Source organism: Triticum aestivum, chromosome 1D (genome assembly GCF_018294505.1).
Source record: "Triticum aestivum cultivar Chinese Spring chromosome 1D, IWGSC CS RefSeq v2.1, whole genome shotgun sequence".
In the NCBI taxonomy this organism is placed as follows: Eukaryota; Viridiplantae; Streptophyta; class Magnoliopsida; order Poales; family Poaceae; genus Triticum; species Triticum aestivum.
Window position 1 is genome coordinate 351,163,945 of NC_057796.1, and position 72,089 is coordinate 351,236,033.

Genomic DNA, 72,089 nt, shown 5'->3' on the forward strand with positions numbered 1-72,089 from the left:
AGGTTCAAGATAGTGAGACAACCCTGTTGGTCTCCAAGAAAGGTGATAAAAATGATCTTGTAGACAATGAGAAAACCCCACAGTCCTGCGTTGATGTAGTGTTCGAGTTACTGGCCAGTACCGCTGGCACAAGCTCTTCAAACTCACCGCCTGAATCACTTCGGCTTCTTCAGTCTCAGCTACAAGCTGAAAGGCATCAGTCAGCTGTGCTGCGGCAAGAAGCCAAAGGACTGAGGAAGTCCCTGTAGAATTCAGATGCGTACTTTCTTGTGCAACAACAAGCGCTGGAGGATTTAAGCGCCAAACAAGAGAAAGTTAAAAAGCTTGCTAAGCATCTTGCCAGCATTATGGGTACCCAGGATATTGTTTCTTGAACTCTTCTGAAGTGGTTTCAGTTCTGGACTTGTTTTGCTGCGGCGTTTATATGCTGCTTTGTTCCCTATATTTGCACTGGTGGCGAAATTTGATGCCCAGTGGATGTAATATGTGTAATAGCCGTGATAGCCTAGCATAAGTTGCTTGCTTATTTATTTCCTTGTTGTCTTGTTTATTTGTTTGCTTGTAGTCAGTGCAGTTCTTTTTCGGCGGTTTGCTAGTGGCTGCAATAACCTATTTTTTAAAACTAGGCCACAATAACCAAGGGCTAATATTTACTGTAGTGACACTAGGCCTCCTACGGGCCGTAGAAACAGTGGGCCTTCTACGAGCCGTAGAAACAATAGGCCTTCTACGGGCCGTAGAAACAATGGGCCTTCTATGGGTCGTAGAAACAATGGGCCTTCTACGGGCCGTATCATCAATGGGCCTTATACGGGCCGTATGATCGATTGGCCAAACATGGGCCAATAACAGGCCGCATTATGGCCGTAAACGGGCTAGAGTTGGAATCGTCCGTTCATGGGCCGACCATAACGGGCCATCGTTAATAGGCCGTATTTGATGACGCTATGAAAACGACCCAACGTATTAACGGACCACAAACGGGCCGACTGTAACCACGGGCTGAATTTGGCCCACAAGCAGAAAATGACAGTAACGGGCCGTAAGTAAACGAATGCTGGAAATGAGCCCAAGAATAAATGGGCTCTGAGAAGGCCGAAAGATAACATGGGCTGGAAACGGCCCAACGGAATAATGGGCCGTTAATGGGTATAAAGTGATACACTGTTCATTACGGGCCAGTTTCACCATGGGCCGTTAATGGGTGTAAAGTGATACACTGTTCATTATGGGCCAGTTTCACCACGGGCCGTTAATAGGCCAAGAGTTACATAGGGCCTCATATGGGCCGAAAGACGTCATGGGCCATACATGGGCCAGACGTGAAAACGGGCTGGGATCATATTGGATGGCCCAGATGACGCTACTGGGCCTAATTCGGATAGGGCGTAACGGGCCTTGGGTTAGCGGGCTGTAAATGGGCTATATGCGAATAGGCCGTTAACAGGCTTTCCATGGGCCGGCCCGCCACCTTTTGACCAAGTTAAACGGGCCGGCCTTTTCTCAGGAATGGGCCTCTGTTGGGCCATGCCACGTGTCGACGTATCATAGGCGCCTTCTGTCCAATGAGTGGATGACATCTGTCCCAACGATGAGCCGACACGTGTTTCCTCCAGCCAATGATGATTTTACACGTGGAAAATCCCCATTGGTCGGGGCTGTTAACGGGTTATCGGATCCAAAACCCGACCTGATAGCTTAACGGTGTTCCGTTACGGTGGATGCCACGTGTCGGTCACCCTTGATGAAAGCACTTCTGTGACGCGCGATTTATCGTCATGGAAGTGCACACTTCCATGATGACAATTTTGGTAATGTCATGGAACACTTCTACGACAGCACAGGTATGACTATCTTGATTCTGTCATAAAATCGTCATGGATGTACATGCATGACAAAAAAAGCGACCTACTGTGACAAACACGTATCATCACGGAAGTGTATTTTCTTGTAGTGTACCCTCTCGCCGGATTTGGGGGTAGGAACGACCTGCCCCAGTGCAGGAAGCCGATGGAGGATTTCCGGGGTCAGATACCTCGCTGCGCGGAGCTTCGCAATATCCTCCTCTGTGACAGAAGAAGCCACCCACCGGCCTGGACGGCTGGATCCGGACATGATAGGGGCTGGTGGCGATGGGAGCCCGAGGGTTGGAACTCGGGGTGGTTAGGGTTGAGGAAGAAGCGAGCGCAAAGGAAGAAGACGAGTCTGGGACCCTATATAAAGACCCCAAGTACTAAGCGTATCCACCTGGGTCTTGAAACTTACCAATCTCCAGAGAGTTGTACCCGGGGGACGGTTGGGTTACCCACACCTGCATTAATAAAAATCCCGTGAATAAGGGAACACGATCTCTGCCTTGGCAAGACATGCCAGTAAAATCGCGTCCCGAGACGTGGGGCGACGTGCCAGCCAACGGTTGGAAGTAGTGACCGGACAGGCGTGATGTCATAAACAGTTACCAATAAATTAGGCTCGTATATTTTCTGCAACTATATATACAGGTCCGGATATATCTACTACATCCGAAGACTATTCTGGAGTTCGGAAGGAGGGAACCCGCCTTGCAATGCCGAAGACAATCTACGCACTGGACTCCTCATCATTGAAGCCAGGTTCAGGGGCTACTCAGGGAGTCCTGGGCTAAGGGGTCCACGGGCGTCCGACCTGCTATCCATGGGCCGGACTAATGGGCTGTGAAGACATGAAGACCGAAGACCATACTCGTGTCCGGATTGGACTTTCCTTGGCATGGAAGGCAAGCTAGGCGACCAGCTGTGAAGATTCCTTCTTATGTAACCGACTCCATGTAACCCTAGATCTCTCCGGTGTCTATATAAACCGGAGAGCATAGTCCGGATAGGACACATTCATTACCATATACACATAGGGTAGACTTCTAGGGTTTAGCCATTACGATCTCGTGGTAGATCAACTCTTGTAACACTCATATTCATCAAGATTAATCAAGCAGGAAGTAGGGTATTACCTCCATAGAGAGGGCCCGAACCTGGGTAAACATCGTGTCCCCCGTCTCCAGTTACCACCGATCCTAGACGCACAGTTCGGGAACCCCTACCCGAGATCCGCGGGTTTTGACACCGACAGTGGCAGCCCAAGTTCAAGCCGGAGATGCCGCCGCGCTACGACAACGCGGCAGACCTGTCAGCTTTCTTGCTGACATATGAGGAGGCCGTCCTCGAGGCCGGGGGCGACGACAAGGTCATGGCCAACTGGCTTCCCATGGCCCTCAGTGGCGCGCCGAGCGCATGGCTGCTCAACCTCCCCGGGTCCACGGTGGCATCTTGGGAGGAGCTGCGTGGCCTCTTCATTGCACACTACGCGGCACCGACGCACCACGCGGTCGCGGCCCTGCTGGGTGGTTCTCAAGCACCACCTTCAGATCGCCACATCAAGCCGTTCCTTCGCCAAATCGGAGCCGCTTCCAAGCGCTCGGGGGCTCCGCCGGCTGGGCTGCGCCCTAGGCCGACCTCACCTTCGAATCGGAAGACCACCCCGTCACCACCGCCGGCTCGGGTATGCTCCCGATGCTTTGCACACCCACTATTTGCAACATGGCTGTTACCAAGACCCTCATCGACGGCGGCGCCGGCCTCAATGTGCTCTCCGTCGAGGCCTTCAGCCTTCTTCATGTACCGCTCGAGCGGCTCAGCCTCAGCAAGCCTTTCTCAGGAGTTGGCGGCGGCGCCGCCCACTCCCTGGGGCAGATTCGCCTCCCTGTCACCTTCCGCACGCGCGACAACTACCGCACCGAGCTGGTCAACTTCGACATTGCCCGCATCGGCCTCCCATACAACGCCATCCTCGGGTACCCAGCGCTGGCCCAGTTCATGGCAGCGACCCATCCGACCTACAACCTCATGAAGATGCCTAGAAGCAAAGGCATCCTCACCGTCAAGGGGGACGCCAAGGAGGCCTTGACAGCGCTTAAGCTTGCCCTCAAGACCGCCGCGGCAGCGCAACCCGCCGGTGCGGGCACCCCCGAGGCCAAGGGAGCCGCACCAACCAAGAAGAAGCAGCTATTCACCCAAGACAAAGCGGAAACCAAGCAGGTGTCGGTCGATGAGGACGGGTCCTCAGGAGCCACCTTTACCATAGGTGCCGACCTCGACCCAAGCCAAGAGGAAGCACTGGTGAAGTTCTTGCGCGCGAACAAGGAAATATTCGCATGGGAACCCAAGCAGCTGGTGGGGGTCCCAAGAGAGGTGATTCAGCATCACTTGAGGGTGTGCCCCAATGTACGCCCTGTGAATCAGCGGGCGAGACGACAGTCCACGGAGAAGCAGGCCTTCATCGTCCAAGAAACCCGCAAGTTAGAGGCGGCGGGTGCCATTCGCGAGGTTCGGTACCCCAAATGGCTGGCAAACCCCGTCGTTGTGCCGAAGAAAGGCAGGAAGGAGCGAATGTGCGTCGACTTCACCAACCTCAACAAGGCCTGCCCCCAAGATCCGTTCCCGCTTCCACGCATCGACCAGATCGTCGACTCCACTGCCGAGTGCGACCTACTGTGCTTCCTGGATGCGTTTTCAGGATATCACCAAATCAAGATGGTGGTAGAAGATGTAGAAAAGACTGCCTTCATGACTCCGTGTGGGGTGTACTGCTACACCTGCATGCCCTTCGGACTGCGCAATGCGGGCGCGACCTTTCAGCGGTTGATGCACATCGCTTTAGGGCGGCAGCTCGGGAGAAACGCGGAGGCCTACGTCGACGACATTGTGGTGAAGTGTCGGGAGGCAAGAACCTTGATCCAAGATCTGGAGGAGACCTTCGCGAGCCTGCGCCAGGTGAACTTGTGACTTAACCCAGAGAAGTGTGTGTTCGGTGTCCCTTCCGGTAAGCTGATGGGATTCCTCGTGTCCCACAGAGGGATTGAGGCGAACCCGGAGAAGATCAAGGCCATTGAAGACATGAGCCCACCGCAGACCCTCAAGGAGATGCAGAAGCTGGTTGGTCGGGTAACTGCGTTGGGATGCTTCATCTCCAAGCTGGGAGAGCGCGCCCTACACTTCTTCAAGCAGCACAAGAAGAAGGGCCCGTTCGAGTGGACCCCGAAGGCTGACCGAGCTTTTGAAGACCTCAAGAGATACCTGACCAGCCCTCCGGTGATGGTGGCGCCACAACCTCTCGAGCCTCTAGTGCTCTATCTTGCCGCCACCCCGTACTCCGCCAGCGCGGCGCTGGTGGCGGTTCGGGAAGAGCACCAAGCCAAAGGCGCGTCGCGCCAAGCTGCGCCGCCAGCCGGGATGACGCAAGATCAGGAAGGCATAGCAAGAGCCGTAGGGGCATCAACAGAGGACCAAGCTCGGCAGGACGATGCCACTGAGATTCCCGCAAGCGATCAGGCGTCGGGAGTTCCACTACCTCAGGAGACGCCCCAACTTCAGCAGGACACGGGCCTCACCAACGCGCCAGCCCTCGTCGAGCACCCGGTGTATTTCGTCAGTACGGTGTTGCGGGATGCGAGAGCACAATATCCCATGCCTCAGAAGCTCCTGCTCGCGCTCTTGGTGGCCTCGCGCAAGTTGTGGCACTACTTCCAGGGCCACCCCATCAAGGTCGTCTCAGCCAACCCATTGGAGAGGGTGCTCAGGAGCCCCAACTCTGCTGGAAGGGTCGCTGAGTGGAACATCAAGCTGCAGGCATTCCAGTTGGAGTTCGGCACTACAAGGTTCATCAAGGGAGCCGCACACGCTGATTTTGTGGCGGAATGGACGGATGCCCCGACGCTTGAAGTAGGCGAGGACCAGTCCACCTCACCAGGAAGTGAAGCGCCAGACGGCTGGGTCATGTATTTCGATGGCGCCTTCACGCCCCAGGGCGCGGGGGCTGGAGCAGTACTCATCTCGCCCGCTCAAGCCAAACTCTACTATGCCTTGCAGCTCTGCTTTCAGCAAGGCAAGAAGGTCTCCAACAACACCGCAGAATACAAAGGCCTCATAGCTGGCCTGAAGGCTGCGACATCTCTGGGGGTGAAGCGCCTCACCGTTAGGGGCGACTCGTAGCTCCTCGTCAACTTCTCCAACAAGGTATACAAGCCAAAGGACGAGCACATGGAGGCATACCTCGCGGAGGTGCGCAAGATGGAGAAGCAGTTCCTGGGTCTGGAGTTGCAGCACGTGCCCCAAGGCACCAACAAGGAAGCTGACGACATCGCCAAGAGGGCATCCAAGCGGCAGCCCCAAGAGCTCGGCGTCTTTGAGGAGCGGCTCTTCAAGCCATCAGCGACAGCACCAATTTCAAGAACAGCTCAGCCTCGGGAGGAGCTCCCGCAGCCGTCTGCCACAGGAGCCCCAGCCCGTGGCCTGACCTCAGGAGCGCGCCTGCTCTTGGCGCTTGTCGGTGTGGAACGACACCCATGGGATCACAAGAATCCCTACTACGGTTGCCGGGGCACGGGGTTGCGAGAAGAGCAAGGTTAGTAGCCAGCACAAGGATCGTTTACCCAGGTTCGGGCCGCGAGGATGCGTAAAACCCTAGTCTTGCTTTGGTGGGTGTATTTCAAAGAGTTCTTGAGCTCTCGAACTAGCCGTGGTCAGTGCGTGGTTCGAAAGAGCCGAATCCTTCTCCAGTATGCCATGGGCCTCCTTTTATAGTCGAAAGGGGCTGCCACAGTGGCACACAGGAGGTGGAAAGGCGTACAGTGCCCTGAGCTTATCGCTCGTATTACAGGACAAGGCGCATTTAATGCGTAGCTTAGGTGTCCCCTTGCTTTATTGGGGACGGGGGCGAGGCCCGTCCCGTCCGTCGCCGCTCTCCTTGCTTTGACACGCGCCCTGGCCAGTGAGGCGTGTGGCGCCATGTAGGCAGGCAGGCAGCTGAGGTGGCGCGGTGGTGGAACCTTCACGAAGATCTGCATGCCATCACGCAGGCGCTCGATGAGTTGGCCTGGGAGCTGCATGTTGCCACGCAGGTGCCCGCCCAGCTGGTTGGGCTGGCAGCTGCATGTGAACGGCGGTGGAAGCTTGGTTGGCGTGGGCCTGGCGGTGGCCCTGCTGGCGTCCTTGGAGAGGGCCTTGCCGGGTGGCCCGGCAAGGGTCTTGCTGGGTGGCCTGGCAAGGGTCTTGCCGTTCCCCGCTGTCGTCCCCGGCAAGGACCTTGCGGGGGTTCTGGTGGCTTTCCTCGGTAAAGATCTTGCCGAGGGTTGTCGTCTTCTAATCCTCATCTGATCTTGAATATGTCTTCACAAAGATCTGCATGCTACCACAGAGGTGCCTTCCCGAGCCCTGGCCCCACGTGGATGATGGCGTTGGGGACCGTGGGCTCAAGGGTGGCTCGCTCTGTTGGTGTGGGGCGAGCTGTCCCGGCAAGGATCTTGCCGGGGCTGCTGAGGCTGCCCCGGCAAGGGTCTTGCCGGGGGAACCTGCTTCGTCCCTCTGCTCTTTGTGGTCTTGGCCTTGGCTTTGCTCTAATTATCTTGAGCTTCGGTCTTACCTTGGCTCACCTCCCCTGCTCTGCTTGGTGTGACCGTGGGCACGGCTCTGACTGCCCGTGCACAGGTAAAGGGTACAAAAGCATGCCCCTCTTTTCGTACACCGACAGGAGCCCCTGGTCCTGGGCCGCACATAAGCGCGACACGTTGTTGGGCCAGGCCCAAAACGGTGCGCGGGCAGGCGGGGCGGTTTTTACCGCAGCAAAACTTTTCGCGCGCGGCGCTTCCCACGACCCATGCGCGTGGCATGGCGTGGAAGGGTGTGCATGACGTGGGCGGCATGCGTGGCATGGTTCCTGCACGCATGCGTCACATCGCAGTAAATGGGCAGCGTGATCCGCGGCTTCCCCATAAAAAGGGATAACCGCGGGCGCACTGTTCCTTTTACCTTTCGCGCAATCCCAATCTCGGAAACCTCCGCCTGTCTTCCTCTTCTTCTCCAAGCTTTGTTCCTGCTCGCCGCCATTGCGCTTCCGCCGCCCTCTGTCCTGCCCTCCTCCCCCAACCGCCATGGCGCCAAAATCCAACAAGGGCAAGGGAGTGGCCAAGGACGTCGGAGCCGCGGAGCCGCCGGAGAGTGCGCTGGCGGTGCAGCGGATGCAGTCCGCCTTCTTCCCCTCGACAGTTGACGTTTTCGAGCTTCGGGACTCCTTCAGTCCCCTGTGGGGAGTGAAGAGGGGGGGGAATTCGGGGCATCTAGCCACGCGTGTCATCCCCGCTGACTGCGCCGAGGCTGCCCCAAATCGGTACCCCTTCTTTGTCGATTATTTTTCTGCGGGCTCTGTCCTCCCTTCTCCGATTTCTTCAGTGATGTCATGCATACCTTTGGCTTGCGTCTCCTGGATTTTACTCCGAATGCGGTGGCGTGCATGGCCCTTTTCGCGCATCTCTGCGAGGGCTTCGCCGGGTGCTCCCCAACACGGCGCTCTTCCGCCATTACTTCTCCCCTCGGATCCAACCAAGGGGTGCCATCTCCGGTTGCATCGCCTGGGTCTCAAGATACAAGGGAGCGTATCCGGAGGGCGCCATGAAGGAGAGGTGGGAAGAATGGCGGGGCCGGTGGTGCTGGATCAAGGAGAAGGACCCGCCGGCGTTCTGCGAAGTTCGCCGGGCGCCGCCGGTCCGCAGAAGCGATTGGAGCGACGTCGATGCTGACGACGAGAAGCTCATGGTCGCCACCACTAGGATCCTCCGGCTCACCGAGGCCGGCCTCACCCTTGAGATGATCGGGGCGGACTTCATCCGCCGCCGGGTCGCTCCACTGCATAACAAGGGGAGGCCAGCCTGGCTCATCACGAACCCCGCCGACATCATGTGGCTTCGTCCCGGCCTCGACCACAATTTCACAGTGATGGGGCATGCCCATTTCTGCCAGCGGCTCTTCCAGCTTGACGTGGGCCGCGACGGCGAGGTCGAGCAGACCGGCAAGGTCGCGAAGGCCGGCAAGGTCCTCAAGGGGCCTCTGTTCAAGCTGCCGACGGGGGTGGTCCCGTTCTGCAATAACTCGCGCCGGTCTGATATCATTGCTATCATGCCAGACTGCAACGCGCGCGGCCCTGACCCAAGCTGGAAGGAGCCGAAGGACGCCAAGGTGCAGCAGTTCTTTGACACTCTGCACGAGGGGTACGTCAACGCCGACGCCGAGCGGCTGCTTGTCCAGGACACCACCCAGGCGGAGCTGGACTACATCACCACCAGGGCGAGGGAGGCACAGCTTTCCAAGGAGGCCGGCAGTGCCGGCGGTGTGGAGGACAAGGCCGCGACGACCGCGGAGGAGGAGGAGCTCGCCCGATGGGCGGCGGCCACCGGGGGAGCCAGCAGAGCCGGCACCGAGGCTCCTCTGGTTGAAGATGTAACCGGTGAGTCGTCGGAGGAGGAGGCCGAGACCGCAGGCCCGACGCCGGCTATGGGGAGAGGGCGAGTCCTGCGGTGGGCCAGTTCCGGCGAGCCGGTCCGGCCTGGCAGGGCTGCGCGGCCACAGCTGACCTTGGAGGGGTCCGGGCGCCACACGAGGGCCGCAACGGCAAAGAAGCCGGCGAAGGTCGTGGTGAAGAAGAAGACAGCCACCCCTTCTTTGTCCACGCGTGTCCAGACACCACCTCCTTGTCCTCCTCCGGCGGATGTTGATACGGAGGTTACTTTTCGATTATGGATCCCTCAGCCCGAGGAGGAAGAGGAAAACAACAGAGGAGGAGGCGGACGACGAGTAAGTATCTGGTTCCTTTTCGTTATCTCTGCCTCCTCAATCTGTGTTGCTTGTCTTGACTTGTCTTTGTCTTTGCAGGGACGTGGAGACGCTGGCCCAGAGAGTGAAGAGGGCCAAGGTCTCGGCGGGTGGCCAACCCCCAGTTGGTACTTCGAGGGCGCCACTGGTGGTGTTGAGCAGCCCGGACAGCAGCCCCCGGCATAGCCCCCAGCGTAAGTTCATCACTCTTCCCCCATCGACATGTGTCAGGGGCACGACACTTTGGTGCTGACCTTGCCAGGTATGCAGGAGGAGAGCAGCAGCAGGAGGAGCCACGGAGGGCTACTCCCAACACGCTGCCCCCATCGACCACGCCGCCCCCAGGGGCGTCCCCGGCAAGGGCGCCAGGCACCGAGCCCATTCCATGGAGGAGGAGGAGGAGAACTTGGGTGCCGGCGGCTTTGCCTCGACGCCAAATGTTGGCGGGGAGGGGACTTCCGTTTCCCAGCCGGGTACTGGCACAGGTAAGTCGTTTGCCGTTCGTCCCTGCTTCTTTTTCTTTCTGGCTCTTGGTCCTAGCCTTGCCTCACCCCCTTCTTCGGCGTCCAGATTCCTCCTCCGTGAACCCAGAGGACGTGGACACCGTCATCGAGGACGTCGCCAAGGCCGCCGAGGCGGACGCCGAGAAGATCGCCACCGAGGAAGCCGCCAAGGGCGCTGCCGAGGACGCCGCCAAGGGGCCTACCGGGGAGGCCGGCAAGGCTGCCGCTGAGGAGACCGGCAAGGAGCCCGCCGGAGAGGCCGGCGGGGCCGCTGCTGAGGAGGAGGAGGAGGTGGCTGATGACCAGCCTTCCTCTTCTGCTACTTTCGGCTCCGGCAAGTACCTGAGGGTGAGCGACGACTTGTTCGTCCACCTTCCAGGCGCGTCGAGCACCAGGACACCCGTTGAGGGAGAGGTGTTCGACGACGAAGTGCTTGCCGCTGTCGGGCTTGAAGTCGTCGACGAGCCGATCGTTGGTGGCGACGGTTCGCAGGAAGAGCGGCTCCTCCACGCCACGGGCGCCAGCTTCCGGAAGCTCCAGGCGCTCCACCGCACCCGCCTGGACAAGGCTAAGTCCAGGACGGCGGTGGTGGAGAAGGCGGAGGCGAACCTCCAGAAGCGCGTTGCCGAGACGCATGACTGGTTCTGCGAGGCCCACAAGGAGCTCAAGGTTGCCCAGGGCGAGCTGGCCAAGCACGACGTGGAGCTCACCATGAAGCTCGCCGATGTCGAGAGAGCTAAAGAGACGGCGAGGAACTTGGCCGTGGCCACCGAAGCCGCCCAGACCTAGCAAGAGGCCGCGCTAAACTCCCAGGAGGAGGACCTCGCTGCATGCGAGGAGAATCTTGCCGTCATGCTTCGCGGCAAGGATGCAAAGGTGGAGAAGCTTGTCTTGCAGCGGACCAGTGAGCTGGAGCAGAGGCACAAAGAGGCACTCAATGCCCAGGCCCAGGTTCACGCCGACAAGGTGGAGGAGTTGGAGGCGGAGCGCGACGGGCTGAAGGAGCAGGCCCGGAAGCTGTCCCAGGAGAAGGACACGCTTAACAGTGCCCTGACAGAGGCGCAGGCCGCGGTCATCAGTAAGGATGGGGAGCTCTCCGAGGCCAACAACTCCATCAAAGACCTCAAGCTGAAGCTGGAGGGTCTCGAGAAGGTGCTGTCGGAGGCCAAAACCCGAGAGGGGACCCTGGCCAAGGAGCTGGAGGCCGAGAAGCTGTTGTGGAAGAACGAGGGCTCAACTTTGCAGATCACGTGGAGGGCGAGAACCGCTGGCTCGATCGCCTCGCCACCGTCGCCAACCAGGCCGCCACGCAGCTGGCCATCATGGGGATGTCGGACGTGAGGTATGTCCCAGAGCGAAGCGTGAGCGCCAATTGCAGCCTGACCATGTTCTTTGAGAAGGTCGTCGGCGCTCTAGAGCGGCTCCACGCCAACCGGGCGGCCTCACTGGCCAACGAGTCCCAGAGGCTTTGCCAGGGTGCCATGACCAAGGTTCTCACCAAGGTGGCGCACTGGTACCCCGACCTCGACTTTGACGCCTCGCTCGAGAGCTTGCCGGAGGGTACTGACCTTGCGCCGCTTAGGGAGCGCATCAAGCCCATCATCAGCCGAGTCGGCGAAATTCAGAGGGTGGAGGGCCAGCGCCGGGATTAGGCACCCCGTTCCTTATCGCCGCTGCAGGTTCACAACCAAGACAATCGCTATCTCTAGTTAGAATCGCAGAAACAATTCGATGTAATATAACTCTGCAGCACTTTCAGTATCATGCATGTTATTTTCCTGTTCGATCTTCCTTTGTATGTCCACCCTACGCTACCTCAGTAGGTTTGCCGACGCGTAAACCCAGGGCGGCGTCTTGGGGACGGATCCCCATTGGCCTGCCGGGTGTGCTTGCTGCCGGGCAAACCACCTTGCCGCCCTTAGCGCGGCCACCCGAACTGTCGAGCTTGACTCGAGTCAGAGTCGGGAGCGTTTCCAAGTGCGGAAGGCTACCCTGCCACTCTCGACGCAGCCGCTTTGAGCTGTTGAGCGGACTCGAAACAGAACAAGGGCGTTGCCAATTGCGGGAGGGCCCCTTTGCATGCAGGTTTCTCATACATAGGCGAGATCTCCGAGGACGATAACCTTATGTATAGGAGGAAATAACTCAAAGCTCTGAATGACTTAGCTTTTCTGTTGCCGCGCCGGCGTTGTTCCTCCGGCCGCCTTCTTCTCAGGAGCCATGGCGACGAAGAACTGCTAGGCTAACTACTAGACAAGATTCTCACAACTGCGTCCCCCTACCTGGCGCGCCAAAGATGTTGGTGTGGAACGACACCCATGGGATCACAAGAATCCCTACTACGGTTGTCGTGGCACGGGGTTGCGAGGAGAGCAGGGTTAGTAGCCAGCACAAGGATCGTTTACCCAGGTTCGGGCCGCGAGGATGCGTAAAACCCTAGTCCTGCTTTGGTGGGTGTATTTCAGAGACTTCTTGAGCTCTCGAACTAGCCGTGGTCAGTGCGTGGTTCGAAAGAGCCGAATCCTTCTCCAGTATGCCATGGGCCTCCTTTAATAGTCGAAAGGGGCTGCCACAGTGGCACACAGGAGGTGGAAAGGCGTACAGTGCCCTGAGCTTATCGCTCGTATTACAGGACTAGACGCATTTAATGCGTAGCTTAGGTGTCCCCTTGCTTTATTGGGGACGGGGGAGAGGCCCGTCCTGTCCGTCGCCGCTCCTCCTTGCTTTGACCACAGAGGTGCCTTCCCGAGCCCTGGCCCCACGTGGATGATGGCGTTGGGGACCGTGGGCTCAAGGGTGGCTCGCTCTGTTGGTGTGGGGCGAGCTGTCCCAGCAAGGATCTTGCCGGGGCTGCAGAGGCTGCCCCGGCAAGGGTCTTGCCGGGGGAACCTGCTTCGTCCCTCTGCTCTTTGTGGTCTTGGCCTTGGCTTTGCTCTGATTATCTTGAGCTTCGGTCTTACCTTGGCTCACCTCCCCTGCTCTGCTTGGTGTGACCGTGGGCGCGGCTCTGACTGCCCGTGCACAAGTAAAGGGGTACAAAAGTGTGCCCCTCTTTTCGTACACCGACAGCGCTCGAGCCCCAAGAGGGATGCTGGACCAAGGAATTCAAGGAATACCTGATGCAAGGGGCGCTGCTAGAGAAGGAGGAGGACGCATAACGCGTGGCCGGGCAAGCCACGACATACTGCATCCGGGACAGTGAGTTGTACAGGAAGCGACCAAATGACATTTCACTGCGCTGCATCTCCAGAGACCAGGGGAAGGAGTTGCTATGTGACATACACGGAGGGGACTGCGGGCACCACTCGTCATCACTGACCCCCGTCGGCAAGGCATTCCGCAGCGGATTCTACTGGCCCACGGCGGTCAACGACGCAGCCGAGACGGTGAAATCCTGTGAAGCCTGCCAGTTCCACGCCAAGCAGATCCATCAGCCGGCTCAGGGCCTCCAAACCATCCCACTCACATGGTCGTTCGCGGTCTGGGGGCTGGATATCTTGGGCCCATTCCCTTGAGTGCCTGGGGGCTACCGCTACCTCTACGTTGCCATTGACAAGTTCACCAAGTGGGCGGAGGTGGAAGCCGTCCGCACCATCCCAGCTGTTTCCGCGGTCAAGTTTATCAAGGGTCTCGTGAGCCGCTTCGGGGTCCCCAACCGCATCATCACTGATAACGGCTCGCAGTTCACCAGTAATCTCTTCAAAACATACTGTGCTAACCTTGGAACGCAGATCTGCTACGCTTCGGTGGCGCACCCCAGGAGCAATGGTCAGGCCGAACGCGCCAACGCGGAGGTCCCGAGGGGCCTCAAGACCAGGAATTTCAAGAAGAAGCTGGAGGCCTGCGGCAGGGGCTGGTACGACGAGCTCCAGTCCGTGCTGTGGTCCATCCACACCACCACCGCCAAGCCGACGGGCGAGACCCCGTTCTTCCTCGTCTACGGAGCAGAAGCAGTCCTCCCTCACGAGGTCAAGAATCGCTCCGCACGGGTCCTCGCATTTGATGAAATGCAACAGGACGCCAAGCGAGGGATGGACCTCGTGCTGGGGGAGGAACGCCGCCACGAAGCCGCACTACGGGCGGCAAGGTATCAGCAGGCGCTGCGGCGATACCTCTGCCGCAACATCCGCTCCAGGACGCTCGAGGCGGGCGACCTCATCCTGAGGCGGGTCCTCTCCAGGGAGGGGCTGCATAAGTTCTCACCCATGTGGGAGGGCCCGTTCAGGGTCGTCCATGTCTCCAGGCCTGGCGCCGCGTGCCTGGAAACGCAAGACGGGGTGCCCATCCAGAACGCCTGGAACATCCAGCACCTCCGGAAGTTCTACCCATGAAGCAAGGCCCAGCGCCTGTGAAGAAAGGCCCAGTGCCTGTGAAGAAGGCCCAGTGCCTATGAAAATCGCCGCCCGTGACACTCTCACGTAATAATGAGTGGGGCTGTACACGCCCCGGAGTCTCAGGAGTGCCGCCCTCGGGCCTCGGGGGCTCCCTCCCACGTCTTAGTGGCAGCACTTAGCTCCGCGCTGGTGAGAAGACTTGAAGACTAGACTAGGTGCCGGACGCGGCTTTTCATTTGCTTTCCGTAGTTGGCTCACCTTCTTTTAATTGAAGTTTGCTTCTGGTGTTCCTTGCTAATTTGGTTCCGTCTCCTTTTGCCACTATTTCTGACTCTAGTTAACCTGTTTTCTCTCTCTCGCATACCCTGCGAGGGGGCTAGCCAGGTGCCCTCGCGAGCGTTTTTCCTTCTCTCTGCCTTCCGTCTGTTTTCTCGCGAGGCACCCTCACTCGAGCCCACAAGCTGGCGCATCTCTCCTAATCTGTGCCCCTCGGGTACCGCGATATGAAGCGCTGGGTCAAGGCTTGGGTGAACGATAAGTCAACTAGCGAGCTTCCTAACGAATTTTTTGCAGTTCCTAAGCGACCACTGAGTCAAGATGGGCACCAGGAAACAAGTGCCTCGTGAAGAGGAGGCTACCCCGAACATGCCAAGCTAAGTTGTTTCCACACAAAACAACGGCACAACACAGCATAACATGGTGATTGAGGAATCACGGTTCGATACACGCCCCTCCGGGGCCCATACTGGTTCCTTTTTGATACAGGAAGAAAAGGAAGAACAAAATAAAAGCGGCGCTCGCCCGCACAGTGGTTCAAGGGGGAGGGCCCTTGGCGACGTTCTGAGCTCAGCCAGATCCCTCCTCGCGCTTCACGGAGGCGCCGCGACGAGACGACCCGCTGCCACCTTCGAAGCGGGCACGGCGGTGTGGCGGCTGGTCGTAGCCACCACTGCTGGAGCTGTCGCCAGAGGAAGAGCCACCGAAGCTGGACGAGATGCGGTCGGCACCAAGGGCGGGTTCGACCTCCTCCCCGTCCCGACCATCGCCAAGGCCGAGCACCTCCTCGCCGTCGTTCACTTCGGGGCAGCATCCGGCGCGGCCACCATCTTCCCCAAACACCCTCATGTAGAGGGTGGCATCACCGTCGTACTTGAAATGGAGGGTGCACCGCCTGCCCAGGCCGCGCGCGTGGGCGAACGTCTGCCAACCGCGGGCCAAAGCTATGTTGCCCGTGACGGAGACCTCGACCGCAGCCCAAGAAGCCCTGCTGCAGCAACCGTCCGAGTGCAGCCAGAGCCCACCTGGACCGGAGGCTGGCAGCTCGTCGGCGAAGAAGCGCGGAAGCTGAAGCCAGTTGCCGGCCGGAGCCTCCGACTAGACGACGAACTCCGGTAGCACCTCCGCCGAGTGGAAGCGCGGCCGGGGAGGCCGTGCAACCATGGCACGTCCCCTCTCATCGGCAGGGCTGACACGACCGGAACGACCCCTGCCAAGCGCAGTGGCGCCAACGCGGGCGCAAGGGGTCGCGGTGTACTTGCGAGGATGGCCGCGTCCACGCTTGGGCGCCGGGGAGCCGGGCCCCTCGCGAGGGGCCTTTCCTTTCTCCGCGGCAGAAAACCTCTTCGACGGTGCCATTGCTACTAGCAGAGGAGCAAGGAGGAAGAAGCAAGCGGACTTGAAAGAGATGGGTGACGGGGGCTCTGCCCCCATCCCCATTTATAGCAAAAGAAGGCCAACCATCGCCCCCCACGATCACAGGTAATGATGGTTTTCCCTTGCATGTCGTAGGAAGTTGTTAACTCGAGCAGTCACCGTGGCAGCATGTGGAAGCGGAGACGCCCACGTCCAATCAACCACCACGCGTTGACCAAGGCCGCAGGCTATTGGGGGCCGGCGGCGCTTTGCACTTGACCTTTGGCTTCGCCTCGAAGCCAAGCCCGAGCGCGCCATGGGCCCGGGTGTCGGCGTCAAAACCGGCGGATCTCGGGTAGGGGGTCCCGAACTGTGCGTCTAGGATCGATGGTAATAGGAAATGGGGGACACGATGTTTACCCAGGTTCGGGCCCTCTCTATGGAGGTAATACCCTACTTCCTGCTTGATTGATCTTGATGAATATGAGTATTACAAGAGTTGATCTACCACGAGATCGTAATGGCTAAACCCTAGAAGTCTAGCCTGTATGACTATGGTAATGAGTATATCCTTTCTGGAGTACCCCCTCCGGTTTATATAGGCAACGGGGGGAATCTTCATAGTCGGTCGCCAAGCTTGCCTTCCATGCCAAGGAGAGTCCAATCCGGACACGGGTACAGTCTTCGGCCTTCATGTCTTAACAGCCCATCAGTCCGGCCCATGGATAACAAGCCGGACGCCCGAGGACCCCTTAGTCCAGGACTCCCTCAGTAGCCCCTGAACTTGGCTTCAATGACGAGGAGTCCGGCGCACAGATTGTCTTCGGCATTGCAAGGCCGGTTCCCCCTTCTGAACTCCAAAATGGTCTTCGGATGCGATGATAGAATCCGGACCTGCACACACACCATACACAACCGCAGAGAGAATATATTTTTACACGAGTTCTATCCGCTGACAACTTTTTGCAGCACGACATTACATCTAACTGGCCATAATTCCAAACTGCTTTCATGTTCGACGCCCTACGTCCCGAGACGCGGTTGACATTGGCACGTCTTGTCAAAGCAGAGATCGTGTCCCCTTATCGCAGGATTCTCATCAATGCGGGCATGGGTAACCCAACCGTGCCGTTTATACAGCCCTTGGGAATAGGAGAATCTTAAGGCGAGTGAGGAGGCGTTTAATATTCGCTGCCTTTAAAAGGGGATAAGGATTCCCTCTTCCTCTCTCACGCCCTCTCTCTGTCTCCTCCTTTCCAATCTCAAGCTCCAGCGCCCAAGTTCTCATCTCCTTTCCACTCAAGCGACCATGTCCGGATCCGGAGGTCAGGGCAAGTGGATGGTCTCCTCCGTCAAGGAGGAGGACATTACTGAGCTTCGGGCGGCCGGATATTTGGCGAAGGAGATCACTCACCACCTGCCGACCGAGGGACAAGTCGTACCCATGCCGAAGCCCACCGAGAGGGTAGTGTTCATCCCCCATTTCTTCCGCGGGCTAGGGTTTCCACTCCACCCTTTCGTCCGCGGGCTAATGTATTATTACGGGATAGATTTCCATGATCTGTCCCCGAATTCCTTCCTCAACATCTCGGCGTTTATCGTCGTGTGTGAGGCCTTCCTCCGCATCCAACCCCACTTCAGGCTGTGGCTTAAAGTCTTCAACATGAAGCCGAAGGTGGTGGATGGCCAGCACGTGGAGAGCGGAGGAGCCATGGTGAGCAAGTTGTCCAACATCTCCTGGCCCAAAGGTACTTTTGTGGACATGGTAAAGGAGTGGTAGAAGCAGTGGTTCTACATCACAGAACCTCGCGGCACCACCTGGGCCGCAGCTGCCGAATTCCGCTCCGGCGCTCCTATGCGACTCACCTCCTGGGTCGAGAAGAGTCCAGAGTGGTGTTCACCTGACGAGCTGATAGCGTTGCAGACGCGCGTTCAAAGCATGGTAACCAAGAACGTCAAACTTGTTGATGTGATCCAAGTGATGCTAGTTCACCGGATCCTTCCGTGCCAGCGCCGAAGCCGCCCTCTGTGGGAGTTCAATCCGAAGAAGCACCAAACCCTGCTGAGGCTCTTCGAGACTACACATGAAGGTGCATGGAGGTTGCTCTTTAAGGGCAACGAGAAACCGCCGGCCGTAGATTCAGATCGCGGGCACGACGCTAAACACCTCGCTAGCGAGGTATGTCATTTTTAATGCATTCTCCACTTGTTTGTTTCAAAGATGATGCCTGAGCTTTTATTGTTGCTTTTTCAGGACTAGATGGAGAGGGCGAAGCAAATCCAGTGTCCGGCTCCGCTGCCTGAAGAACCGGTCATCCCGCGTCTAGCGAAGATGCTGGTGCCGATGCCATATAAGGCGCCGGAGAAGAAGGCCAAGGGGGCCAAGAGTGGCCCCCGTCGCAAGGGCACTTCGGACGTGACGTCCGAAGACGACGAAGCTCATTCCTCTGTCCCTAAGGACAATGATGAGGAAGAAGAGGAGGAAGAGGAAAACAACCCTCCCCCTGAGGAGAGGAGGAAGAAGAGGGCGGCTTCGGCGCATCTGGAGGCGGAAACACCCAAGAAGGTCAAGGGCGTCCCAGCGGTCGATACCGCGTGGGACGTTGACAGCAGTCCGGAACGACGCCCCCGCACTAAGCCCCAGGCCGCATCGTAAGTGACATGGCTCGCTCATGCACACATCGGGCCCTTTCTCTTCATTATTTTGACATAGCTAACTGTACTATTGCAGTCCGGCCCGCGACCTTGTCCAGCGATCCTCATCTGGAGGTTCGTTGGCTCCGTCGGAGATGGCGAGCATGTCGCCACCGCCTGCTTATTCCCCCGGGGCCAGGGACGACACCGAAGTGTTGTCCCGGAGGATCGCTCCGAACCGGGGAGGAGCCCAGGACGCTGTCCGGGAGGCGCCACAAGGCGAGACCTCCACTGCCGGACACATGGGGGAGCCGATCCCCATGGAGAGTGGCGAAGAGGGCCGCATCCAGTTCGGCCCTCAGCCGAATACGATTCCGGAGACTCATATGGCTCCAGAGTCGGGCGAGCAGCCCCCTTTAAAGGAGGGGGGTGCACCGCTTCCACCGGTGGCCCCTGTCCATCCAGGGGCGCCGGATAACCTGATGGACGCGCTACGAGGCGCCTCCGTTGTGGACGAGCACCGTGTCCTGATGAGTGCGGTGATCGAGAAGGTTCAGTCCGCCAAGAGTGGACTGGACGAAGCCTGCAGGAACCTGTTGACAGGTTTCGAGGTAAGTGACGTAGAAAGAGAAAAGCCCCCTATAGACAGTAGCCCCTGAGACACTGTCCGGTGTTCGGCGAGAAGAACCGGACAGAGGATCAATCCTGTGTTATAGGAGACTAACTTAATATGTATCCATAAGCAGGCGTCACTGTTGGCCGCAACCTCGCATGCTGCCGAAGTCTCTAAACTGAAGCAGAGGCTGGAGTGGACCGAGAACGAGCTCGGCGAGGTTAAAAGTCGGCTCCAGGAGAATCAAGGTGAATGACGACCTGCTATGTGTTTGGAAAGAATAAGCGATGTATATTGACCGCGGTGTCGTAATATGCGCAGGAGCCGCGACCGAGGTCGAGGCCCTGAGGAAGGCCCTGGGCGAGGCCGAGGAGAAGGTTGTCCAGCAGCAAGCCGCTCGTAAGAAGCTCAAGGCCCGGGTCAAAGAAGTCCAGCAGGAGCTCCGGGATGCGGTGAAAAAATGCGAGGCCTTGGAGCATGATGCGTCGGCTCAAGGGGCCTAACTCGCCAAGGCTCGTCAGAGCACGGAGACCGCATGGAATGAGGCCCAGGCCACCCTCCAGGAGATCCAGGAGGCCAAGAAGATAACGGAGGGTAAGGCATTTAAGATGCAAAGCAAGTATGCGGAGAAGCAGTACCTTTTACTAACCCGGGTTCGGAGTTCCCCAGGGGCTTTTGCGGATTTGCCACGCAGTGTATCAGACGCCGCGGAGTTCTATCAAGCCGAAGGAGGGGGTTCTACGGAGAAGCTATTCTGGTCGCAGTATGCGGCACCAGAGCATCCTGTGTCTTTCACCGATCAGCTGAAACAGCTGGTGGAGCTACATAGGGTGGCAAAACTAGCCATTAAGGATTTGATAATCCGGCTATGGCCAGCCGAAGCTATGCCAGACAGCTACTTCGGACTCATGAGGCGGATGGTGACCGCCTGTCCTCGGCTGGACGTCGTCAAGCGCTCGGCCTGCATTGAAGGTGCGTGCATGGCCTTCGCCCGTTGCAAGATGTGGTGTGCAAAGATGGACGCCGTCGAGGTGACCAGAGGGCCACCGGAGGGCAAGGAGCACTGCACACCCGAACGGTATTTTGCGGATGTCCTGGAGGGGTCTCGCCTTGCGGCAGCACAATGTTCGCAGGACGTTGTATTTGAATAAATGTATTCATGTTGCCTTTGCCTTGTATTATGAAAACAAAGCCTGTTTTGTAATGTAATTTTGTTATGCTTTTAATTGTTTCCTCCTGTGCGGCCGTGTTGTATGTAATCTGAAGGTTGGCCAGTCGTCAGCTTCTGCCCTCATGTAGGTAGTACGGAGGTGTTCGGGATGGAATCTAAACAATCTTGATCCAATTATATGGTCCTTGAAGGAGTTGTTTAGCGCAACGAACAAGGCAATCAGACTATGTGGCTTAAACGCCCTCACTTAGCCATAGGATTTTTATAATAAAGCATGGGCGCAGCCCCTAGTTCAAACCAGAGTGTTTTCAGCATCTGATCAGGAAGTGCCGATCTTTTACATAATGCGGGAAAAATCTCCAACGATTTGTAACCCTCGAATAGCTGACCGGTTCTCGCCTTATCATGACAGTCAGTTTTCGGCTTTCTCTACTGAGGCGCTCATCTGGTCAAGGCCAGGGCACAATCGCACTAGTTCTCCCTTTACTACCCTAGCCGATTTAGCGGAACGTAGGGTAGCAAGCATAGGAGTCGGGCAACCCAACTATTGACCAAAGACATGATCCGGAGCCAATGCATATAATGCTAAATTCGGGGTGCCGAACTTCTCTATAAGAAGTGTTTGGACTTTGTTGCCGTGTTATGGGGCGATGAGGAGCCCCTGGCAAATATTAGACATACCAGAGTGTACGGTTGCTAGGAAATAAGTAATTGAAAGGAAAACAGAAGGAGAACAGAGATGGTATCTGGGGCCCTTGAACTTGGACCATGAACTGTTTCCATTATAGTTGGATTAATGCGTCAAAGCGCATCGGTACAAAGTAATGCCATAAGCAACCGGCTATTTGACATGCCACAACTAAAGGCGAGCTGCGCGTGGGTCCTGAAAACAGATAGAGTAATAGTTGGATTGGCCTCTAGGGCTGCCCCTGTACGCCTGTGCTCCATGTCGATCTGGTGTATTTTTTTCTTTGACAGGACCATAAGTCGGGCCGTCAAAAGAGGCCCGCATAAAAGAAACCTGCGAAAAAGGGAAATAGTAAAGTTATATGCGTGTCCGGGATCGGTCGAGCCGAACTGTAGATCCCCGGCTGGCTTGTGCCTCCGTCAATGTCCATGGAATTTTGAGTGCGTAATTATGTACGCGTGGTACGAATGCCACTACTTCATCGGGACTGGGACGGAGGCCGAATTGCTAATCGAGCTCTTGACGAGCCACGCTGTCCTGTTGCAGTGTAGTCTGGAACCTCTTAATGATGTCCAGGGGCTCGGCAGCCGTACTATGGTGCTGCTTGAGAAGGCCGCTCTATACCTCTGCTGCTAGGGCGGCGGTGTGCTCCTCTGTTCGGAGGGAGCGTTCAGTATTGCCATTGAGTGTTATGACGCCGCGTGGACCGGGCATCTTGAGCTTGAGATAAGCATAGTGTGGCACTGCGTTTAATCTAGCAAACGCGATTCGTCCGAGCAGTGCGTGGTAGCCGCTGTGGAAGGGGACGATATCGAAGATTAACTCTTCGCTTCGGAAGTTGTCCGGAGAACCGAAGACCACCTCCAGTGTGATTGAGCCCATACAGCGGGCCTCTACGCCTGGTATGACTCCTTTAAAGGTAGTCTTTGTTGGTTTGATTTGTGAGGGGTTAATGCCAATCTTCCGCACTGTCTCCTGATAAAGCAGGTTGAGGCTGCTACCACCGTCCATCAGGACTCGTGTTAGGTGAAACCCGTCGATAATTGGGTCGAGGACTAGTGCGGCTGAACCGCCATGGTGCATACTAGTTGGGTGATCTCGACGATCGAAGGTGATCGGGAACGACGACCATGGATTGAATTTTGGGGCGACTGGCTCTGCCGCATAGACGTCCCTAAGTGCTCGCTTGCGCTCCCTTTTGGGGATGTGTGTAGCGTATATCATGTTCACCGTTTTGACTTGAGGGGGAAATTTCTTCTGCCCCCCAGTGTTCGGCTGCCGTGGCTCTTCGTCCTCGTCCTCACTTTGTGATCCCTTTTCTTTGTTTTCGGCATTTAACTTGCCAGCCTGTTTGAAAACCCAACAGTCTCTGTTGGTGTGATTGGCTTGTTTGTCTGGGGTGCCGTGTATCTGGCACGGACGGTCGAGTATGCGGTCCAGGCTGGAAGGTCATTCATTGTTTCTTTTGTAGGGCTTCTTCCGTTGGCCGACTTGGAGCCACTGAATCCGGCGTTAACTGTGGTGTCATCGGTGTTGTCGCCATTGCTCCGGCGTTTGTGTCTATTGCGCCGGAGCTTGCCGGTGCTGTTCTTGGCCTCGGTGGGGCCTACCTCGCAGAAACGGGTCATGAGTGTCGTAAGGGCTGCCATAGACTTTGGCTTTTCTTGGCCGAGGTGGCGCGCTAGCCATTCATCGCAGATGCTATGTTTGAAGGCCGCTAGGGCTTCGGCATCCGGACAGTCAACTATCTGGTTCTTTTTGGTTAGGAACCTAGTCCAGAATTTTCTGGCGGACTCTCCAGGTTGTTGGACTATGTGACTTAAGTCATCAGCGTCAGGTGTCCGGACATAAGTTCCTTGGAAGTTGTCAAGAAAAGCTTCTTCCAAGTCCTCCCAGCTGCCGATGGAATTTTCAGGCAGGCTGTATAGCCAGTGTCGAGCTGGTCCTTTGAGCTTTAATGGGAGGTACTTGATAGCGTGGAGGTCATCTCCTCGGGCCATGTGGATGTGGAGAATAAAATCTTCAATCCACACTGTGGGATTGGTTGTTCCGTCGCATGATTCCATATTGATGGGCTTGAACCCCTCGGGGAATTCGTGATCTAGCACCTCATCTGTGAAGCAGAGAGGGTGTGCTGCGCCTCTATAGTGGGCCGCGTCACGGCGCACCTCCGATGAAGTTCATGTGCGGTTATCGGCCCGGGTATGATTAAGTTTGTCGCGTCCGATTAGGTAGCTGTCATCCCGAGTAGGGAAGCGTCCTCGCGATCTGTAAATTGATCTGGTGTGTCCTGCTCTACTGTCCAGGTCCTGCCGGAGGTCGTATGTATGGTCCCGAGCTGGTCTGTCCCTGTGTTTACGAGGTGGTGGGGCGGGTTGTTGTTCGGCCTGAGTTGTCGTTTTATCCCGACTGCGGGGTGGTCGGTCCGCCGCACTGTCCCGACCTCGTGGTGGTCGTTCCGCATTACGCGAGGGATCTGGTGCCTCCTCGTCGAACTGAGGTAGCAGTCTGTGCTTTGGGTAACTCTTCGTTGGGCGCTTGAGGCCGTATTTTTCGGCTGCCAGGACATCGGTCCATCTATCGATGAGTAGGTCTTCATCGGCTTGTAGCTGCTGCTGCTTTTTCTTTAGGCTTCTTGCAGTAGCTATGAGCTGGCGCTTAAAGCGCTCTAGCTCGAGGGGTGCCTCAGGCATGATGAAGTCCTCATTGCCGAGGCTCTCATCATCCTCGGAGGCTGGACGGTAACTATCGTCCTCCAGGTCACTGGGCCTGGCCTGTTTATCAGGGTTAACTTGCTCGTTGTCTTGTTCGAATGTTGCTCCAGCAGGGTCTTCATTGTTTTCAGCATCGTCAGGAGTACTATTTTCTCCGGTGCCGGTGTTGCTGTCTTTTGAGCGACGTGACTTAGAGCGGCGTTTAGGGCGCCGATGCTTGGACTGCGTCTCAGAGGGTTTATTCGCATCTGGCTCTTCTTTGTCATCACCGTCAGATCCTTTAGGTGTATCAACCATGTACACGTCGTATGAAGAGGTCGCTGTCCAACGCCCAGTGAATGGCGGGTCTTGGCCTTGCTCCTTGTCGGCGTCGTCATCCATACCATCGATGTCTTTAGAGCCATAATCGAGCTCGTCGGTTAAGTCCTCGACGGTAGCTATGAAGTGGGTGGCGGGTGGGAAGCAAAATTCTCCGTCGTCAGCCCCTAGATCGAACCGGACATAGTTCGGCTATGAGTCCTTCTCCAAGGACAAATTCTTTAAAGAGTTCAGCACATCGCCCAAAGGTGAGTGCTGGAAGATGTCTGCGGCGCTAAATTCGAAAAACGATAAACGATCCAACTCGGTGTCCGCACGCGTACCCGGTCCGGAACTTATAGCCGGAGACGATTCCGGAGTTCCATTGCGCAAATATTGCGCGGTGTCTAGTCCATGTGCAGCTCCAACGCTGTGAACTATGTGGCCTCGGATGGCACGATCTACTCCGGTTCTAAGGCCGTTGCAGCAACAGGAACCATCTCCTGGGTGTGATCCGATGACAGATTTAAGTCATGTTCATCGGGGCGAGCGGGAGCGATCGCTGCGGTCTCAAATCCATTGAAGATCAAGTCTCCACGGATATCCGTGACGTAGTTCAAGCTTCCAAATCTAACCTGGTGGCCAGGGGCGTAGCTTTCGATCTGCTCCAGATGGCCAAGCGAGTTGGCCCGTAGTACGAAGCCGCCGAACACGAAAATCTGCCCGGGGAGAAAGGTTTCTCCTTGGACAGCGTCACTATAGATGATCGGAGGGGACATCAAACCTTTCGTCGACGGCACAGTGGAGCTCTCAATGGAAGCACCAATGTCGGTGTCAAAACCGGCTGATCTCGGGTAGGGGGTCCCGAACTGTGCGTCTAGGATCGATGGTAACAGGAGACGGGGGACACGATGTTTACCCAGGTTCGGGACCTCTCTATGGAGGTAATACCCTACTTCCTGCTTGATTGATCTTGATGAATATGAGTATTACAAGAGTTGATCTACCACGAGATCGTAATGGCTAAACCCTAGAAGTCTAGCCTGTATGACTATGGTAATGAGTATATCCTTTTCGGACTACCCCCTCCGGTTTATATAGGTACCGGGGGGATCTAGGGTTTACATAGGGTCGGTTACATAACAAGGAATCTTCATAATCGATCACCAAGCTTGCCTTCCATGCCAAGGAGAGTCAAATTCGGACACGGGTACAGTCTTCGGCCTTCATGTCTTCACAGCCCATCAGTCCGGCCCATGGATAACAGGCCGGATACCCGAGGACCCCTTAGTCCAGGACTCCCTCACCGGGGGCTACTGTCGGCGTTCTGGGAACGGGGGTCCCCAGACTTGCCTGCCTGTGGCCCACGACGTGGCTCAGCGCGTGGGCCCGTACGGCCCGTCTTCATCAACGAGGCGTTCAAGACCCTCGCGAGGGTCCAAGCCTCGCGAGGCGGACAACACAAGACCTCCTCAAGAGCGGCCTCACCAGGTAGGCTCGCGAGGGGCGGAGAGATCAAGGGAAGGCAAACCTCGCGAGGTTCTCGTAACGTGTGCCATGACGATCAAGATCAGGCGGGCGCCAGGTGGGCGCCAACGCGCGCAGTGTCCTTGTTTCCCCTTTGGTGCTAAGGAAGCGAGCGCAGGCGCGGAGTACCGAGGCGTCAAGCAAAGGTTTCCATATTGGTGCAACGAGACCAAGACCAGCAGGACGGCAAGACGGAGGTCACCATGGAGCCCGAGGCGGCGTCACCACCAGAGCCTTTTGCAGGCGAAGACCGCTTTTGTCAGGATAAGCTGTACTAGTTGTCCCCTTTCAAATTGGCCGTTGTTGGCTCCCTTCCCTCTCAATATTTGGGGAGAGGACCAGGGCCTCTATAAATAGGACCAGTCACCACGGTAGGAGGGAGAGCAATCCTCACCCACACACAGAGCTCAAGAACACCTCAACCTCAGGAGGCTGTTCTTCCCCTTGTAACTGTTCATCCATAGCCCAAGAGGCAATCCACCACCAACACACTGGAGTAGGGTGTTACACCACAACGGTGGCCCGAACCAGTATAAATCTTGCGTCCCTCGTGTTGTGAGTTCGTTGAGTTTGCCCTTGAGATCTTAGCAAGCTAGGACGTGGATCGGCAGGGGGAGAACTTCGCGCGCACCCCAGAGTTCGAACCTTAAGGGTTTTGCCGGAACCCGTGATCCGACAGGAACTTTAAAAGATGCAAATAGATTAGGTTCTGCTGCTCTTTGTAGTGCAACTATGTTTTAGGATAAATATTGCCAAAGATGAGAAAGGCTGCTCTGTTTTTCGTTTTAGACTCTAATAAGTGGGCAAGGGCTCTGGAGACGTTGTGTTTTGCTATCAGTTCTTAGAAAAGTCAGATTCACCATATTTTGCATTCATTATTCAGGCCTGCTGCTAGCTCTATAAGTTTAGTGATAGATTGATCTGCTGTGGTATTTGTAGCCTCTTATAGAAAACATTAGTAGACAACTGCATTGGGTATGCATAGCATCATCTATCATATGCATAGGAGTGGGTACACTGCACACACACCCTGTCTCTTGTTGAACCACATCCATATAACCATCTTGTTTTTCCAACATGAATCTGCTCTAACAACATGAGTTTTTTTTCAATTGTCATTTACTTCTCAATATAGATGTCGGATTTGCACGTTAACACACTACATCATGATGAGAGGAGGGAGAAAAGGAAGAGGGCAGCAGCTGGATTTTTTGTGTCGGTTGCCGCGATAGTTCAACACACGTATTGTCGGAGGAGGATTAGAGAGCTTCATGATTTCAGCGAGGATGAGGCGGAGATTAGGATTAGAAAGCAGATGCTTAAATCAATTTATCAAGGTTCTAATAAGTACTGTTATGATAGTTTCCGCCTAACTAAATGGTCCTTTGTGGTCCTATGCACTATCGTGCGTGAAAGATGTGGTTTGAGGGACACGTTTTATTTATCAGTCGAAGAATCAGTCAATATTTCTGCTTGTGTTAAGCCATCTTAATTTATTTATTGGCAGTATTACATATTCCCGAGGAGCTGATATTGCGAATGCCATTCTGCCCCGGGTTCTGGTCTGGCAAGCGCTGCTCGGTGCCTTCCAGCTCCATGGCTACGAGGCCGCAGCGAAGCGAGCTGCAGAGCGCGTGCTTGTGCTAGAGAAGGAAGATTCGTCGACTTACCTGCTACTGTCGAGGACGCTCGCGGGTCGGCATGACTGGGGCGATGCTGGAAGGTCGAGAGGGCTCGTGGGAGACAAAGAGTCATGAAGCTGCCCGGGTCTACCTGTTTGCAGTCCATGCCTGACAATGCCAGGCTTGCACAGCGTGAACCATCATGCAAAATGCACATTTTCCTAGGGGAAGCACTTGAATCATTTTTTGTCCTGAACGGCTTTAGGTTACAGAGGAAAGTAGGCACTTCAGTTATCTGAGTGAATGCATTTTGGCTTTGATTGAAGTGAACAACAGTTTCTTGAATGGACTTCTGCATGATCAAACTGGTAAGAGTCTAATGTGATCAATGACTATCCATTATGTGCAGGACAAACCATTATCAATTGACCTTGCTTATAATAATTAAATACCTTGTATTTTTTACTCTGTATATGCACTACTTGAAGGTAGTTTTGTTGATCTAGGTGGATTATAGCTTATCATACAAAAGAAAATATATAGCTTTCTGAAATGTGATGACTTGTAATACTGCCAATAAATAAATTAAGATGAAGTTTTAGAAGCTTCACATTTTATAAAATCTTCAGTAAGTTTGCTTCTCATCATATTTGTAGGACAACAAAGAAGCCACATGTTCAAGTCTCTTCAAGTCATACTAGAGGTCCCGATGCAAGTTCAAGCCTCTTCAAGTCTTACCAGAGTGGTCCTGATGCAAGTTCAAGCCTCTTGGATGCAAAGATTTATTTTTTATGGTCGTAATGCATTTGTGATGGCACTCTGTACTATTTTGTGTTCCTTCTTAAAACAAGCTTTGAAACTTGAAGATCTTGGTTTTCGACAAGCGCAAGTTTTAGCCTTTAATGATCCTCTGAAGATCTTGTCACTATTCTTGTCTGCACTTGAGATGAATATATTTGAGATATTTGAATGTGTGAAACCGATGTTGTTTAGATCCTTTTGATCTTGATCATTTAAATAATGCACAATGTAAATGTGTTGAATGTACAGACTGAGATGTGCATGTTGATTATTTATAATTAAACTGACTGCCAAACACCATATGGCATTCGTTTCATTTCAGAAATCTGAGTGGCAGCCAAACATGAAAATTGGATTTGGAAACCAAATCCCACCAAATGAATTCTTTGCCGGAATGTGTTTTCATTTCATTTCCACCAAATGAAATGAAAGCATGGGTACCAAACGAGCTGTCATAGATTTCTTTGCCTCTTGCAAATCTTCAGGACTGAGAAATAGAATACCCCTTTTCTTCGGAGTTGGTTTAGGAGTTAGTTCAGGAAGTGTCCAATTATTATGATTACTCAACATATTATTAAATAGCAATTCAGCTTGATCAACAGTTATTTCCCTGAAAACACAACCAGCACAACTATCCAGGTGGTCTCTGGAAGCATCGGTTAGTCCATTATAAAAGATATCAAGTATTTCATTTTTATTGAGAGGATGATCAGGCAAAGCATTAAGTAATTGGAGAAGCCTCCCCCAAGCTTGTGGGAGACTTTCTTCTTCAATTTGCACAAAATTATATATTTCCCTTAAGGCAAATTGTTTCTTATGAGCGGGGAAATATTTAGCAGAGAAGTAATAAATCATATCCTGGGGACTACGCACACAACCAGGAGCAAGAGAATTAAACCATGTTTTAGCATCACCCTTTAATGAGAACGGAAATAACTTAAGGATATAATAGTAACAAATTTTTTCCTCATGAGTGAATAGGGTGGCTATATCATTTAATTTAGTAAAATGTGCCACAACAGTTTCAGATTCATAGCCATAAAAAGGATCAGATTCAACCAAAGTAATCAACTCAGGATCGACACAGAAATCATAATCCTTATCAGAAATATAGATAGGTGAAGTAGCAAAAGCATGGTCATATTTCGTTCTAGCATTCAAAGACTTTTCTTTCAGCTTAGCTAACAATTTCTTAAGATCATATCTATCTTTGCAAGCAAAAAAGTCTCTAGCAGTTTCTTCATCCATAACATTACCCTCAGGTACAACAGGCAATTCATATCTAGGGGGAGAATCTTCATCATCACTTTCATCAATATTATCAGTTTTAATAATTTCACTCTCTCTAACCCTAGCAAGTTGTTCATCAAGTAATTCACCTAATGGTACAGTATTATCAAGCATGGAAGTAGTTTCATCATAAGTATCATGCAAAGCAGAAGTGGCATCATCAATAACATGCGACATATCAGAATCAATAGCAGGAGTAGGTGTCGCAAGTTTACTCATAATAGAAGGTGAATCAAGTGCAGACCTAGATGGCAGGTTTTTACCTCCCCTCGTAGTTGAGGGATAAATCTTGGTTTTTTCGTCTTTCAAGTTCCTCATAGTGATCAGCAAATATAAATCCCAAGTGACTCAAAGAATAGAGCTATGCTCCCCGGCAACGGCGCCAGAAAATAGTCTTGATAACCCATAAGTATAGGGGATCGCAACAGTTTTCGAGGGTAGAGTATTCAACCCAAATTTATTGATTCGACAAAAGGGGAGACAAAGAATATTCTCAAGTATTAGTAGTTGAGTTGTCAATTCAATCGCACCTGGAAAACTTAATATCTGCAGCAAAGTATTTAGTAGCAAAGTAGTATGGAAGTAACGGTAATGGTGGCAAAAGTAACAGTAACAGCTCTGTAGTAATTGTAACAGTGGCAACGGAAAAGTAACTAAGCAAAGGTCAATATGTGAAAATCTCGTAGGCAATGGATCAATGATGGATAATTATGTCGGATGCGATTCCTCATGCAGCAGTTATAACATAGGGTGACACAGAACTAGCTCCAGTTCATCAATGTAATGTAGGCATGTATTCCGAATATAGTCATATGTGCTTATGGAAACGAACTTGCATGACATCTTTTGTCCTACCCTCCCGTGGCAGCGGGGTCCTATTGGAAACTAAGGGATATTAAGGCCTCCTTTTAATAGAGTACCGGACCAAAGCATTAACACTTAGTGAATACATGAACTCCTCAAACTATGGTCATCATCGGGAGTGGTGCCGATTATTGTCACTTCGGGGTTACCGGATCATAACACATAGTAGGTGACTATTGACTTGCAGAATAGGATCAAGAACTCACATATATTCATGAAAACATAATAGGTTCAGATCTGAAATCATGGCACTCGGGCCCTAGTGATAAGCATTAAGCATAGCAAAGTCATAGCAACATCAATCTCAGAACATAGTGGATACTAAGGATCAAACCCTAACAAAACTAACCCGATTACATGATAAATCTCATCCAACCCATCACCGTCCAGCAAGCCTACGATGGAATTACTCATGCACGGCGGTGAGCATCATGAAATTGGTGATGGAGGAAGGTTGATGATGACAACGGCGACGGATTCCCCTCTCCGGAGCCCCGAACGGACTCCAGATCAGCCCTCCAGAGAGAGATTAGGGCTTGGCGGCGGCTCCATATTGTAAAATGCGATGAATCCTTCTCTCTGATTTTTTTCTCCCCGAACGTGAATATATAGAGTTGGAGTTGAGGTCGATGGAGCCTCAGGGGGCCCACGAGGCAGGGGGCGCGCCCTCCACCCTCGTGGACAGGGTGTGGGCCCCCTGGTGTTGATTATTTCACCAGTATTTTTTATTTATTCCAAAAATATTCTCCGTGAAGTTTCAGGTTATTCCGAGAACTTTTATTTCTGCACAAAAATAACACCATGGCAATTCTGCTGAAAATAGCGTCAGTCCGGGTTAGTTCCATTCAAATTATGCAAGTTAGAGTCCAAAACAAGGGCAAAAGTGTTTGGAAAAGTAGATACGTTGGAGACGTATCATACACCAAGAAAGATGAAGAGGGAAACCTCATTTACCCCAAGAATACCACTCGACAGTGTCGACTCCTGATTTAGAGTTTCCGAGAGGGTCAGCCCAGTGAGAAAGAAAAGGAATCTGATAAGGACGAGGACAAAGAGGAGGATGATGGTTACCCCAATGTCAATGCCACTTTGGTGATTTTTGCTGACATCGAGAGCAAAAGTCGACTGAAAGTCATCAACAGGGAAGTAAACATGGTTGCTCCGGCAACGACAACGTATTTGAAGTGGTCAAAGACTCACATTACATTCGACCAGTCCGACCATCCAGCGCATGTTGCTACCCTCGGGCGGCAAGCGTTGGTGGTCGACCCAGTCATTGGGGGCACTCGACTGACCAAGGTTTTGATGGACGGTGGCAGTGGTTTGAACATCTTGTATGCTGAGACCCTCCGAGGGATGGGCATTCCGATGTCCAAGCTCAGTGAGAGCAACATGCGATTCCACGGTGTCATCCCTGGGAAGAGAGCCGATTCACTCGGTCAGATCACTTCTGATGTGGTTTTCGGTGATTCAAAGAATTACCGCAAGGAAAAGTTGATGTTTGAGGTGGTGGATTTTCAAAGTGCCTACCATGCTATTCTGGGTAGGCCTGCATATGCCCGTTTCATGGCTCGACCGTGTTACATGTACCTCAAGTTGAAGATGCCTGGCCCAGAGGCGTGATCACGGTCACTAGAAATCTGTAGAGAGCAGAAGAGTGCCTCCAGGAGGGCTCAAAGATTGCCGATGAACCGATGGCAGCAGTAGAGATGCAAGAATACCAGAAGAATGCAGATCTGAGTGATTTGTTACGTGCTAAGAAGCCTGCTTCAGAGTCTGCATTTCAGTCATCCGGTGAAACAAAGCCAGTTCAAATTCACCCGACCGATCCCACTGCTGCTCTGACTCATATCTCAACAACACTCGACAGTAAATAGGAAGAAGCGCTCATCTAGTTCCTTCGTGAGAAACGGACATCTTCGCATGGAAACCGTCTGACATGCCGGGTGTACCCAGTGGACTGGCTGACCACTATTTGCGAGTCGGCCCGAAAGCAAAACCCATTAAAGAGCATCTCCGTCGGTCCGCCGTGGAGAAGAGGAAGGCAATTGGCGATGAGGTGGCTCGGTTTCTGGCAGCTGAGTTCATCCGTGAGATATACCACTCCGAGTGGCTCGCCAATGTTGTCATGGTCCCCAAGAAAGATGATTCACTTCGTATGTGTATCGATTTCAAACACATCAATCGGGCCCGCCCGAAAGATCATTTCCCTCTCCCCCGCATCGATCAAATTGTCGACTCAACTGCGGGATGTGAGCGTTTGTCCTTTTTGGACGCATATTCCGGGTACCATCAGATCCGACTGTATGGACCCGACAAAATAAAAACAGCCTTCATCACCCCATTTGGGTGTTTTTGCTATGTTACCATGCCTTTTGGTCCCAAGAATGCTGGCGCCACATTCATGCGCATGATTCAGAAGTGCCTGACTCAAATCAGTCAGAATGTGGAAGCATACATGGATGACATCGTGGTCAAGTCACGTAAAGATTCTGACCTACTGTCTGACCTCGCTGAAACCTTTGCCAACTTGAGAAGAGATGATATCAAGCTTAACCCGTCAAAGTGCACATTCGGAGTCCTGATACGTCTCCAACGTATCTATTATTTTTTATTGTTCCATGCTATTATATTATCTGTTTTGGATGTTTAATGGGCTTTAATATGCTCTTTTATATTATTTTTGGGACAAACCTATTAACCGGAGGCCCAGTGTCAGTTGCTATTTTTTTGCCTATTTTAGAGTTTCGCAGAAAAGGAATACCAAACGGAGTCCAAACGGCATGAAACCTGTGCGATGATCTTTCTTGGACCGAAAGCAATCTAGAAGACTTGGAGTCGAAGTCTGGAACTCCACAAGGCGGCCACGAGGCAGGAGGGCGCGCCCAGGGGGTAGGCGCACCACCACCCTAGTGGGCCCCTCCTAGCTCCACCGACGTACTTCTTTCGCCTATATATACTCTTATACCCTAGATCAATCAGAGAGAGCCACAAAACCACTTTTCCACTGCCGCAACCTTCTGTACCCGTGAGATCCCATCTTGGGGCCTTTTCCGGCGATCTGCCGGAGGGGGAATCGATCACGGAGGGCTTCTACATCAAGATCATTGCCTCTCCGATGAAGCGTGAGTAGTTTCCCACAGACCTTCGGGTCCATAGTTATTAGCAAGATGGCTTCTTCTCTCTCTTTGATTCTCAATACAAAGTTCTCCTCGATGTTCTTGGAGATCTATTCGATGTAATACTCTTTTGCGGTGTGTTTGCCGAGATCCGATGAATTGTGGATTTATGAACAAGATTATCTATGAATATTATTTGGTTCTTCTCTGAATTCTTATATGCATGATTTGATATCTTTGCAAGTCTCTTTGAATTATCGGTTTAGTTTGGCCTACTTGATTGATCTTTCTTGCAATGCGAGAAGTGCTTAGCTTTGGGTTCAATCTTGCGGTGTCCTTTCCCAGTGACAGTAGGGGCAGCAAGGCACATATTGTATTGTTGCCATCGAGGATAAAAAGATGGGGTTTATATCATATTGCTTGAGTTTATCCCTCTACATCATGTCATCTTGCTTAATGCGTTACTCTGTTCTTATGAACTTAATACTCTAGATGCATGCTGGATAGCGGTCGATGTGTGGAGTAATAGTAGTATATGCAGAATACTTTCGGTCTACTTGACACGGACGTGATGCCTATATTCATGATCATGCCTAGATATTCTCATAACTATGCGCTTTTCTATCAATTGCTCGGTAGTAATTTGTTTACCCACCGTAATATATGCTATCTTGAGAGAAGCCACTAGTGAAACCTAAGGCCCCCAGGTCTCTTTCTTATTATATTGCATCTCTTTTATTTACATCACACCTGGTTTTACAATTTTGCAATCTTTACTTTCCAATCTATACAACAAAAATACCAAAAATATTTATCTTATCTTTATTAGATCTCACTTTTGCGAGTGACCATGAAGGGATTGACAACCCCTTTATCGCGTTTGTTGCAAGGTTCTTGATTGTTTGTGCAGGTACTAGATGATTTGCGTGTTATCTCCTACTGGATTGATACCTTGGTTCTCAAAAACTGAGGAAAATACTTACGCTACTTTGCTGCATCACCCTTTCCTCTTCAAGGGAAAACCAACGCATGCTCAAGAGGTAGCAAGAAGGATTTCTGGCGCCGTTGCCGGGGAGATCTACGCCAAGTCAAGACATACCAAGTACCCATCATAAACTCTTCTCCCTCGCATTACATTATTTGCCATTCGCCTCTCATTTTCCTCTCCCCCACTTCTAAAACGATTTTCGAAAACCTTTGCCTTTCTATCGCCATGGCCGAACCAAAAGGGGCTAAGGGTTTTCTCCCGGGTTTTAATACTTTGGATAGTCCCTCTGTCCTTTCTAAGCTCATAAATAATGATGCTATGGAAAGACCTACCGGGGTTATCGATGAGAGTTTGAATAATTTTGATGAAGATAACCCTGGAATTTTTCATTATTTGCTTGATGAAGATGCTTGGGATATGCTATTAAGGATCCGAGCTAGCTATGTGCCCCAATATCAAATTGAGATATACTTAAAAGGTTTTTATGTTGGCTTACCCTCTTCTTTGAAGCAAGTTTTAGATTCTATTTTTGAAGAAGGTTTTCTTGAGGGGGATGCCATCGATACCTATGAAAAGATGAAAGCTATATTTGGGCACCCCATGAGTGAAAAGGTTGAATCCACCTCTCTTTTGTGTTTTTATTAGAATGAAATTATCAAAGAGATGAAGGCTAGCTTAGATGCAAATTTTCGTAGTGTGCTTAATCTTTCTTCTACCATTAATGGCCACGTGCTTTCTCAAAATAGAAAGATAAGCGCTTTAGATACGAAATTCTCTCTTTATCACCAAAAGGGAGAAGATGGTAATACCTAGATCTATTCTTGTTTTTATGCCTAGCTAGGGACGTTAAACGATAGCGCTTGTTGGGAGGTAACCCAATTATATTTTTTTTATTTGCTTTTTGTTCCTCTTTAGTAATAAATAATTCATCTATCTTATGTTTAGATGTGGTTTTATGTTTTAATTAGTGTTTGTGCCAAGTAGAACCTTTGGGAAGACATGGGTGAAGTCTTTGCGATCTTGCTGTAAAAAACAGAAACTTTTGCGCTCACGAGATTAGCTGTAATTTTTTACTGGAGAGTGATTTCAGGTTGATTTATTTTGAAGATGATTAATAGACAAATTCCTCACGTCCACCAATTTATTTCAGAATTTTTGGAGTTACAGAAGTATTCGAACAAATCAGATTGCTACAGACTGTTCTGTTTTTGACAGATTCTGTTTTTCGTGTGTTGTTTGCTTATTTTGATGAATCTATGAGTAGTATCGGGGGTATGAACCATAGAGAAGTTGAAATACAGTAGGTTTAACACCAATATAAATGAAGAATGAGTTCATTACAGTACCTAAAAGTGGTGGTTTATTTTCTTATACTAACGGAGCTCATGAGATTATCTGTTGAAGTTTTGTGTTGTGAAGTTTTCACGTTTTTGGGTAAAGATTTGATGGATTTTGGAATAAGGAGTGGAAACAGCCTAAGCTTGGGGATGCCCATGGCACCCCAAGGTAAAATTCAAGGACAACCAAAAGCCTAATCTTGGGGATGCCCCGGAAGGCATCCCCTCTTTCGTCTTCGTCTATCGGTAACTTTACTTGAGGCTATATTTTTATTCATCACATGATATGTGTTTTGCTTGGATCGTCTTGTATGATTTGAGTCTTTGTTTTTTAGTTTACCACAATCATCCTTTCTGTACACACCTTTTGGGAGAGACACGCATGAATCGGAATTTATTAGAATACTCTATGTGCTTCACTTACATCTTTTGAGCTAGATAATTTTGCTCTAGTGCTTCACTTATATCTTTTTAGGGCACGGTGGTGGTTTTATTTTATAGAAATTATTGATCTCTCATGCTTCACTTATATTATTTTGAGAGTCTTTTAGAACAGCATGGTAATTTGCTTTGGCTATAAAATTAGTCCGACTATGATGGGCATCCAAGATGGGTATAATAAAAACTTTCATATAAAGTGCGTTGAATACTATGAGAAGTTTGATTCCTTATGATTGTTTTGAGATATGATGATGGTGATACTAGAGTCATGCTAGTTGAGTAGTTGTGAATTTCAGAGATACTTGTGTTAAAGTTTGTGATTCCCGTAGCATGCACGTATGGTGAACCGTTATGTGATGAAGTCGGAGCATGATTTATTTTTTGATTGTCTTCCTTATGAGTGGCGGTCGGGGACGAGCGATGATATTTTCCTACCAATCTATCCCCCTAGGAGCATGCACGTAGTACTTCGTTTCGATAACTAATAGATTTTTGATATAAGTATGTGAGTTCTTTATGACTAATGTTGAGTCCATGGATTATACGCACTCTCACCCTTCCACCGTTGCTAGCCTCTCTAGTACCGCGCAATTTTCGCCGGTACCATAAACCCACCATTTACCTTCCTCAAAACAGCCACCATACCTACCTATTATGGCATTTCCATAGCCATTCCGAGATATATTGCCATGCAACTTTCCACCGTTCCATTTATTATGACACGCTTCATCATTGTCATATTGCTTTGCATGATCATGGAGCTGACATCCTATTTGTGGCAAAGCCACCATTCATAATTTTTCATACATGTCACTCTTGATTCATTGCACATCCCGGTACACCGCCGGAGGCATTCACATAGAGTCATATTTTGTTCTAAGTATTGAGTTGTAATCATGACTTGTAAGTAAATAAAAGTGTTATGATCTTCATTATTAGAGCATTGTCCCATGTGAGGAAAGGATGATGGAGACTATGATTCCCCCACAAGTCGGGATGAGACTCCGGACGAAAAATAAAAAAAGAGGCCATATAAAAAAAAGAGAAAGGCCCAAATAAAAAAATGAGAGAAAAAGAGAGAAGGGAAAATGCTACTATCCTTTTACCACACTTGTGCTTCAAAGTAGCACCATGGTCTTCATGATAGAGAGTCTCCTATGTTGTCACTTTCATATACTAGTGGGAATCTTTCATTATAGAACTTGGCTTGTATATTCCAATGATGGGCCTCCTCAAAATGCCCTAGGTCTTCGTGAGCAAGCGAATTGGATGCACACCCACTTAGTTTCTTTTTGAGCTTTCATACAGTTATAGCTCTAGTGCATCCGTTGCATGGCAATCCCTACTCACTCAGATTGATATCTATTGATGGGCATCTCCATAGCCATCGATACGCCTAGTTGATGTGAGACTATCTTCTCCTTTTTGTCTTCTCCACAACTACCATTCTATTCCGCCTATAGTGCAATGTCCATGGCTCACGCTCATGTATTGCGTGAAGATTGAAAAAGTTTGAGAACATTAAAGTATGAAACAATTGCTTGGCTTGTCATCGGGGTTGTGCATGATTTAAATATTTTGTGTGATGAAGATAGAGCATAGCCAGACTATATGATTTTGTAGGGATAACTTTCTTTGGCCATATTATTTTGAGAAGACATGATTGCTTTATTAGTATGCTTGAAGTATTATTATTTTTATGTCAATATTAGAATTTTGTTTTGAATCTTTCGGATCTGAACATTCATGCCACAATAAAGAAAATTACATTGATAATTATGATAGGTAGCATTTCACATCAAAAATTCTGTTTTTATCATTTACCTACTCGAGGAGGAGCGGGAATTAAGCTTGGGGATGCTTGATATGTCTCCAACATACCTATAATTTTTATTGTTCCATGCTATTATATTATCTGTTTTGGATGTTTGATGGGCTTTAATATGCTCTTTTATATTATTTTTGGGACTAACCTATTAACCGGAGGCCCAGTGTCAGTTTCTATTTTTTTGCCTATTTTAGAGTTTCGCAGAAAAGGAATACCAAACGGAGTCCAAACGGCATGAAACCTGCGCGATGATCTTTCTTGGACCGAAAGCAATCTAGAAGACTTGGAGTCGAAGTCTGGAACTCCACAAGGCGGCCACGAGGCAGGAGGGCGCGCCCAGGGGGTAGGCGCACCACCACCCTAGTGGGCCCCTCCTAGCTCCACCGACGTACTTCTTTTGCCTATATATACTCTTATACCCTAGATCAATCAGAGAGAGCCACAAAATCACTTTTCCACTGCCGCAACCTTCTGTACCCGTGAGATCCCATCTTGGGGCCTTTTCCGGCGATCTGCCGGAGGGGGAATCGATCACGGAGGGCTTCTACATCAAGACCATTGCCTCTCCGATGAAGCATGAGTAGTTTCCCACAGACCTTCGGGTCCATAGTTATTAGCTAGATGGCTTCTTCTCTCTCTTTGATTCTTAATACAAAGTTCTCCTCGATGTTCTTGGAGATCTATTCGATGTAATACTCTTTTGCGGTGTGTTTGCCGAGATCCGATGAATTGTGGATTTGTGAACAAGATTATCTATGAATATTATTTGGTTCTTCTCTGAATTCTTATATGCATGATTTGATATCTTTGCAAGTCTCTTTGAATTATCGGTTTAGTTTGGCCTACTAGATTGATCTTTCTTGCAATGGGAGAAGTGCTTAGCTTTGGGTTCAATCTTGCGGTGTCCTGTCCCAGTGACAGTAGGGGTAGCAAGGCACATATTGTATTGTTGCCATCGAGGATAAAAAGATGGGGTTTATATCATATTGCTTGAGTTTATCCCTCTACATCATGTCATCTGGCTTAATGCGTTACTCTGTTCTTATGAACTTAATACTCTAGATGCATGCTGGATAGCGGTCGATGTGTGGAGTAATAGTAGTAGATGCAGAATCGTTTTGATCTACTTGACACGGACGTGATGCCTTGCTACCTCTTGAGCATGCTTTGGTTTTCCCTTGAAGAGGAAAGGGTGATGCAGCAAAGTAGCGTAAGTATTTCCCTTAGTTTTTGAGAACCAAGGTATCAATCCAGTAGGAGATAACACGCAAGTCACCTAGTACCTGCACAAACAATCAAGAACCTTGCAACCAATGTCATAAAGGGGTTGTCAATCCCTTCACGGTCGCTCGCAAAAGTGAGATCTGTCGGATGTGGGGTTCCGGCAAAACCCTTAAGGCTCGAACTCTGGGGTGCGCGTGAAGTTCTTTCCCTCCTATCGATCCACGCCCTAGCTCGCTAAGATCTCACGGACAAACTCGACGAACTCACAACACATGAAGACACGAGATTTATACTGGTTCGGGCCACCGTTGTGGTGTAATACCCTACTCCAGTGTGGTGGTGGTGGATTGCCTCTTGGGATGATGATGAACAGTACAAGGGCAAGAACAGCCTCTTGAGGTTGAGGTGTTCTTGTGCTTGTCGAACTTGTGTGGGTGAGGACTCGATCCGTTCTAGATCAGTTCTGATCAAATCAGCTGCCCCTACGGTGGTGGCTAGCTCTACTTATATAGGCCCTGGTCCTCTCCCCAAATACTGAGCGGGAAGGGAGCCAACAACGGCGGGCAAATTTGAAAGGGGACAGCTAGTACAAGTTATCCTGACAAAAGTGGTCTTCGCCTGCAAAAGGCTCTGGTGGTGACGCCGTCTCGGGCTCCACGGTGACCTTTGTCTTGCCGTCCTGCTGGTCTTCGGTCTCGTTGCACCAATATGGAAACCTTTGCTTGATGCCTCGGTACTCCGCGCCTGTGCCTGCCTCCTTAGCACCAAAGAGGAAATAAGGACGATGCGCGCGCTGGCGCCCGCCTGGTGTCGATTGTCACTGCTCACGTCACGAGAGCCTCTCGAGGTTTGCCCCACCTTGATATCTCCGCTCCTCATGAGCCTACCAAGCGCGGCCGCTCTGGAGGAAGTCTTGCGTCGTCCGCCTCGCGAGGCTTGGCCCCTCGCGAGGGTCTTGAACGCCTTGTCGATGAAGATAGGTCGTACGGCCTGCTAGCATAGCCACGCCATGGGCCGCAGGCAGGCAAGTCTGGGGACCCCCGTTCCCAGAACGCCGACAGTAGCCCCAGGGCCCAAGGCGCGCTCGGGCTTGGCTTCAAGGCGAAGCCAAAGGTCAAGTACGGAGCGTCGCGGGCCCCAAAAGCCTGCAGCCCCGGTTGTCGCGTGGCGGTTGATTGGACGTGGGCGTCTCCGCTTCCCCACGCTGCCTCGGCAGTTGCTCGACTTGACAAAAGGCTGGCGCAGACAGTGCTTGCCTTCATTGCTTCCTCCTCGCCTTGCTCCAGATCCCCTTTCTCGCTCCTCGCCACCGATACTCCAGATCTGCTCCGATCTTGCTCCGCATCTGCGATCTATGGCGCCGTGCAAGGTCAAGACCTCCTCGGCACTGACTTCGTATGAGCCAGCTCTTGAAGCGCCCACCGTCACGGAGAAGAGCCTCGCCTCCGCGCGCCTGCTGATGGCGGGGAAGAGCAATGAGTGGGGGGAGATGGAGCTCCGGCTTGCCTCCGACGTGCCGGAGCCTGAAGGAAGCACCTTCTTCCCCTTCATCTCGAGCAGCATCGCCTTCGGGTTGGTTCCCCCCTTCTCCGATTTCTTTTATGAGGTCCTCGACCACTACGGGCTGCAGGTGTTGCACCTTCATCCCAACTCTATCCTCCTCCTGTCCATCTTCGCCTACTACTGCGAGGTGTACCTGGGCGTGATGCCATCCGTGACGCTTCTACGCCACTTCTTCTTCCTTCGTGTCAGCGATGGACACATCTCCGGGTGCGCCAATTTCATTGCATCTGGCAAGGCCAACTCAATCTCGAGCACCGGGAAGATGGCCGACAACATTCGAGCCAAATGGGTCATGATGGACGCCAAGTGCGCCCATCCGCGTTTGGTGTTGCCAACGGAGGCGCCCCAGTTCAACAAGGGGTGGCCCCGTGCAGAGCTTGCTGATGAGTGGGCGTTGTCTGTGTTGGGGCAGATGACGACCGACCTGAAGCCGGGGAACGCGAAGGCGGCCAAGGTGACGGGGGTCATGCTCCTGAGGGAGTTCTTGATGTTGCGAGTTGCTCCACTTCAGGCGCACGCGCGCCCCCTGTGGAAGCTTGGGGATGAAGGGGACAAGACCCGCCTAAGGCCAGGGGCCCTGTCGGGCGACGAACTGGTCGCTGTTCTGCGCCTCATAGTTGGGGACAACCAGGAGTACCCACTGAGCACCTTCGTCCCTCTGTTCCATCGCAAGGACTGGGAGGAATTTGTCGCCTCCAGGCCAACCTTCGACGCGCGCGGGCTGGTGCCGCCGGCGCCCACAGGAGCCCCCGCAGCGCCGAAGCTGGTGGAGGTGTCCTCCGACGAGTCCGGCGGGGGGAAGGAAGAGGAGGGGGACTCGGAGGCAACCCTCGAAGAGATGGGGAAAACTCCCCCTTGAGCAAGGCTGAAGTCCTCCGCGCCCTTCCTGACGACACCGAGGTCGATGCCCGCGAGGAGGAGGGGGAACTGCCCGTCGTCCCGACGAGGAGTAGGTCATCACTGATCCCTCGGGGTGCTGCCCCCATCTTGACGCCGACTGAGGCTGCCTCCAGCCCTCCTGCTGCGCCGTCTTCTGCCCCCGGAATCCGCGCGCCTACTTCCCAGGCTCCGAAACTTCCGGGCTTCAACCTCCCCAAGAGGAATATGGAATACGTCGCGGTGGATCGGTGAGTGCCTTGAGCTTTGTCTTGTCCCCGCTTGTACTTGTTATTTTCTGACGTTCACCCTTGGTTGACCAGGCCAACGCCTTCGGCGAAGAAAAGGAAGGAGGATACGGCGGCCGCATCTCCTTCCGTGGAGAAGGAAGGCTGCAGCACTCGCACTACCCCAACCCGGTCGCCCTCGCGAGGCCAGGAAGAGCATCGCCATGGGGAGTCAGCCCCCATGGCCCCTCTTGCTCCTGAGGTGCCGGCGTCTGGCTCGACTGAAGAGGCCCCGACTGCTCCGGAACCCGCAGTCTCCCATGCCTTGGTGACGACGTCGCCTGCTCCCACTGCTGCACCTCCACTCCTAGGTTCTTCCGCTTCTGGTGCTGTTCTGGAGCGCGCTATTTTGGAGATGACCCAGTTGCAGGCAGATCTCCCGAGCGCGGACCCGCGCCTGGTGGCCGGGCGCCTGGAGCTGGCCTCTGGCTGGCTTCACTCCGACTTGGCGGTTCGCGCAATGCTGAGCCAGGCCGCGGCATCTTCCGAGAAGGAGAAGCAGAGCGCCGCCAATGCCGCAGTTAATCGTGAGGCGCCACTGAAAGACGCTAAGGCCGCCTGCGACCGCTACCAAGAGCTGGAGGACGAGTTGAAGAGCCTGCGCGACAAGCATGCCGAAGAAGCACGCGGCCGCCTGGTGAAGGAGGAGGAGATGACGGCCCGGGAGGACGCCGTCAAAAACCGTGATGCTGAGCTGGAGGAGTTGGGGAAGACGCAGGCCGCCGAGCGCAGCAGGCTGGAAGAGCTGGAGCGGAAGGAAAAGGCGAGGGAGGCCGATCTTGACGCCAAGGCCGGGTCCTGGCCGAAGACCGTGCGGCCTTTGCCGATCTCAAGGATAGGTCTTGCAAGGCACTGAAGACGCTCTACGAGCACGGCTTGGAGAAACCGCTGACCACCGACGAGGACAGCCCCGCCCTACTGCTTCCTCTCTTGGTGGAGGCGCTTGAGGAAGTTGTGGATGGTATCGGTCCCATGGCAGAGGTAGAAGCTCGCGTCCTGTCTTCAACTGCATTGACTCGTGTCTTCAGCCACCTGCACCTTCGTGACCCCAGCGCTTGTCTTGACGAGCTGCTGGAGCATGTGGCTGATGATCACTGCGAAGCCGCAGCCGCAGTCGTGCAAGGTCAGGTGGAGGCCCTGCTGAAGAAGTTATGCGGCTTTGCCTCCGCACCCTTGTCCGGCGATGCCGCCAATCCTGCAGCTGGTGGTGCAGGTGAAGACGTCGTTACCTGGGGAGGAGCACCTTCTGCAGGCGATGGCGGTGTCCAGGGGTGACCTGCGGCTATTCTCCTGTTTCGTTCCTGCGGTGGAGGTGTTAAACTTTCATTTGATATTGTGAGGACAATATGTTTTGTAATATTTGCTTCGAGATTTTGTGATTTTATTCCTATCCGCTTTGTGTTCTGCGTCGGCAGAGCCCGGCCCCGCGCATACCTCAACCGCCGTTGGGCCGACCGGAGACCAGGACGGACCAAGGAGTGAGGGGCTATGTGACCAGTTAGGCTCCTGAGTCGCGATGCTCAGGAGTCCCCCTTGACGCGCAAACAGCTTACAGGAAGAGTGCACGAGGATAGATTAATGTTCTACGTCGGCAGAGCCCGGCCCCGCGCATACCTCAACCACCATTGGGCCGACCAGAGACCAGGACGGACCAAGGAGTGAGGGGCTACGTGACCAGTTAGGCTCCTGAGTCGCGATGCTCAGGAGTCCCCCTTGACGCGCAAACAATTTCCATACCACCCTCGCCGAGGCCTCGGGAGGGGCATGCGACGACCAGGTCCGGGAGACCTGTTTAAGCGGCGTGCGCTTGGGCGTGATCCGAGCGCAGCCCCCAGGCCCTGGAGACCTGGTTGGGTGGCATACGCTTGGGCGTGACCCGAGCGCAGCCCCCATGTCCAGCCCCCTCGCGTGGCTCTCCCGAGGGGAGGCGTTGCGGTGAGGCCGGACGCTGAGCTCTGGGGCTCCCTGAGGTTGGTACGACCTTGGAGCCGCCCTCAGTTGTTTATTACCAGCGCGGAGCATAGTGCTTCCGCTTGTGCACGGGCATAGCCGCTCCTCGGCAGTGTGGACGGCCAGCGCGGAGCATGGTGGTTCCACTTGTGCGTGGGAGGGGGGCCCCTCCGAGAGGAGCCCCCGGGGCGTGTACAGCCCCGCCCTAACACGTGGCTTGCACAGCAGGGCTGGGAGGTGTATCTGGGCACTTGTGAGCCAGCGCGGGACTCACGAGGCCCTACCCCAAGGCGGGTTGCGCCTGGTCTTGAGTCTTTGATAGCTGTGCGTTCCTGCAAGATAGTTAGGTGCAAGCGCTCTGCGTCCTCAGGTCCCGGCCCTCGAGCAAGCTCAGCCGCCGCTGGTATGCCAGGTCGCGATGCCGTGGTCAAGGCCAGGGGGTGAGGGCTGGAGAGCCAGTAAGAGCTCATGAGTCGCGATGCTCAGGAGCCCTCCTTTTAACGCGCAAGCGAATTGCATGATGGAGGGGTGGACCCGTGGCAGGTGGCAATCGGGCAGATTAAGCATGAAAGGCAAATTAGCTTGGGCAAATGCAGAAAGATACATGCCACCGGGTCAAGCCTGAGTGGCTTGGGGATGATGCAGCCCGAGGGGCGCCCCCAGCGAGGTAAGCTAAAGACATAAGAAAAGGATATACGCCGCAGGGACGGACCCACGCGGCCTGGGAATAATGCAGCCTGAGGGGTGCTCCCAGCTAAACGAACTTGGAAAATGGCACCTGGTTCTGTTGACGAAGGAGAGTTGAGGCAGCTGAAGACGCGCAACCGAGGGGTAGCTCCTCACGAGCCACTGGGACCCTGAGCCTCGGCAGGCTCTGGGGCCTCAGGTGGTTCCAGTGAGGACCGTCTCCATCTCCGCCAAGACGGCGTGGTGCCTGGCCTCCTGAGCCGCCAGGATACACCGCATGTTGCGCTGATAAGCTGACGACATGCTCGGCAGGCCAAAGGGCATGCGAACGTAGCTGTGCGGTGGACCCTCGCAGCGTCCCGCGTGCAAAGGCCAGAAGAGCTCCTGAGAAGCGGCCCTGTTGAGCCCTAGTACATCGATGCAGACGTGCAGCCCGGCATCCTCGCCTGGATGGGGAGCTACGCCTCGTGAGCGGCGGTTTCCGCGCATGGCTCTTGCGTCTTGCAATTCCTGGGTGGTCTTGGTGATGAACTCCTGAGCGGTGGGCACTCCTTGCCCTGTGTTCTCCTGAGGGAAACTTGCCGCGAAGCACGCCTCCAAGTGGTGCCCAAGCGCCTCCCTCGTGAAGTTGGCAAGGTCTGAGGCCCTCCAGAAGAGAGCCCCCGAGCCCTGCCCGAGGAGGGCGCTGGGCGCGCCTTCTTGTGCGATGGAGGGAGGCGCCCCTGGAGCGGGCGCTGATCCTGACGAGGTTCCAGCCGCGGCGTCACCCTCCTGAGGTCCGGCACGGCGCAGCTGCTTCTTCTTGGGGATGGCCTCTGGAGGGCCCTCACTTTTGCTGTCAGGATCGTCAATTGCTGCAGCTTGGAAGGCGCGCTCGAGGGAGCACACCGCATCCCTCTCTTTGCATGGGACCATGATGATTCCACCGCTTCTCAGCATCTTGAGGATGTTGTAGCCGTGGTGGGTGACGGCCATGAACTTGGTCAGGGCTGGATACTCAAGGATGGCGTTGTAGGGCAGACGGATGTGTGCGACGTCGAAGTCGATGAGCTCGGTGCGGTAATTCGTGCATTCTTCGAAGGTGACAGGGAGGCGGACCTGCCCTATCAGCGTGGTGGAACCGTCGGTCACTCCTGAGAAAGGCTTGGTAGGCTGAAGCTCGTCATATGGGACTTGGAGGTTGTCGAACGTATCGATGGACAGGATGTTGAGCCCTGCGCCGCCATCGATGAGGGTCTTGGTAACTTGCACATTACTGATGACTAGGGAGCACAGCATCGGGAGGGCGCCAGCGGTAGCCGCGCACTTGAGCTGATCGGCCGAGCTGAACGTGATGGGGCACTGGGACCATCTGAGCGGGCGCGTGGCTTCAAGCTTGGGGAGGACTACATTCACTTCACGAGCAAACTGCTTGAAGATGCGCTGAGAGGCTGGGGCCTGGGCTCCGCCCAAGATACATGTCATAGCACGCGGTTCCTGGAAGCCCCCAGCCCCCTCGTCTTGATGGTGTTCGTCGTTCCTTCTTGGCGGTGGCGGTAACGGGGGAAGACCGGCGTTGCCCTGAGGACGGTCCTCGCGAGGCTGGTCTCTCCAGGCGCCCTCGCGAGGAAGATCCTGCCAGCGGTCCTCACGAGGACGGTCGCACCACTCCTGGTGCGGGCCACGGTCGTCCCAGCGTCCGCCACGACGTCCTCCTCCTCGGCCATAGCCCCGGTCGCTACGTTCGGGACGTCAACCGTAGCGTCCTTCGCGAATGGCTCTGAGCTCTTGACAGTCACTGGTGTTGTCGGTGTTCAGGTTGTGGAAGGCACAGAACGGCCGGCTGTTCTTGGATGACTCGGGCTGATCTCTGCCTCGCTTGGTGTCGGGCTCCGCTGCGAGCACTGCTGCTTCCTTGCGCTTCACGTCCTTGGCCTTGGCTTTCTTCTCCTCTGCGCCCGTAGCTGGCAGCTCGAGGAGGGAGGGGCGGCCCTCCTCAGCTCTTGCGCACTTGGTTGCCAGGTTGAACAGCTCCTGAGATGTGCACAATTCCTCGTGGATAGCGAGCTCTTCCTTCATCTTGACGTCACGGACGCCGTCGGAGAACGCGGAGATGATGGCCTCGTCCGTGACCTTGGGGAACTTGAGGCGGTGTTGTTGAAGCGCTGGATGTACTTCTGGAGGGTCTCTCCTGGTTGTTGCTTGATGCGGCGCGGGTCGCCCGCAGCCGGCGGGCGGTCGCGGGTGCCCTGGAAGTTGGCGACGAAGCGGTCGCGCATCTCGTTCCAGGAGGAGATCGAGCCTTGTGGCAGGTTCAGGAGCCAGTAGCGAGCACCATCCTTGAGAGCCATGGGAAACCAGTTCGCCATGACTTTCTCGTCGCCGTTGGCCGCTTCGATGCTCAGCTCGTAGAGCTGCAGAAACTCTGCGGGGTCGGTAGTGCCATCGTAGCGAGGAGGTAGATCTGGCTTGAACTTGCCTGGCCAGGCGATGCTACGTAGCTCGGGGGTGAAGGCGCGGCAACCGACCGTGGTTGCCGGGGCCCGTCTCGGAGGTGGAGCTTGATCTTGATGAGGTCCGGGCGCCGCCACCGCAGGTAGCACGCGTTCTTGGCGAGGCGGCGCGGGGAGCGCAGGTGCAGCTTCTCGTGGCCGAGGAATCTCTTGGCAGCTTCTCTCTTCGCGCGCGGGCGCCGGGCGTGGTGGATCGCGCCGTGGGGCCGCGCGCCTTGGCGCCAAGGCACAGTCTTGGGGCAGAGGTGGTGGAGGCGCTCCATGAGCCACATCACCCGTGGCGGGCGGAGGACGAGGCAGAGAGTGAGACGGCGCCGGGAAGCCCCCTGTGGCGCGGACGAGCTCGGCGAAGCGGTCGAGCCAGTCCTCATAGAGGTCGTCGACCGGGCGGTAGTGCAGGAGCTCGTTCGCCATGAGGAGCGTGGCCTGCACGTCCATGGGAGCGCGTCGTGCATGGGACGAAGAACCGGGCGGGTCAGTGATGGAGTGGGGGTGCGGTCGTCCTGCCGCACCGATGGGTGCAACGAGGATGCTTGCTGCTCGTTCCCCGTCGGGCCGGTGGCGGCGTTGGCGGCGGGATACAGAGAATGACGAGGTGGCCCGCCGATGGGAGCCATCTGAGCAACGCGGGCGGTGAGGGCAGCCCGGCGCTCAGCTCGAGCATGGCGAGCGTCCGCCATGGAGACGACGGAGCGACGGAGCGACGGATCAACGGAAGGGAAGCTACGGCGCACCCCTACCTGGCGCGTCAAATGTCGTATGTGGGGTTCCGGCAAAACCCTTAAGGTTCGAACTCGGGGGTGCGCGCGAAGTTCTTTCCCTCCTATAGATCCACGCCCTAGCTCACTAAGATCTCGCAGACGAACTCGATGAACTCACAACACAGAAAGACACGAGATTTATACTGGTTCGAGCCACCGTTGTGGTGTAATACCCTACTCCAGTGTGGTGGTGGTGGATTGCCTCTTGGGCTGATGATGAACAGTACAAGGGGAAGAACAGCCTCCTGAGGTTGAGGTGTTCTTGTGCTTGTCGAACTTGTGTGGGTGAGGACTCGATCCGTTCTAGATCAGTTCCGATCAGATCAGCTGCCCCTACGGTGGTGGCTAGCTCTACTTATATAGGCCCTGGTCCTCTCCCCAAATACTGAGCGGGGAGGGAGCCAACAACGGCGGGCAAATTTGAAAGGGGACAGCTAGTACAAGTTATATATCCAGACAAAAGTGGTGTTCGCCTGCAAAAGGCTCTGGTGGTGACGCCGTCTCGGGCTCCATGGTGACCTCCGTCTTGCCATCCTGCTGGTCTTCGGTCTCGTTGCACCAATATGGAAACCTTTGCTTCATGCCTCGGTACTCCGCGCCTGCGCCTACCTCCTTAGCACCAAAGAGGAAATAAGGACGCTGCGCGCGCTGGCGCCCGCCTGGTGTCGATCGTCACTGCTCACATCACGAGAGCCTCGCGAGGTTTGCCCCGCCTTCATATCTCCACTCCTCGTGAGCCTACCGAGCGCGGCCGCTCCGGAGGAAGTCTTGCGTCGTCTGCCTCGCAAGGCTTGGCCCCTCGCAAGGGTCTTGAACGCCTTGTCGATGAAGATGGGCCGTACGGCCTGCTAGCATAGCCATGCCATGGGCCACAGGCAGGCATGTCTGGGGACCCCCGTTCCCAGAACACCGACAAGATCTAATAAAGATAATAAGATAAATATTTTTGGTATTTTTGTTGTATAGATTGGAAAGTAAAGATTGCAAAATAGTAAAACCAAATGTGATGTAAATAAAAGAGATGCAATATAATAAGAAAGAGACCCGGGGGCCATAGGTTTCACTAGTGGCTTCTCTCAAGCTAGCATATATTACGGTGGGTAAACAAATTACTGCCGAGCAATTGATAGAAAAGCGCATAGTTATGAGAATATCTAGGCGTGATCATGAATATAGGCATCACGTCCGTGTCAAGTAGACCGAAACGATTCTGCATCTACTACTATTACTCCACACATCGACCGCTATCCAGCATGCATCTAGAGTATTAAGTTCATAAGAACAGAGTAACGCATTAAGCAAGACGACATGATGTAGCGGGATAAACTCAAGCAATATGATATAAACCCCATCTTTTTATCCTCGATGGTAACAATACAATACGTGCCTTGCTGCCCCTACTGTCACTGGGACAGGACACCGCAAGATTGAGCCCAAAGCTAAGCACTTCTCCCATTGCAAGAAAGATCAATCTAGTAGGCCAAACTAAACCGATAATTCGAAGATACTTGCAAAGACACCAAATCATGCATATAAGAATTCAGAGAAGAACCAAATATTATTCATAGATAAACTTGATCATAAATCCACAATTCATCGGATCTCGGCAAACACATCGCAAAAGAGTATTGCATCGAATAGATCTCCAAGAACATCGAGGAGAACTTTGTATTGAGAACCAAAGAGAGAGAAGAAGCCATCTAGCTAATAACTATGGACCGGAAGGTCTATGGTAAACTACTCACACATCATCGGAGAGGCTATGGTGTTTATGTAGAAGCCCTCCGTGATCGATTCCTTCTCTGGTAGATCACCGAAAAAGGCCCCAAGATGGGATCTCACTGGTACAGAAGGTTGCGGCGGTGGAAAAGTGGTTCCGTGGCTCCCCTTGATGTTTTTAGGGTATAAGAGTATATATAGGCGAAAGAAGTACGTCGGTGGAGCTCCGTGGGGCGCACGAGGGTGGGGGGCGCGCCTACCCCCCTTGGCGCGCCCTCCTTCCTCGTTGCCGCCTCACAGAGTTCCAGACTTCAACTCCAAGTCTTCTAGATTGCGTTTGTTCCAAGAAAGATCATCGCGAAGGTTTCATTCCGTTTGGTGTTCCTTTTCTGCAGAACACTGAAATAGGCAAAAAAACAGAAACTAGCACTGGCACTGGCCCTTCGGTTAATAGGTTAGTCCCAAAAATAATATAAAAGAGCATATTAAAGCACATTAAACATCCAAAACAGATAATATAATAGCATGGAACAATCAAAAATTATAGATACGTTGGAGACGTATCAAGCATCCCCAAGCTTAATTCCGACTCATCCTCGAGTAGGTAAATGATAAAAACAGAATTTTTGATGTGGAATGCTACCTAACATATTTTTCAATGTAATTTTCTTTATTGTGGCATCGATGTTCAGATCTGAAAGATTCAAGACAAAAGTTTAATATTGACATAAAAATTATAATACTTCAAGCATACTAACCAAGCAATTATGTCTTCGCAAAATAACTTAGCCAAAGAAAGCTCATCCCTACAAAATCATATAGTTTGGCCATGCTCCATCTTCGTCACACAAAATGCCCCAATCATGCACAACCCCGATGACAAGCCAAGCAATTGTTTCATACTTAAGTATTCTAAAACTTTTTCAACTTTCAGGCAATACATGAGCGCGAGCCATGGACATAGTGTCGGTGTCAAAACCGGCGGATCTCGGGTAGGGGGTCCCGAACTGTGCGTCTAGGATCGATGGTTATAGGAGACGGGGGACACGATGTTTACCCAGGTTCGGGCCCTCTCTATGGAGGTAATACCCTACTTCCTCCTTGATTGATCTTGATGAATATGAGTGTTACAAGAGTTGATCTAGCACAAGATCGTAATGGCTAAACCCTAGAAGTCTAGCCTGTATGACTATGGTAATGAGTATATCCTTTCCGGACTACAACCTCCGGTTTATATAGACACCGGGGGGATCTAGGGTTACATAGATTCGGTTACATAGGAAGGAATCTTCATAGTTGATCGCCAAGCTTGCCTTCCACGCCAAGGAGAGTCCAATCCGGACACGGGTAGAGTCTTCGGCCTTAATGTCTTCAAAGCCCACCAGTCCGGCCCATGGATAACAGGCCGGACGCCCGAGGACCCCTTAGTCCAGGACTCCCTCAGTAGCCCCCTAACCAGTCTTCAATAACGAAGTTTTTGGCACACAAATTGTCTTCGGCATTGCAAGGCGGGTTCCTCCTCTGATGACCTCCAGGTAATGTATTCGGCCGTTGATCAATGTCGCTCTCCTCGGCTTCTATGCGTCAAATAACTTCTTCTTCCACGTGTCGAGCGAATGCGGAAGGTCAGGGTATTTTTGCAAATAGCACCCCGTCCAGGCAAGAAAGAGCGCCTACTTAAAGAGATTGGTTCCTAGATCCATTCGGCGCCACGCAGAGAAAATCCCCAGAGATTGCTAGGAGAAACCATTCCAACATGGCTAGCGTTCCCAGCTCCTCCTCCCATTCCGGCCCAGACAAAGGCGGGTGGGAGAGGTGTTATGTGTCCCACAGTCAATTGACAAAGTTGCAGATGCAGGGATTCCTTCCCCCTGCGGATCTAGTCCCTGTTTGAGCGGGGCTAGCTTCCTGCAATGGTGAGACTTAGGCAGAGGGCTTCCCAATCCATCCGAGGGAGAGCGAGTGTGTTTCGTCCCCTTCCTGCTAAGAGGTGTCGGATTTCCAATCCATCCGTTCCTCCGAGGGCTTCTGGAATATTACGGCCTCCAGCTGCACAACTTCACCCCTGCCTCCATCCCACACATCGCAGGTTATGTTGCCTTATGCGAATTATTTCTGGGCATTGAGGCCCATTTTGAGCTGTGGAGGAAGTTGTTATGTCTTGTCCCGCGCAATCATGAGGGGTCAATATTTAAAGTGAGCGGAGCCGAAGTACGGCGTATCGCTGATACCGGACATCTGTCTGGCACACCAAGGAAGGCATCTGAAGAATGGCCTTCCGAATGGTTCTACATTGAGGACGTCGCACTTCCTGACCCAGTTCGAAAGGGTCTTCCTGAATTCGCGAGTATTCCGCTGAAGAAACGCCACAGTTGGCGTCCCCAGAGCCCTGAAGAGGATGACAGCGCAGAAGTTCGTCAGCTTATGAGCAAGATAAAGATGCTCGCTCAGTCCGAACTCACAATAATCGAGGTAATGGCGACCTCCATAGTGCGAGGGGTTCAGTCGCTACAATACAGAGGGCTGCCAATGTGGCACTATAATGGAGAGGATGACGCCTCCCGCTGTGGCCGGAAAGGTCCGGATACCCCCGCCGCTCTGGCCAAGATATTGGCCGAGCTGTTTAAAGGGGAGGAAGAGGAATTTCTTCGCATTAAGCGCAGAGATGTGTATTCTATGTATGATCCTCCTAGTTGGGTAAGCCCCACCCCCTCTGTTTCACTTATTCCACTTCAGGATTACTTTTGATAAATTTCAAATCTGTTTGTTATGACAGCACTGGCGAAAGGTCACCGAAGGACTTCATAGTCCCGCCCCATAGACGGAGAATCACAACTGGGAGCTTGACCCCCGGTTTGAAGAGGATCCAGATATATATGTGGTGCTCGCGGAGGGGGTGTTTTACCAGGCAAGCTATGATGGCACAGAAGTGGCCATCACCACCGACTACCCTGGCCTCCTTCCTGCTTCACATGTAAGTAATCAAGAGACACCTCCTCTAAAAGAGTGCTCTTATTCTGTCTCACCCACTGCACTGTCTTGTGCTCCAAAGAGGAGGCGTTCGGCAATTCCGAAGAGATCGTCTCCCACGCTGGGCAAGCCTTCGAAGAGGAAGGCCGGTGAAGACACAGCCAAACTTTCATCGAAGAGGTATGGATACATAAATATGTTTTTCGGCGGCCGTACCCAACCGTGATTGTTGTGTTGGTCCTGTATCAGGAAAAAGGTTCACTGGACTATGTCCGGGGATTCGGCCGGTCGCACTCCCAACAACCGGGATTTAGATCCCACCGGAGAGGTGGGGGCCGCTATGGGGACAACGCTGGACTGTCCTTCGGCCGAGGGTTCGGAAGACATGTCCGTTAACAACTCGGAAGTAGAGAGTGCCATGATTCATCGGCGCTGCAGGGCTGTCCTACGAGACCCCAAGTTCTCGGAAGAGGCATTCAATGCCTTCAGCTCGGCTGATGCATACATCCGAGCTGCTCGAGATGGGCTTAGAAAAGCCACAAAGCAACATTTGACAGATGTGCAGGTAAGTTTTTTCTTTGTCCGAAAAGGATAACCATATGCCCGTAGCCCCCGAGACTGAAAGCGGTTGGTACAACTGATTTAAGGATCATTGTACGACCAGGTCCTTACCGAGAAGAATGCCATGCTAGCCCAAGAGCTGGAGCAGTGTCGGGCGCAGCTAAATGCTGCTACCACCGAACTGGAAAACTTCAGGAAGGCGTCTTCTGCTAACATTCCCCTCCATCGAGGAACGATAATTGTATACCAACTATACTAGTATTGTTGTTGATTGCATAACAAGGTCGCACGATCAACTTGAAAAGAAGTTGAAGATCACCCAAGAGGGATAAAAAGAGGAGAAAAGACTACATGCCACAGGCGAGCGAGTGCTGACCCGAGTCAGAGGGGAGAAAAACAAGCTACAGGATTCCAACACTACGTTGGGTGAAGAATTGAAAGATGTGCGAGCCCAGCTAGCCGACTCCGTAAAGGAGAACAAGAAGCTACAGGGCGGCATATTCAGTATGTGTTGGAACTATTTTTAAAGTAGTCCGGAGATAAATGGAACTGATATCGTTATGATTGCAGGTATATTGACGGGCCGTCCTGAAGAGGAGGTGTCCGGATCATCAAATGATCTGCTGCAAAGACTGTCGCAAGTGCACGAGCATGCTCGACTGGCCATGCGGAGTGTTGCCAAGGCCCTATGGCCATCCGCCTCCCCTCCAGGAAGTATGGAGGAGCATGTAGAGTTGTTCAAGGGAGCGCGACGGCGTATCCGACTATGGAAGATATCGGCCTGCCGAGAGGGTGCGCGAGAGGCCTGGGCCATGGTGAAAACATGATATACCAAGCTGGATCCTAATGACATGGCCCGGGTTGGACCGCTAGGGTCAAATGGGGAAGAAATTCCCGTTAGTTTAGTATATGACCAAGTAGAGTTGGCCGCCAAATATTCCCAACAGGATTGTAAGTTAGACCGCCTGTTGGATGGTATAGAGGAGGAAGTGTTTGAGTCCAAGTGACTATGTACTTTCCTTGACCTGTGGAACTCTAGATGAATTGTATAGCATTTGTCATGGCAGACCTTTTCGCTTCAAGCTCCAGACCCGAGGGTGCGGAGTGTTTCCGAATACCATCGCGTCCGAATAGACCGGGGTATGCATGGAAAAATAGGAGTAGGGGTCATAGTTGATTGAACAGACAAGTTGTATCCGGCTAGTTATGTTATATTACTTTGAGATTGTAAGAAACATCTTCTAGAGAGAATAGTTCCGTTAAGGGTTCCTTTCCCTGGGTGTGCATGCATTAGTATACATGCCCGAGTTGTGATGTGAAAATCACAGTGTGTATAGCTTCTGGGGGTTCACAATGGAGTGAGTGCAAAAAACATCTTTAATTCACCGACAGAATATTCCCGTAAGAACGCTAGCTTTCGGCTTCACCCAGTCTGAGGTACACATCCGGATGACCCGGCAGTAAGAATCGCGGAGGTGCTCCCTTTATGCCCTAGCCGAACTAACGGGAACGTAGGGCATAAGCACAGGAGCCAGGCAACCCAGCTTGGCCAAAACTTAAGTCATATCGATGCATATAATGGCGAAGAAAAGGTACATATGTAAAAACTCATATGTGAGGAGCTTGAAGCTCAAGGAATAATAAAGAAAAGCTTCTGTCCAAGAAGCCCCCAGGTATAATGGACATACATATTTTAAAGATGTATGTGTCAGGGGTGTGCGTTCTAGCCGTACCAAAGCTTTAAAGCGAGAAAGAAAAAGTAATCAGAAAAGAGAGAAAAAATAATGGAAACTACAGGGGAGAAGGAGACGAACAAGGAGTTCGGCGCTAGGCATAGAATCTTCGGAGTCTGGCCGCGTTCCAGGGGTTCGGCTCGAGGCGATTGTCTGATGCATCATGAAGACGGTACGCTCCTTCGGTGAGAACTTGGTCAATTATGAAGGGACCCTCCCATTTGGGCTTGAGTTTGTCCTTTTTCTTCTCCGGCAGGCGTAGAACGAGTTTGCCAACGTTGTAAGTCTTGGCCCGTACTTCTCTGCTTTGATATCTTCGAGCCTGCTGTTGGTAAAATGCTGAACGGGCTTTTGCGACATCGCGCTCCTCATCCAGGGCATCTAGGCTGTCCTGCCGATCAAGCTCGGCTTCTCTCTCTTCGTACATACGCACTCGAGGTGAGTCATGAATAATATCGCAGGGCAGCACGGCCTCTGCGCCATACACCATGAAGAAAGGTGTGTATCCGGTAGTACGGTTGGGCGTGGTCCGCAGCCCCCAGAGTACGGAGTCGAGCTCCTCAACCCAGTGCTTGTCTGATTCTTTCAAAGACCGCACTAGTCTGGGCTTGATGCCGCTCATAATAAGACCATTGGCTCGTTCGACTTGACCGTTGGTTTGTGGGTGGTAGACGGAGGCGTAATCGAGTTTAATGCCCAGATTAGTACACCAGGTTTTTACCTCGTCGGCTGTGAAATTAGAGTCGTTGCCGGTGATGATGCTGTGTGGGACACCATAACGGTGCACAACACCGGATATGAAGTCTATCACCGGGCCGGACTCGGCCGTTTTGACCGGTTTAGCCTCTATCCATTTAGTGAATTTGTCCACCATAACCAGCAGATATTTTTTCTAATGGCTTCCCCCTTTAAGGGGTCCAACCATATCCAGTCCCCACACCGCGAAAGGCCAAGTGATGGGGATAGTCTGTAAGGCAGTTGGGGGCATATGGCTTTGGTTGGCGAAGAGTTGGCACCAGACGCAGCGTTGGACAAGGTCATGCGCGTCTGCTCGGGCCATCTGCCAATAAAACCCTGTACGGAAGGCCTTGCTAACAACGGCCCGGGCTGCGGCGTGGTGTCCGCCTAGACCAGTATGAATTTCTGCCAAAAGCTGTCGCCCCTCCTCCTCGGAGATACATCTTTGAAGTATTCCGGTAGTACTTTTCTTGTAGAGCTCTCCGTCGTGAACCTTGAAGGCCTTCGAGCGCCGGACAATGCGGCGGGCCTCATTCTGGTCTTTGGGAAGCTCCTTCCTATCAATGTAGGCCAAGAAGGGTTCAGTCCATGCGGCAATGACTGCCATAATGAGATGGGCCAACGGTGTCATTTCGGTGGCTGAGCCCCCGGTCATATCGGTGTGTTCAGAATCTGGGTTGTGTTCGGATCTGGACTGTTGTTGCTGCCCTCCCCTTGCCATACCACCGATGGCTTAAAAAGCCTTTCCAGGAAGATGTTAGGTGGGACGGGGTCACGCTTAATGCCAATGCGAGCAAGGACGTCCGCCGCCTGGTTACTTTCTCGGGCGATGTGATCAAATTCAAGCCCCTTGAACGGAGCCGATATTTTTAAGACGACATGACGATAAGCTGCAATCCTTGGATCTTTGGCATCAAAGTCTCCGTTTATTTGAGATATTGCGAGGTTTGAGTCCCGGCGCACCTCCAAGCGTTGTATGCCCATGGATACGGCCATCCGAAGACCATGCAATAAGGCCTCGTATTCGGCTGCGTTGTGGGAGTCTGTGTATAATATTTGGAGTACATGCTGGACGACGTCTCCAGTGGGGGACGTTAACACGACGCCCGGTCCCAGCCCCGCCAACATTTTGGAGTCGTCAAAATACATAACCCAATTGGAATATGTGCCGTACTCTTTAGGGAGTTCGGCCTCTGTCCATTCGGCGATGAAGTCAGCCAGTACTTGGGATTTGATGGCTCGACGGGGCTTGTATGTTATGTCGAATGGAAGTAGCTCGATAGCCCATTTGGCAATCCGGACCGTGGCATCGCGGTTGTTTATTATGTCATTCAGTGGTACTTCAGAGGCCACCGTGATTGAACACTCCTGGAAGTAGTGTCGGAGCTTTCGGGATGCCATGAAGACCGCGTATGCTATCTTTTGATAATGGGGGCACCGGGATTTGCATGGTGTGAGAACAGTAGATACGTAGTATACTGGTTTTTGAAGTGGGAATTTGTGTCCGTCCTGCTCTCGTTCGACGACGAGCACGACGCTCACCACCTGATGTGTTGCCGATATGTATAGCAACATGGGTTCGCCAGCGTTTGGTGCAGCCAGGATTTGGTTGCTTGCTAGGAGGGCCTTTATTTCCTCCAGTCTGGCAGTCGCCGCATCTGTCCATTCGAAGTTATCGGTGCGCCGTAAAAGGCGATAAAGTGGTAGTGCCTTTTCTCCTAATCTGGAGATAAAGCGACTTAACGCTGCCACGCAACCAGCTAGTTTTTGGACTTGTTTGAGGTCTTTTGGCGTAGCCAACTGTGACAGAGCTCGGGTTTTTGCTGGATTTGCTTCTATTCCTCTATTGGAAACGATGAAGCCCGGCAGTTTTCCAGCAGGGACGCCGAAGACACATTTTTCTGGGTTGAGCTTAATGTCATACGCACGGAGGGTGTCGAATGTAAGACGTAAGTCGTCTATTAGTGTTTCGACGTGCCTAGTTTTGATGACGATGTCGTCCACGTAAGCTTCAACTGTCTTGCCGATCTGCTTCTCCAGGCATGTTTGTATCATGCGTTGGTATGTGGCACCGACGTTCTTGGGCCCAAAGGGCATGGTGTTGAAGTAGAATGGCCCATATGGGGTAATAAATGCTATTACAGCTTGATCGGACTCCTTCATTTTGATTTGATGGTATCCGGAATATGCATCGAGGAAACACAGTGAGTCGTGTCCTGCGGTGGCGTCAATGATTTGATCAATGCGGGGGAGGGGGAAGGATCCTTAGGGCAAGCCTTGTTGAGGTCTTTGAAATCGACACACACGCACCAGGATTTTTCCTTCTTTGGTACCATCACCAGGTTTGCCAGCCAGTCCGGATGTTTGATTTCTGCAATGAATCCGGCTTCGATAAGCTTGGCCAGCTCCTCCCCCATGGCTTGTCGCTTGGGTTCAGAAAAGCGCCGTAGTGTTTGCTTGACCGGTTTGAATCCCTTTAATATATTGAGGCTATGTTCGGCCAGCTTGTGTGGGATCCCTTGCATATCTGAAGGGTGCTAGGCAAATATGTCCCAGTTTTCGCGCAGGAACTCTCGTAATGCGGCGTTGACTGTTGGGTTCAGTTGCGCTCCGATGGATGTTGTCTTCTTGGGGTCCGTTGGGTGGACCTGAAATTTGAGTATTTCTTCTGCTGGTTTGAAGGAGGTGGATTTGGGGCATTTGTCGAGGATCACATCGTCCCTGTCCACCGTGGACCGCAGCGCGGTTAATTCTTCGGTCGCGAGGGCTTCGGATAGTGCCTAAAGGGCCAGGGATACGGTTTTGTTTTCAGCGCGGAGTGCTATGTCCGGATCACTGACGAGAGTGATTATACCGTTTGGTCCGGGCATTTTGAGCTTCATATATCCATAATGTGGTATAGCTTGGAAGCGTGTAAAAGCATCCCACCCCAACAAGGCGTGGTCTCCGCTGCTGAAAGGGGCCACTTGGAAAGTGATTTCTTCAGACCGATAATTCTCCGGCGTGCCGAATACTACGTCCAGTGTGATTTTTCCCGCGCACCGCGCCTCCCGACTGGGAATGATTCCTCGGAAGGTTGTGCTACTTTGCTTGATGCGGCTCCTGTCTATTTCCATTTTACCGAGTGTATCCTCATAAATGAGGTTTAGTCCGTTGTAGCCGTCCATGAGGACCTTAGTCAGTTGAAACCCATCCACGATGGGACCGAGGACTAATGCGGCTGGTACTCGGACTGTCCTGTACCTCGGTTCGTCCCTGGCATTGAATGTTATGGCCATGTCGTTCCAAGGGTTTATTGCAACGATTTGGTGGACTTCGGCGAGGTTGCGAAGTGCCCTTTTGCGCTTGTTGTTTGAAGCGAATGTCTGGAAGACCGTCAATACGCTGGTGTCGTCGTTTTCTGGAGGGTGCTGCTCTAGTGTGTTCTTGATAAGGATGTCCTTGCCGCTCTTGGCTACCTGCTGGAGTATCCAACATGCCCTAAGGCTGTGGGTTGCCACGGCATCGAGTGTCGTGTGTATTTTACATGGACCGTCGAGCCATCCCTCCAGAACGGTGCCGTGCCGCGTGATGGGTTTATGTTTCTTGACTATTGGACTGGGCGTACCACGGGGGTGCGCCCTCTTCGCCTGTAAGAGGAGTTGAGTTGGGACCGACAGTTCCCAGCAAGCTGCCAGAGTTTTCCAGGCGCTTTCCCTCGCGCTGTACTTCTGTACGATAGTTGCTAAGTCGGCGAACTTCAGTATGTGGCGGCGATTGATGGTGTTGAGAATTCCTTCATCCGCGCAATTGTTGCAGAACGCTGATATCGCGTCCTCGTCGCGGCAATCTTTTACCTTGTCTTTGACAAGGAGGAATCTAGCCCAGAAGTGGTGGACAGTTTCCTGAGACTGTTGTTTTATGCTCATAAGAGCATCTATGTCCGGGTGGGTGGGTGGTATTAAATCCGAACCCTGACCCAACCGATTGTCCAGAGTCCGAAGACCTTCCAGACTCAACAGTCCGGGCACCGGAGTATCTTCTGATTGTTTAGGACTGCCGTCCGATTCTATGTTCGGAGGGCTGGTCGCGTCCTTTCGCTGGGGGGGTATCCGGTTCTTCCTGATCGGTGATCCGAACATAGTCCGTCTTTGATATAGAAGAAGACTCACCATCCTGCTCTTCGACTACCGCTATCTGGTGGGTGACAGGTGGAGTTTTGATTTCTCCTTGATCGGTTTTAAGCCCGATCCGATCGTAATCTGTGGCGATTCCCAAAGCGGTGATGCGATCTAGGAGCTCGTTCAAGGACAACAACTCTGCCGGATCCATCTTCTTGGAGTGCTCGGAGTTGATGCGAAGGGGGTTTTCGATGGCCCGAGAGGTCATCGTCGGCTCAACGGCCAAACGGGCGATCATGGTAAAGCCACCCAGTCGGAGGGTTTGGCCTGGGGCCAGGACTCCCCCGGAGGTGATGTTGTCTTTAAGGACAGGGCGAGCCGTCGAACCTTTCGTCGACGGCACAGTGGAACTCTCAATGAAAGCACCAATGTCGGTGTCAAAACCGGCGGATCGTGGGTAGGGGGTCCCGAACTGTGCGTCTAGGATCGATGGTTACAGGAGACGGGGAACACGATGTTTACCCAGGTTCGGGCCCTCTCTATGGAGGTAATACCCAACTTCCTGCTTGATTGATCTTGATGAATATAAGTGTTACAAGAGTTGATCTACCACGAGATCGTAATGGCTAAACCCTAGAAGTCTAGCCTGTATGACTATGGTAATGAGTATATCCTTTCCGGACTACAACCTCCGGTTTATATAGACACCGGGGGGATCTAGGGTTACATAGAGTCGGTTACATAGGAAGGAATCTTCATAGTTGATCGCCAAGCTTGCCTTCCACGCCAAGGAGAGTCCAATCTGGACACGGGTAGAGTCTTCGGCCTTCATGTCTTCACAGCCCACCAGTCCGGCCCATGGATAATAGGTCGGATGCCCGAGGACCCCTTAGTCCAGGACTCCCTCACATAACACTATAGGTGGAATAGAATGGTGGTTGTGGAGAAGACAAAAAAGAGGAAGATGGTCTCACATCAACCAGGCGTATTAATGGGCTATGGAGATGCCCATCAATAGATATCAATGTGAGTGAGTAGGGATTGCCATGCAACGGATGCACTAGAGCTATAAATGTATGAAAACTCGACAAAAGAAACTAAGTGGGTGTGCATCCAACTTGCTTGCTCACGAATACCTAGGGCATTTGAGGAAGCCCATTGTTGGAATATACAAGCCAAGTTCTATAACGAAAATTCCCACTAGTATATGAAAGTGACAAAATAAGAGACTCTCTATCATGAAGATCATGGTGCTACTTTGAAGCACAAGTGTGGAAAAAGGATAGTAACATTGCCCCTTCTCTCTTTTTCTCTCATTTTTTTGGGCCTTCTCTTTTTTTATTTGGCCTTTCTCCTCTTTTTTTTCCTCACACGGGACAATGCTCTAATAATGATGATCATCACACTTTTATTTATTTACAACTCAAGGATTACAACTCGATACTAGAAAAAATATGATGCCTCCGGCGGTGTACCGAGATGGGCAATGGATCAAGAGTGACATGTATGAAAAAAATTGTGAATGGTGGCCTTGCCACAAATACGATGTCACTGCATGATCATGCAAGGCAATATGACAATGATGAAGCGTGTCATAATAAACGGAACGGTGGAAAGTTGCATGGCAATATATCTCAGAATGGCTATGGAAATGCCATAATAGGTAGGTATGGTGGCTGTTTTGAGGAAGGTATATGGTGGGTTTATGGTACCGGCAAAAGTTGCGCGGTGCTAGAGAGGCTAGCAATGGTGGAAGGATAAGAGTGCGTATAATCCATGGACTCAACATTAGTCATAAAGAACTCATATACTTATTGCAAAAATCTACAAGTCATCAAAACCAAGCACTACGAGCATGCTCCTAGGGAGATAGATTGGTAGGAAAAGACCATTGCTCGTCCCCGACCGCTACTCATAAGGAGGACAATCAAAGAAACACTCCATGCTTCAAATTTGTTACACAACGGTTACCATACGTGCATGCTACGGGACTTGCAAACCTCAACACAAGTATTTCTCAAATTCACAATTACTCAACTAGCATGACTCTAATATCACCATCTTCATATCTCAAAACAATCATCAAGTATCAAACTTCTCATCGTATTCAATGCACTCTATAAGAAAGTTTTTATTATACCCATCTTGAATGCCCATCATATTAGGACTAATTTTATAACCAAAGCAAATTACCATGCTATTCTAAAAGACTCTCAAAATAATATAAGTTAAGCATGAGAGATCAATAATTTCTATAAAACCACCACCGTGCTCTAAAAAGATATAGTTGAAGCACTAGAGCAAAATTATCTAGCTCAAAAGATATAAGTGAAGCACATAGAGTATTCTAATAAATTCCGATTCATGTGTGTCTCTCCCAAAAGGTGTGTACAGAAAGGATGATTGTGGTAAACTAAAAAGCAAAGACTCAAATCATACAAGACGCTCCAAGCAAAACACATATCATGTGGTGAATAAAAATATAGCCTCAAGTAAAGTTACCGATAAACGAAGACGAAAGAGGGGATGCCTTCCGGGGCTTCCCCAAGCTTAGGGTTTTGGTTGTCCTTGAATTTTACCTTGGGGTGCCATGGGCATCCCCAAGCTTAGGCTCTTGCCACTCCTTATTCCAAAATCCATCAAATCTTTACCCAAAAACTTGAAAACTTCACAACACAAAACTTTAACAGAAAATCTCATGAGCTCCGTTAGTATAAGAAAACAAACCATAACTTTAAGGTACTGTAATGAACTCATTCTTTATTTATATTGGTGTTAAACCTACTGTATTCCAACTTCTCTATGGTTCATACCCCCCGATACTACCCATAGATTCATTAAAATAAGCAAACAACACACGAAAAACAGAATCTGTCAAAACAGAACAGTCTGTAGTAATCTGATTCGTACGCATACTTCTGGAAATCCAAAAAATTCTCAAATAAATTTGTGGACGTGAGGAATTTGTCTATTAATCATCTGCAAAAAGAATCCACCTAAAAGCACTCTCTAGTAAAAAATGGCATCTACTTTTTCTTTTCTCCTTTTTTTGGCTTCCTCCTTGGCTTATCTCAAGCCTTTTGTACTTTGGTTCCTTTCTGGGACTTTACTTTTTTAGATTAATAAAAATTGCAGTGGGGTTTTGCCCTACTGTGTATAGTCAAAAAAAAATGGCATCTAATCTCGTGAGTGCTAAAGTTTCTGTTTTTACAGCAAGATCGCAAAGACTTCACCCAAGTCTTCCCAAAGGTTCTACTTGGCACAAACACTAATTAAAACATAAAATCACATCTAAACAGAGGCTAGATGAATTATTTATTACTAAACAGGAACAAAAACAAAAAAACAAAAATAAAATTGGGTTGCCTCCCAACAAGCGCTATTGTTTAAAGCCCCTAGCTAGGCATAAAGCAAGAATAGATCTAGGTATTATCATCTTTGGTATGCAATCCATATGTGGCTCTCATAATAGATTCATAAGGTAATTTAATTTTCTTTCTCGGAAAGTGTTCCATGCCTTTCCTTAACGGAAATTGGAATATAATATTTCCTTCTTTCATGTCAATAATTGCACCAATCGTTCTAAGGAAAGGTCTACCAAGAAAAATAGGGCATGTAGGATTGCAATCTATATCAAGAACAATGAAATCTACGGGCACATAATTCCTATTTGCAACAATAAGAACATCATTAATCCTTCCCATAGGTTTCTTAATGGTGGAATCCGCAAGGTGCAAATTTAAAGAACGATCATCAAATTCACGGAAACCTAACACATCACACAAAGATTTTGGAATCGTGGAAACACTAGCACCCAAATCACACAAAGCGTAGCATTCATAGTAATTAATCTTAATTTTAATAGTAGGTTCCCACTCATCATAAATTTTTCTAGGGATAGAAACTTCTAGTTAAACTTTTTCTTCATAAGATTGCACTAAAGCATCAACGATATGTTTAGTAAAAGCTTTATTTCGATTATAAGCATTAGGATAATTTAACACGGATTGCAACAAGGAAATACAATCTATCAAAGAGCAATTATCATAATTAAATTCCATGAAATCCAAAATAGTGGGTTCATTGCTATGTAAAGTTTTGACCTCTTCAATCCCACTTTTATTAATTTTAGCATCAAGATCTAAAAACCCCGAATCATTGGGACGCCTTTTAACTAAAGTTGACTCATCTCCAGTCCCATATTTATCAAGATTCATATTGGAAAACAAAGATTTAATAGGAGTCACATCAATCACTTTTATATCTTCATCATAATTATCATGAAAACTAGAAGAACACGCTTTCACAAAGCAATCTTTTTTAGCACGCATCCTAGCGGTTCTTTCCTTGCACTCATCAATGGAAATTCTCATGGCTTTGAGAGACTCATTGATGTCATGCTTAGGTGGAATACATCTAAGTTTCAAAGAATTAACATCAAGAGAAATTCTATCCATGTTCCTAGCCAACTCATCAATCTTAGGCAATTTTTCTTCAAGCAAAGCATTGAAATTCTTTTGCAAAATCATAAATTCTTTAACACTAGTCTCGAAGTCAGAGGGCATCTTATTAAAAATTTCCATAAGAGTTGTTGTAGGAATTACCATAATTATTAGAGGAATTATTAGGAAACGGCCTAGAATTAAAGTTTCCTCTATACGCGTTGTTATCAAAATTGTTCCTACCAACAAAATTCACATCCATAGATTCATAATTATTCTCAATCAAAGTGGACAAAGGCATATCATTAGGATCAGAAGAAACACTCTTATTAGCAAACAATTTCATAAGTTCATCCATCTTTCCACTCAAAACATTAATCTCTTCAATCGCGTGAACCTTTTTACTAGTGGATCTTTCGGTGTGCAATTGAGAATAATTAACCATAATATTATCTAGGAGTTTAATAGCTTCTCCTAAAGTGATTTCCATAAAAGTGCCTCCCGCGGCCGAATCTAAAAGATTTCTAGAAGCAAAGTTCAATCCGGCAGAAAAATTTTGTATAATCATCCATAAATTCAAACCATGTGTAGGGCAATTACGTATCATTAATTTCATCCTCTCCCGAGCATGTGCGACATGCTCATGATCAAGTTGCTTAAAATTCATAATATCGTTTCTAAGAGAGATGATCTTAGCGGGAGGAAAATACTTAGAGATAAAAGCATCTTTGCACTTATTCCATGAATCAATACTATTTTTAGGCAAAGAAGAGAACCAAGTTTTAGCACGATCTCTAAGAGAAAACGGAAATAGCTTCAATTTAACAATATCATTATCCACATCTTTCTTCTTTTGAATATCACACAAGTCAACAAAGTTGTTTAGATGGGTAGCAGCATCTTCACTAGGAAGGCCATAAAATTGATCTTTCATGACAAGATTCAACAAAGCAGCGTTAATTTCACAATATTCATCATCGGTAATAGGAGCAATCGGAGTGCTAATAAAATCATTGTTGTTGGTATAGGAAAAGTCACATAATTTAGTATTATCTTGAGCCATCGTGACAAACAATCAATCCAACACACATGCAAACAAGAAGCAAGCGAAAAAGAGGCGAACGGAAAAGAGGCGAAGAAAAGGCAAAGGTTTTCAAAAATCGTTTTAGAAGTGGGGGAGAGGAAAACGAGAGGCGAATGGCAAATAATGTAATGCGAGGGAGAAGAGTTTATGATGGGTACTTGGTATGTCTTGATTTGAGCGTAGATCTCCCCGGCAACAGCGACAGATATCCTTCTTGCTACCTCTTGAGCATGCGTTGGTTTTCCCTTGAAGAGGAAAGGGTGATACAGCAAAGTAGTGTAAGTATTTCCCTCAGTTTTTGAGAACCAAGGTATCAATCTAGTAGGAGATAACACGCAAGTCACCAATTACCTGCACAAACAATCAAGAACCTTGCAACCAACGCGATAAAGCGGTTGTCAATCCCTTCACGGTCACTCGCAAAAGTGAGATCTAATAAAGATAATAAGATAAATATTTTTGGTATTTTTGTTGTATAGATTGGAAAGTAAAGATTGCAAAATAGTAAAATGAGATGTGATGTAAATAAAAGAGATGCAATATAATAAGAAAGAGACCCGGGGGCCATAGGTTTCACTAGTGGCTTCTCTCAAGATAGCATATATTATGATGGGTAAACAAATTACTGCCGAGCAATTGATAGAAAAGCGCATAGTTATGAGAATATCTAGGCATGATCATGAATATAGGCATCACGTCCGTGTCAAGTAGACCGAAATGATTCAGCATCTACTACTATTACTCCACACATCAACCGCTATCCAGCATGCATCTAGAGTATTAAGTTCATAAGAACAGAGTAACGCATTAAGCAAGATGACATATACACCATCTTTTTATCCTTGATGGCAACAATACAATACGTGCCTTGCTGCCCCTACTGTCACTGGGAAAGGACACTGCAAGATTGAACCCAAAGCTAAGCACTTCTCCCATTGCAAGAAAGATCAATCTAGTAGGCCAAACTAAACCAATAATTCGAAGAGACTTGCAAAGATATAAAATCATGCATATAAGAATTCAGAGAAGAACCAAATATTATTCATAGATAAACTTGATCATAAATCCACAATTCGTCGGATGTCGGCAAACACACCGCAAAAGAGTATTACATCGAATAGATCTCCAAGAACACCGAGGAGAACTTTGTATTGAGAACCAAAGAGAGAGAAGAAGCCATCTAGCTAATAACTATGGACCCGAAGGTCTGTGGTAAACTACTCACACATCATCGGAGAGGCTATGGTGTTGATGTAGAAGCCCTCCATGATCTATTCCCCCTCCAGAAGATCGCCGGAAAAGGCCCCAAGATGGGATCTCACGGGTACAGAAGGTTGCGGCGGTGGAAAAGTGGTTTTGTGGCTCCCCCTGATGTTTTAGGGTATAAGAGTATATATAGGCGAAAGAAGTACGTCGGTGGAGCTCCGTGGGGCACACGAGGGTGGGGGCGTGCCCTCCTGCCCTGTGGCCGCCTCGCGGAGTTCCAGACTTCAACTCCAAGTCTTTTGGATTGCGTTTGTTCCAAGAAAGATCATCGCGAAGGTTTCATTCCATTTGGTGTTCCTTTTCTGCAAACACTGAAATAGGAAAAAAAACATAAACTGGCACTGGGGCTTCGGTTAATAGGTTAGTCCCAAAAATAATATAAAACAGCATATTAAAGCCCATTAAACATCCAAAACAGATAATATAATAGCATGGAACAATCAAAAATTATAGATAGGTTGGAGACGTATCATGCCTATATTCATGATCATTGCCTTAGATATCTTCATAACTATGCGCTTTTCTATCAATTGCTCGGCAGTAATTTGTTCACCCACCGTAATACATGCTATCTTGGGAGAAGCCACTAGTGAAACCTATGGCCCCCGGGTCTCTTTCTTATTATATTGCATCTCTTTTATTTACATCGCATCTCGTTTACTATTTTGCAATCTTTACTTTCCAATCTATACAACAAAAATACCAAAAAAATTACTTTACTATCTTTATTAGATCTCACTTTTGCGAGTGACCGTGAAGGGATTGACAACCCTTTATCACGTTGGTTGCAAGGTTCTTGATTGTTTGTGCAGGTACTATGTGAGTTGTGCGTTGTCTCCTACTAGATTGATACCTTGGTTCTCAAAACTGAGGGAAATACTTAAGCTACTTTGCTGCATCACCCATTCCTCTTCAAGGGAAAACCAACGCATGCTCAAGAGATAGCAAGTCCTAGGCGGAAAGTTACTCGATTTCCTCATTTCTGAATGAGGGATCGATGCAAACCCGAAGAAGGTAGGAGCAATCCTCTGAATGAAATGCCCCGTGCGTGTGCACAACGTTCAGAAGCTTACTGGTTGTTTGGCTGCATTGAGCCGATTCATCTCTCGTCTTGGTGAAAATGCATTGCCTCTTTACCAACTGATGAAAAAGTCTGACAAGTTCGAGTGGACTCCTGAAGCCGAAGCAGTGTTTGTAGAGCTCAAAGCCCTGCTTTCCACCCAGCCGGTGATTGCTGCCCCAATCAGCAAAGAGCCTCTACTACTGTATATTGCAGCCATTGGACAAGTTGTCAGCACAGTGCTCACGGTCGACCAGAAGAAGAAGGCAAAGCCTACAAAGTTCAGCGCCCAGTGTATTATATTTCTGAAGTCTTGACTCCGTCCAAGCAGAGATATCCACATTATCATAAGCTTGTTTATGGAATTTACTTGACCACGAAGAAAGTTGCACACTACTTCTCAGACCACTCGGTTTCAGTTGTCAGGATGCTCCATTATCAGAAATTCTGAACAATAGAGATGCAACTGGTCGAGTGGCAAAGTGGGCGATTGAACTCCTTCCGTTGGATATCAAGTTTGAGGCAAAGAAAGCAATCAAGTCACAAGCAATAGCATATTTCCTCGCCGAGTGGATTGAACAATAGCAACCGACTCAGATTCACTCAGAACATTGGACTATGTTCTTTGATGGGTCCAAGATGCTGAATGGTTCTGGTGCAGGTGTGGTTCTGGTATCCCCCAGAGGTGACAAGCTCAGTTATGTCCTCCAAATTCACTTTGATTCTTCAAACAATGAAGCTGAGTATGAGGCACTTTTGTATGGGTTGCTTATGGCCATCTCACTCGGCGTCCGTCGCCTGATGGTCTATGGCGACTCAGACTTGGTGGTCAATCAAGTGATGAAGGAATAGGATATCAGGAGCCCAGCAATGACTGGTTATTGCAATGTAGTAAGAAAGCTAGAGAAGAAGTTTGAGGGGTTAGAGCTCCACCACATACCTCGAATCAAGAATCAAGCTGCTGATGATCTGGCGAGGATAGGTTCCACTCGGAAGCCTATCCCCAGTAATGTGTTCTTGGAGCATCTCCACACCTTATCAGTTCAAGAAGATCCCTTCATGGAAGAGCCCCCAGAACTGATAAGTTCAACCAATCCGACTGAGATTGAAGTCCCAGCTGTAGTCGACTTGATCATGCATGGAAGTTCTAGTGATCACCCCTGACTGGACGGTGCCATATATTGCGTACCTGCTCAGGAAGGAGCTTCCAGAGGATGAAGATGAGGCCCGTCAGATTGTCCGTCGATCCAAAGCCTTCATAGTGATAGGTGGACAGCTTTACAGAGAGAGTGTTACTGGAGTTGCTCGGCATTGCATCTCCCCAGAGGAAGGTCGAATGATCCTACATGAGATCCACTCAGGGACCTGTGGTCACCATGCGTCCTCTCGGACCATCGTGGCCAAAGCATACCGAGCAGGATTCTACTGGCCGCGAGCAAATGAAATGGCAAAAGATATAGTCGACAAGTGCGAAGGTTATCAGTTCTACTCAAACATGTCTCACAAGCCTGCGTCTGCCTTGAAGACTATTCCACTAGTCTGGCCATTTGCTGTTTGGGGGTTGGATATGGATGGACCCTTCAAGACCGGCAGAAGTGGTTTCACTCATTTTCTTGTGGCAGTCAACAAATTCACCAAGTGGATCGAAGCCAAGCCTATTAAAAATCTTGATTCAAGTACTGCCATCAGTTTCATCAGAGAGTTGATATTCAGATATGGAGTCCCTCACAGTATTATCACAGATAATGGCTCCAACTTTGATTCTGATGAGTTCAGAGCATTCTGCGCTTCCCAAGGCACTCAGGTCGATTACGCATCTGTTGCGCACCCGCAGTCGAATGGGCAGGCAGAAAGGGCGAATGGTTTGATCCTTCAAGGGCTGAAACCCCGGCTGATGCGCGATCTCAAGCATGCTGCTGGAGCTTGGGTGACTGAATTGCCGTTTGTCTTATGAGGACTGAGAACAACTCCAAATCGGTCGACTAACCGAACTCCTTTCTTCATGGTGTATGGGGCGGGAACTGTGCTTCCGGGTGACTTGCTACACAACGCCCCCCGAGTGGAACTTTTCTCAGAAGCTGAAGCGGAACAAGCACGCCAAGATGCAGTTGATCTCTTGGAGGAAGAACGTGAAATGGCTCTGATCCGATCAACCATCTATCAACAAGACTTGTGTATGCCCGCATGTCAGAGGTCAAGCATTCCAAGAAGGAGACCTTGTGCTCTGAGTGCATCAGAAACGACCTCACAAGCTCGCTCCAGCCTGGGAAGGTCCCTTCATCATCACCAAGGTGCTCCACAAAGGGGCGTATCACCTCTACAATGTAGCCAAGAAAGAAGATGAGCCACGCTCGTGGAATGCGGAGCTGCTCCGCCGTTTCTATACCTAAACTCTCAGATCGACGAGTTGTAATAAGAATCTTTCGGTTTGCTTATCAAAGACAAGATTTTTGCAGTATCTTAATGATTGTTATCCCATAGACACATGTGTTAAAATCCCCCAGTGGGTGGCTTAGCCGCGAACCCGATTCACCTAAGTTTCAGAAACACTCCAAGTGGAGAGCAATCCTTCCACTCGGGGGCTTAGCTGCGAACCCGATTCGCCTAAGTTTCAGAAACACTCCGAGTGGAGAGCAATCCTCCCACTCGGGGGCTTAGCTGCGAACCCGATTCGCCTTAGTTTCAAAAACACTCCGAGTGGAGAGCAATCCTCCCACTCGGGGGCTTAGTCGTGAACCCGATTCGCCTAAGTTTCAAAAACACTCCGAGTGGAGAGCAATCCTCCCACTCGGGGGCTTAGCTGCGAACCCGATTCGCCTAAGTTTCAAAAACACTCCGAGTGGAGAGCAATCCTCCCACTCGGGGGCTTAGCCGCGAACCTGATTCTCCTAAGTTTCAAAAACACTCAGAGTGGAGAGCAATCCTCCCACTCGGGGGCTTATCTTCGAACCCGATTCGCCTAAGTTTCAAAAACACTCCGAGTGGAGAGCAATCCTCCCATTCGGGGGCTTAGCTACGAACCCGATTTGCCTAAGTTTCAAAAACACTCTGAGTGGAGAGCAATCCTCTCACTCGAGGGCTTAGTTGCGACCCTGTACTCGCCTAAGTTACAAAATAAATTCCGAGTGGGGAGCAACCCCCTCACTCGGAAACTTGGCCACACGCTCCGAGCTGCGCCACAAATACAACGTATGGTTGCACACAAAGTTGTGCCACAAGTACAACGTCCGCTCCATCCCGATCCACAAGGACGACGAGGTGCAGGTCGTGTGAGGCACCTAGTGCTCATGTCTGCGGGCATCTCGTCGGAGCTGCGTCACAAGTACGACGTCTATTCCAAGTGAAGAATCAAGTTTCACTCGGAGTTAAGAGGTCTGAAAGTGGTAAAACCAAAGACAACCATATTCAAAGAAAAACCAAGTTCGGATAAATCCAGCAAGGTTCAGAACCGCGAACAGAAGTGCTCGGGCATCAAGCCCGAATGAGTTAACGGTTACAAAAATCACTCAGAATTCCGAGGAAAATAAAATCAAGGCATCAAGTTTGTTCACTCCGCAGGAGGACGGCTAGCTGGCTCGACGAACTCGTCCAGGTCGATTCCATTAGCAATACAAGTAGCAGCGTCGATGAAGGTCTCCATGAAGGACTGGAATTGAAGCTTCTTGGTATTGGCGACCTTGAGTGCGGCCAACTTCTCTTCTTTAACTTCCTAGCAATGGACACGCACCAGAGACAAGGCCACGTCAGCGCCACAGCGAGCAGACGACTTCTTCCATGCCTGCACTCGACCAGGTATATCATTGAGTCGAGTCATCAGAGACTCGAGGTCATTCTGGAATGTCACACCTGGCCAGAGCTCTGTGTCAATCCGTGACACCACCACCTTCAGTCGTGCAAGATATTCCATAACGCTTGCGAGGCGAGATTCCAGTCGCAGCACGTTGATCGCAGCTTCGTCCTTGACACGGGAGTTAATGGGATCCAGATTCGTCTCAATCCGCCCAGTCTCTTCCTCAAAGTTTTGACAGAATTCTGCACACACGGAAAATGGTGAGTCGACAGTGGTATGATGAGTCAGCAGTTGCAAATCAGTCGGACAAGGGAAAGTACCTTCAAGCATAAGGAACATCTTCTTGGCGAGTCCTCCCAGATAAGTCTCCAGTTCGTCCCTCTTCCAAGCGAGATCTCCAACTTTGTCAGTCAGGGCCACCTTGTCCTTCCTCAGCTGCATGACTTCTTTATTGACCACATCAATGGCAGTCTTCAGCTTGGCGTTTTCTTCTTCTAACTTACCGACTGAAGCCAGCTTCTTGTCAGCAAGTTCAGTTTTCTCTCGCGCCGTCTTCTGCGCCGCTGCAAGGTCAAGGTCCTTCTGCTCCAGAGCCTGCTTCATTTTGTCTAAAGAAATAACATTCTTTAGACGAGCTTGGAGTTGTCTGTTTTCACTACGCACATCTGTTCGAGTGGAGTCACTTGGTTCAAAAGACGAAAAGAAAAAG